The sequence below is a fragment of the Haliotis asinina genome, chromosome 10 (assembly GCF_037392515.1).
Source record: "Haliotis asinina isolate JCU_RB_2024 chromosome 10, JCU_Hal_asi_v2, whole genome shotgun sequence".
Lineage (NCBI taxonomy): Eukaryota > Metazoa > Mollusca > Gastropoda > Lepetellida > Haliotidae > Haliotis > Haliotis asinina.
In genome coordinates, this window is record NC_090289.1 from 13,130,066 (window position 1) to 13,202,154 (window position 72,089).

At 40.3% G+C, this 72,089-nt stretch overlaps 1 protein-coding gene across 1 annotated transcript; it reads left to right on the forward strand.

Annotated features, from left to right (window-relative positions):
- Positions 1-25,262: 25,262 nt before the first annotated feature.
- LOC137297895 (uncharacterized) lies at positions 25,263-54,662 on the forward strand. Its single transcript, XM_067829870.1, has 5 exons — positions 25,263-25,284; positions 30,152-30,333; positions 32,335-32,464; positions 41,275-41,415; positions 54,127-54,662. The coding sequence occupies exons 1-5, from the start codon at positions 25,263-25,265 to the stop codon at positions 54,660-54,662; spliced, it is 1,011 nt and encodes a 336-aa protein (XP_067685971.1).
- Positions 54,663-72,089: the final 17,427 nt, after the last annotated feature.

Below are 72,089 nucleotides of genomic sequence, written 5' to 3' on the forward strand. Positions count from 1 at the left end.
AAAACGTCACCATAATATTACGATTATAAACCAATGTTTATGTAATGGGTGTAACGGTCACCTGAGCGCTAGGATTGCTTTGTCCAACGAGGCCCTGAACAGCTCATGGAAAATGAAATGCTGCCCTGTGCTAATTCATGTGCCTGAGTCATGACGCATTTATACGTCTATTGTGAGTCAACAAATGTGAAAGCCGCACCCAGCAATATTTCAGCCATTTCAGCCATGATTAATAGCATGAAGGGTGAGTGATATTTCAGCCATGATTAATAGCATGAAGAGTGAGTGATATTTCAGCCATGATTAATAGCATGAAGGGTGAGTGATATTTCAGCCATGATTAATAGCATGAAGAGTGAGTGATATTTCAGCCATGATTAATAGCATGAAGAGTGAGTGAGTGATATTTCAGCCATGATTAATAGCATGAAGAGTGAGTGAGTGATATTTCAGCCATGATTGATAGCATGAAGAGTGAGTGATATTTCAGCCATGACTATTAGCATGAAGAGTGAGTGAGTGATATTTCAGCCATGACTATTAGCATGAAGAGTGAGTGAGTGATATTTCAGCCATGATTAATAGCATGAAGGGTGAGTGAGTATTATTTCAGCCATGATTATTAGCATGAAGGGTGAGTGATATTTCAGCCATGATTAATAGCATGAAGGGTGAGTGAGTGATATTTCAGCCATTTCAGCCATGATTAATAGCATGAAGAGTGAGTGAGTTTCTTTTAACGCCGAATGTAGCAATAATCTAGCAACATCACGACTGGGGACGCCAGAAATGGGCTTCACACACTGTACCCTTTGGGGAATCAAACCCGGGTTTTCGGCGTGACGAGCGAACACTTTAACCACTTGGCTATTCTGTCGCCCCTGAAGAACTATAAAGTGCGATGTCGGTGATGAATATAATCAGCTAGCTAGGACGTTGAAAATACTTGTTAATAGTTGGCCTTGGAATGTGTTAAGAGTTTTACCGTCGCGTTCAAACGTATTGTCCTTATATAACATGTCTTTATGCTGCTTAGACCAGTGAAATCATAAACTCTTTTACCGCGCTTAGACGTCACGGTGCAATTTATCGTGGATACCCTATTCAGACACAGTGCGCTAAATACAATCCAGACAGACCTTGTTTTTATCCTAAGCCGCTGGCCACCATATTAACAACATGTACAGTATTTAACGTCTCTGTTGACATGGCAGGGGATCAAACAACCCGACCTCCCGCCTCTGGGCTGACGCTCGATCCACTAGGCCAAGGCGGCGATCTCTTTGCCCTGGCCACTCTGAAGAAATTTGTTTTTCACACTGTCAGATCTTCCAGCAAATATACTTTCATATATTTTCTTTCAGTGCTTCATATACATGTAACCTTTGTGAAATGATATCCATCAAAGATGAATTGATTTTGTATGCATACAAATCATATGTAAAATGAGCTCTTAGAGTAAAACACATTACATAAGTTACATTTCGTTTGTTGGTTTGTTTATCATTGAACATCCTCCTCGTCCGTATAATGTGGGAAGCCCATTTTCTGGTATCCCTCGCCGTGATATTGCTGGAATATTGCTAAAAAGCGGCGTAAAACTAAACTCACTCACTCTTCCCCGTCCATTATATAACTGTATGACGACTGTGAATCATCCCGTCAGCTGTCTGTGGGCGATCTGCTAAATAATCAGAAAATTTAGTGACAAAAAAAATCATTAAACCACGCAACTGGATTGCGATGACAGTCATCAATCACATTCGGTCAGCCAGACAACCCGATCTTTTAGTCCCCTATCTCGTTCAGCACCGGTTACTAAACAGCGGGGCCTAGATTGTCGAAGCTCTTTAGCGATACGATAGTCATAAATTAATGCTGATGTATGGCACATACAACTATCTTAGCGATAAAAGAGCTTCGATAATCAAGGTTCAGAGACGGTGAGGTAGCCTCGTGGCTAAAGCGTTCGCTCGTCACGCCGAAGACCCGGGTTCGATTCTCCACCATGAGTACAATGTGTGAAGCAGATTTCTGGGGTCCCCCGGCTGTGATATTGCTGGAATGTTGTGCAAAATCACACTCGCTCGCACATAATTTGACTCACTCACTCACTGAAGACCAGTTCTGACACGGAACATCGGAATACGTGAAGTGCTAAATTGGCACTATATAAAAATCAGATGTGTTCAGATAGGCTTGACCCTTCGTGACAAAATAATGAAGATACCAGTTCATCAATATGATAGAAAACATCTAAGTAATTGCAACTTTTCATAACTGATTATTATTTATCTCTGTGTTACTATCTCTAACATGATGGGTATACCGACTTCGTATTTTCACGAGTTGTTTGAGTGGCCTTGCATCTCAAACGTCTTCATCAGTGGTCACTTTGACTTCATACCTACCTGACCTTTCATGTCTGCATATTTGCTCATATAATTATGACCCCCACGGCCACAATTTACATCTTTAAGGTCCATCACCTATAGCTACCCATATTTTGTGTAAGGAAAATCACATCCTCTGAAAGAACCATGTTAGGAATACGGACCATAATGATTCTCCTAGCTACACTGAAAACAAAGTCAGATGAATGCCTTTTGAAGAATGGCCAGGTGCTGTCATAATGAAAATGCGCGATATTTTGATTTTGGAACTTAAGCCCTCCAAAGTTTTTCAATTGAAGTTCACACACCAATAGTTTTCAATTAAAGATCAACCTAAAATAATTCTCATCTGCAAATTGCTTGATAAAAATAACTTGTTTATATCATTATCGATTCCGATCATACGTTAAAAAGCTTCTTTGTCTGTGGAAAAAAGACTTTCGGTTTAAATAAGGAATTATGAATACATATGATCGTGGATGTGGATATTAGTTTGGCACGTAATTTGACTCAGGCTTCTTTTGCGTTGGAGAAAATCCCAAATCCGTCGATTAGTTGTGACGCTTGTTCGAGGTCCCATTTACCGAGCGTTGCAGTTATATGCCTCAAATGTTCCGCACGCTATTTGTAATTAACACTGACATTAATCAACACCATGTGTCAACATATTTCCAGTCAGCATATTGATAAGCAGAGTATCATTCACCTATGTGAATCTGCCTGTAGTTAACGCCATATAGAACTGCAAAAGCAACTCTTCCTTCCTGGGCCCCGCATTTAGCCTTGACCGTAGACAGGCTAGAAGCAGGATCGATCTGCAGACGAAGAAGCCGTTTGCCTCCACAGCTCTGTGAAGTCGTCTGCTTCTAGAGCATTCAGTTCGTAGTGTGTAGTGTGTGGGTAGCACGTTTATCACTCCGTGCACGCGCCAGTCCTGGAACATTCACGTTGTACCCGTGCAAGTGTGTGGCACACTGGATAGCGCCTCCTTCTTGGCTCGTAGTCCAAAAGAAAAGGTTTGGATTAGCCAGAGGACACTTTTCGTGTTACGAAACACAGGTTAGAAGATAGCTGGTTCGTCAACATCAAGAATTTAGAAGAATAAGTTTCCCAAATGGAAGAATAGGCATTGCTAAAAGTGACCTTTACAGGTGTTTTCGTCTCTGGGATTTCATCAGGACCAACACCAGTTACATGACCGTGGGCTTGGTTCGAGGCGGGGGTTAAGCTGTGCGGTGTTTAAAACTTGCAAGTCAATCCAGATATACCATCAATGAACCACGTCAAATCAGATCGCTGACGTTCTCGTGAATGGATCTGTTGTGGTGTCACTGTAGCAGGTCTTTAATTGATTGTTTCGCTGTTAGGCACTGAGTCTAACTGATGGAAATACACTTTCTGTGAAGCCAGCGGCAACAGGTAAGTTGACATGTGACCGTTTCCTATTATCACTTCACGTTTTGAAGTGTCAGTGAGTGTATTTTGTCAGTCATTCCATCGAAACCGGAAAACTGGATATGAAAAGTGGCTGTAACGTTGCGTTATATTGACTCAAAGCATTATCACTTTCCTGGGCATGATATGACGGTTCTTGGGGAATCAGTTTGGATTTCTTCAGAAACAACAGTGCAATATTTCGGAGTTATGTCTCAGGTACATGAACGAAATTTCTATATGCGTTTCTTCATCCTGTGGAAATGTTTCCTCTGACTTCTACCTTGTGTTGCTTGATCAGTACTCATGTACTAGTGATTCAAGCTCCCATCTAAACTATCCTTTTCAAACCAATTGGGGGTTACGCCTTCTAAACAGCTAACATATATGGACCTTTTGGAATTGACACACCGTTAATAAGAGCAACAAAACCCATACTAAATTCACATGAAATCTCTGCTAAAAGAGACGTCGTTTTTACAATTTCGACTACAACGTGAGCATGTGTTTATCACTATCAAAATAAAGACTGCATTTAGTATTCTAGAGAAGTAAACAAGATTTCTTTTCCAAAGCGACATCCTCGTTTGAAATGACAAAAAGTCAATCGTAAGATGAAATTCTTCAAAGGCATTTAGAAGTTGACGTAGTAATACAAGACGAATCTTATTGAAGCCAACTTCTGTTTATCTCGATGCTTCTGGGCTAGTTCTTTTATTCAAACATATTTCGTGGCAATAGGTTCACTATCGGTGCTTCATTTTTTCCTGGACGGTGGGGTAGCCTAGTTGTTAAAGCGTTTGCTCGTCACGCCGAAGACCCGGTTTCGATTCCCCATATGTGCACAGTGTGTGAGGCCCGTTTCTGGTGTCCCCATCGTCATATTGCGGGTAAATTTAAAATTTCCCATTCAGTACCACCAAGACCATTAAGACGACCATGCAGGTTACATCTCACAATAAACGTGGTGTTATGAATATTCAAGAACATAATGTCATCGTGAAAATTAGTACGCTTCTAACGAACTTTTAGAATCAATTTTAGCTTGTTATAACTTTAGTTCGTTACACCCATTTCTATTAAAATATACAGCAAGTGGTTGAACAAAACAAACATTCCATTGTATCTGTCATTTAATTATAAGATGAATCTTTATAAAGGAACTTTACCGTATATGAAAATACAAGACCAGAGTGCGTTAGTTGGCCTTCCAGGAGAACATCACTGCGAAGCACATAGGTGGATCCAGAAGCGGGTGTACGGGTGCGCAACCCCCACTCCCACCCCTACCCCCACAGCACACACCCTCTTTTGTACCGAAATTGTGGTAAATGAACATTGGAACGTAAGTGGAAATGAGGGGTGCAACATCTCCCCAAACCTTGATGGTTTGTTATTAAGACATTTCATTTAAATTTAAGATGGTCTAAGGTATGACTTTATAAATAATACACACAACCCTTCAAAATTATCTGCGTGGAAGGTTATATTTTGCGTATACAGCGAAATGTTCTTCAAAGTAATTGTCCTTTGAATCTGTGATGACGCCATGAGTTCTCCGAATCTTCTGAAAGAAATAACACCAATCCCATTGGCATGATTGGCAACAAAACACTTCATGAAGTTCAATACTAAAAGATACAGAATAGTAGGCATTGAGATTAGGACACGGTATAGTGCCGATAACAGGTTAGCAAATATTTCTGCGTTACGATCAAGGTTTCCAGGTTGATGGTGCTAGGAAAAGTAGCCCCCGGTGTCTATTCAAGCAACAGTTGATGACAGTTCGCACGAACATTTCTGTCGACGCAAGAAACATTTAATCATGTACCAGACACGTGCCCGCAGTCAAACTGGTATATTTGCACAACGAGATAACACTGAACTAGGCTTTCACGAAATTTCCCCGAATCTTATTACCATATGATACTAACGACGTGTACTGTTTCTTACCATTATATCTATTTCTTAAATTTGTTAAACTTATGAACTGAGTTGATTCTATGGTGACCTCGTTCAAACATATATATTCTGGCTGTAAAATATCATTTGTAAGGGTATTGCTTTTAACGTCATTTCATGCTTCAGGGATTATATGCCCTGAAGCTGGCCGTATAAGCGTGTTTACATTGTAAACAGGTACGTATCCAAGCTGTTATGTTTCAGTGTACCTGATGGTTCCTGATTGTATCGTGATGCTATTGGCATAAAGATGGTCAATAACGATCCGAAAAGACAAGGGCCATTTCGTGTTTAACGAATTTACCAACAGGAACGTCTTTATTGCACCGACGTTTCAGTGTAGATGCAGACACTGCTATCCAGCAAGTTGTCTATCCATAAAAATCGTTCTGGTTCATCATACCAGCTCCTAAATGTTACTCATAGAGGGAATTTGTCAACTGCCTTGCCCTTTATTTAACCACTCTTTAATAAGTTAGAAACGGTGTATCTTGTCTGGAGGTGTTATGCGCCATGATCAAAATAAGTTCCCCAGAACACTTGGGGATTTAGAAAGAGTAATCTTATTCTCTGTGTCACTACATATGCATTAAAGGTTTCACAAACCCTGGTTTCGGAAAAAAGGATTTGAGGAAATATATTGTCATTTTTATTCGTCTTCTTTGACTGTCTGCTCGATATTTTTGTGTTGTACCGAAAGCACAAATGCTCTTGATATCAACCGCGGGAATGTCTGGTCATGTTCCTGAATGTTACCAGTACGGATAAAACCGATTCCGGGTCGCAGAACTCACTCAGCACTACATGCAGTTACCATGCTTAAATCCCTCCTAAACTTTTTCACGTTTCAATTTTTTTCAAGTGCAGTATTCACATTCTTCTAAAATCCCAAGGACTTTAACACGTAAACGATAGAAGGGACCGACACTCTCAATTCAAACCTAAGACATATATTTACTGATTTAGACGCGAGGTAGTGTCAGTGACAATTGATCTATGTTTCACGCGTTACGATCAAGGTTTCCATGTTGATGGTGCTAGGAAAGGTAACCCAGGTGTCTACTCAAGCTACAGTTGATGACAGTCCCCACGAACATTTTTGTCGACACAAGCAACATTTACTCATGTTCTCGACGCGTGCCTCCGTCACACTGATATATTTGCACACGATGCCAAGATTTTCTTGCTGAACTAGGCTTTACAAATAGCTCTGGTAACAGTATACCATGTCTAAATCACCAAAACAAATTATATGGCGTTTATCATTCCATACAAACACAGATGCATTTTCACACATTGGCTGAAAAGAACCTGCAGGAACTGTGTTGATTCTATTGCGGCCTCGTTCAAACATCAACGGAAAGATCATTGCCTTTAAACCAATTTCATGCACCAGAGAATTAATGTCTTGACGCTCTAAGGTTATGATCTTCTGGTAGCACCACTCCTACAGTGATGAGTTTCTCCCGGGTGATAAACGTGACGTGTTATATCACGTCGAGAGTTCTTAACGCATCAAGCTGCTACGACGTAATGTTGTCCAAAGCGGGCAAAAAAAACCCAACTCTCTTGTTCTCGCTTCATGGTGTCATTGAAAAATGTTCAAAGCGACGCCTAATATCAAACGTCAACGCCAGAGAACCACCAATCTTCATTACCTCCTGTAACACACTCCGTTGGGCTAAAAAACGAAGTGAAAATGGATCACTAAAAGGTTATCAAGTTAAATTCTACTGGAAACACCCGCCCCAATATAAAAAGTAAATGCGTGTTTGTTATGTAACGCAAGTCAGCGATGTGGTGTTTGGTCTTCTGCATAGATCTCAGGTCACAAATGAGTTGAAGTTAAGCAACCTTGGGTGCGGAGAGTTCTTGGATGGGTGATCGTGTTTAGCAGCTTGACTCCCTAGAGTTTTTAGGACATCACTCCTGCCCCACAATGCGATATATGTGATACACGTGGTCTTACCCGTAGGCAGGTGAGTTTGGTAAAAATTCCTTTGTTCAAAAAGGGTACCCGGTAGGACAAGACATGTGACTAATAAACTGCCTCCCAGGCAGATTGGGGTATCCGGGGTAATAATTGTCAGACTGTTAGCGCTATGAGCATCCACCTAAGTGAATGGAATTTAGCTCATTTCAAATGCACTTTTTTATTATTAATTGATGATGCATAAAAAAGACACCGCGTGTTTGTTGCTTCACGCAGGTCAGCAGGATTGGTCATACTTGTGACCGTCTCTCATAGCGCCAGTGCTGTAAAGTAAAACACATACGGCACTGACTCCTCATGAGTTTCTTCCCACACTGAGATAAACAGAGGCCCAATTAACTGCTTTGAATTCTCCGATGAGATGGTCCGCAGACAAGACACTGATTCTGAAGGTGACCAATGTCTAAAGCATGCAATATGCCGTGAGAAGGGTATTAGTATGTATGGTCACACCAGGAGACGAGCGGTGCCTCGTATTTATCGCTTCCAAAGGACCAATGTCTAGAGCATGCAATATGCCCTATGGAGGGCAGTATCAGTATGTGTCGTCACACAGGGCAAGCAGCCGCACCTCGAGGTCATCGTATAAAAATATAATTAAACGTAACGAGAGTTCGGAAATTAAACAGGAAAACAATTATATTAAGGCTTGCACGCTCTTCACAGCTAGCCACTGTGTGGAGGCACCGGGGACGTGGATATATTGTCTCTGCTGATAATGTTTTTGACTTTAATGTACAGGAATACTCTTCGACTGATCTACGTTGATCTCACTGAGGGATCTTCAAAACATCTGGACCCACCCTACTTATTTCGTAACCTTTAGAATACATAATGTTTTCTAGGAGCTGCGGTATTCCTTCGCATGTATGTCCTTCCTGTGATTTGAGGGTCAAGTATGTGGAAACCTTTTAGTATGCTTTAGTTATTCTGTTTGATGTTAGTGAGGTGAGTGAGCGTGTTTGGTTTGAATTGCATTACCGTTACATCACAGCATGTCATCTTATTACGAGTACAATATCTGTCGTAGGGTTGCAAAGTGTTTGACTAACAAAACTAAGGACATAGTATTCCTGTTTATAATATATGCGTGGTTTTATTAAAACAAAATTATTATTATTATGCATCAATTTATGAAACACTCTCTAACTCTGAAGACATACTCAAGTTCTATGTGTTGCCCAAGGTACATTGTTTCGAAAACTCTTTTTCATCATTGGTTGTCATTTATCTATGTATGTGTACAACCCATCACTTAAAGCACTCAGAATACGCTATGTACATATATATGGTTACATTGAAGATAGACCCGTGAAGGTCCCGGGGTAGAATAGGCCTTCAGCAACCCATGCTTGCCATAAAAGGCGACTCAGCTTGTCGTAAGAGGCGACTAACGGGATCGGGTGGTCAGGCTCGCTGACTTACTTGGTTGACACATGTCATCGGTTCCCAATTGCGCAGATCGATGCTCATGTTGTTGATCACTGGATTGTCTGGTCCAGACTCGATTATTTCCAGACCGCCGCCATATAGCTGTAATATTGCTGAGTGCGGCGTAAAACTAAACTCACTCACTCACTACATTGAAGATACATTTCTCCACTGACTTCGGGGAACCAACTGCAAAATGTATACAGATGAGTTACACGAGGATCAAGCATCAAATTGCTGAAGACCACGTGAAAATATCGTGCACGTGAATAACTGCGTTTTGATGTAAATTTTTGTTCAGAATTCATAAATTTTCATCACTTTTATCATTTATTGAACTCATGACAATAATGTTTTCAGCGTTACTGCTTTGTTTTACAATACATCACATCATGTGTAAGCAACACCTTTTAAACACAATGGAATGCATTGCAAAACAGTTTAGAACAGTGGCTTGTAGTTTTCATTGTTACTTTGCCAAAGCCAATTGGAATATCGTTTTCGAAGGATACAACTTCTTATGTCTATGCTACAAAAACATAGGTGAATAAATACCATTCATGAGTACATACAAACCTTCACATCACACATTTTAAATTGTTATGTTTTCCTACGACTGATTCTGACAAAGTTCCAGATGGAGAAGTGAGTCAAGGGGAGTCTGTGCCCCATATGAGTGAGCGAGACTAGTTTTACGCCACACTCAGCAATATTCCAGCGGCGGTATGTAAATAATCAGGCCCAGACCTTATAAACTAGTGATCAGCAGCATGAGCATCAATCTGTGAAACTGGGAACCAATGACATGCGCCATCCAAGTCTCTGACAACAAGCATGGGTGACAGGATGAATTGTAACCTGTATCTTCACGGGGCGTGTAACATATGGGACAAAATTGACAGACATACAGTTATACTGATAGGAAATAATGTGTCTTAAATCCTGACATATACACACTCATGTGAATCGTATCCCGTTCGTAGAACGCCGATCAGGATTTGGATATGCATGTTTGATATTTGTCTACTAGTATTTAATATGGGTATCCACGGCAAGACTGTGTAGGTGGTTACGCTTAACACGGTTTCATTATGTACATTTAATTAAGAGTTTAAGATTACAATTGAGATGACATTAATATAAATCCATTTTACAATCAATACGGTACTGTACAGTGTGCACGTACAAATATTTATATATGTGCTCTTTGTTAAATAAATGGAACCTTTGTTTCATCGCAGTTATCTGTCAACACAAAACATCAAAGTATGTGAATTTTTAAAAAAAATAAATTACCATCCTGTTGGGAAGGTTCTTCGTGTGTCATATACGAGCATAGCCGTTATACACTCTTGGTTAAATAATCAGAACCTTTTCTTCATCTTATTATTTTTCTAGCAACACAAAACAGCATGCAAGTATCCGAAGTTAAAACAAACACGGTTTAAAATCAACATCGTATTGAGAAGATTTTACGTATGTCATATACGAGCATAACCTTTATGCAGTCTTACTTAATTAGATAAAACCGTCATTTTATCTCTTTAATATAACCATGAAACAGCAGTGTCTGGATTTATACAAATCCATTTCAAATGAAGATCGTATTTGGTGATTCTATGCATGTCCTTTATGTACTCTCACTTAATTAAAGAGAGCATTTAATTCATGTCATATTTTTGTTGTCATAGAAAACGTCTCTCGCCAAGTAATGAAAGTGTAATAAAAAATAGTTGTTTATTAAATACATATCACGACATTCACCTTTTGTACAATCACCTTTGATATCAGTGTCTGGCTGGAAGTGTTGCGGCCTGTTCAACGTATATGTGAATATGTCTGATGTGCGCTAACATGGTGTCTACGTCTGTCAGTAACCTTAACCACGCAAGCAATATGGCCTGAGAATAAATGTCCTATCACGACACTGCTGAGGGCAGATCCGGTAAAGGACACTATCTGAACTATTAGCCTCACGACTGTCGCTGATTAAAGTGGTTTTAGTCGCAGTCAATCAGCCTCTGACGTGCGTACTGAAGATTATCTGTCATGTTAGCATAATACACTGCGATTCTTGACGTTGTGCATACGTCATTGAAAGTTGTAGCAACTATGCCACTGGATGACATATACAGAAAATTATAACGACCTTCCACAATTGCTTTATTCAGCAACAGCCTGCAGAGAGGGCTTACGTTTTGGGATTAACACAGCACGAGACCATGTCACATGTATTACCAAAACAAGTTTCTGTTGCAATGCCGCGTTTTACCAGATGCAATTAACAAGGCATTTCTACTATATCACATATTTTGTGTTTAGAAAAAATCTCATTAAGTAAACTTTTGATACCGCGGGTAATATTTTGCGTCTTTTTGTCACAATAAATACAATATTTAAGGGATCCATCTTAATTAATGGCTTGGGATGAAGTGATGATGTTTGTCTGGTGAAACGTGAATGTAAAAATTTAAATGCCTAACCACCCTCCCCTCCCCTCCCCCTACCCAAGACACACACACACACACAAGACACACACACCCTCCGCCAAATTTATGTTCACGGTAACTGAACGAACCTGATTCCCCAATCCCCTCACTCACACACCACATACACACACACACACACACACACACACACACACACACACACACACACACACACACACACACACACACACACACACACACACACACACATCTGGAAATCCAGATAGAACGAGTGTTGCTTTCTACGTTTCAATCGTGGAAGGAAAAGAAGCGCAGTGGCTAACGTACGTGTTCGCTGGTTTTGTAAAGTTATGCCACAGCTAAATTAAACCATTCATTGTATTGGAACCACTCTAGAAAATGTTCCTGTCATTCCAAGTCGAACCCAGGCTCGAGTGGTCATTTGATCAAATGGTCTTCTCGCTCGATCATTAGCCATTGTTCGTTTTGTATACGTAGACTATTTGTATTTATAACATTGACTTTCCATATGTATCGGTTTGGTGAAACCATCTTGGGTGTCAGTTTGATATATTTTGAGTTACAAAATGACGAGCAACTATTATATGATATGCAACTAATTATTATATTTAAACTGAGACGAATAACCAGATGTGAAATGAAAAGGTGAGCCTATCCTCTCCCACCTATGGCAAACAAACAAATGCAAACAGCAGACACTTGTTCATCTGAAAAATTGAAACAATGTGTGAAGCCCATTTCTGGTATCCTCCTACTTAGGACTATTGCTAAAAGCGGCGCACAACCACACTCATTCATCTGAAAAATCGCATGAACGTGTGGTCCAAATCAAAATATGGAAATGATTCGGACTTATTTTTGTCACTGACGAGTCAAATTTGAAAATATCACCCATATGTCTACCCAAACACTCTTTGAAAACTCTGATGTTTTCTAACCTTGATCGAACAACTTCTGGGTAAGACAGATGTGACGCTCTTTTGAATCGTGAATAAAAGGGCATGCTTGGTTGTACTTACAATGTTGTTAAATGTTAAGTGAAATTTGACTGTTGAAAAGTTGAAGTTGTTCTCCTTGTCATAGAGGAAAATGTGGTCAGTCTGAATCTCTGTGCGTATGTCTAAATGTGAAAGATGTGGTCAGTCTGAATCTCTGTGCGTATGTCTAAATGTGAAAGATGTGGTCAGTCTGAATCTCTGTGCGTATGTCTAAATGTGAAAGATGTTTAGTAAGGTAAATCAGTAAAGGTTAATTACCATTTTGAGAGTTATTAAACGAAAAGAGATCATAGATGTACTTCAAGCCTGTTTAAATTTATTGACCAAATTGTCTTGTTTTGATTTTGCCAAGCGGGCTGAAATTCTGACTCTTGTGCATAAAGAAGAGAGCGTAATTTATCCCCATAGGGATGCATGAATGTTTTACTCCCAAACATTTATGCTATCAATCAATTCGGGCATTTCACACACTGTTTTCTAAATAAATTTTATATTTTACAAATTGCATTTACTTTCATTTTGGACAAACCGTCCCCATCCCATGAATATAGAAATGTAGCCATATACAACACAATAACTTACGATGTGATCTGTCGAAACCCGAAACCCAGTTTGGACTGGACCCTATGGCCTTATGTCTTAAACTCCAGACTACAGAATGTCTTCAAATGCTTCGAGCCCTGAGCTGCCATTTTACCCTAGCGTTTAGTGGTGTTCCTACCGGCCTTGAAGCGTTGCCTAAACACTTCCGGCTTACTTGTATCAAGGAGAAGGGCATCAACACCTTTATTCTGACAGGGAATAGACTTAAGTTGTCACAAGAAGTGAACACAGGCTGATAGCAATTAAACGTAGTTTATCGGTATTGATGTATGCGAGATTACTCCGCTAGAATGGAGACTGCGATCGAAGACCTGTCCCTGGCCTTAAGGAGTAACAACATCTTGGGACATTAACGTGACTCGTTGGTAACGAAACATCTCAACGAGGGTCTTAGCTTGCTTCCAGAGCATTTCTGGTGATGAGTTAAATATGATTTATGTACTGAGCAAAGGTCTTCAGGGATCATGAACATTCGGGAAAGGTTTTTTATTGAAGTGAAGGTTGAGTTAACATATCATAAAGTATATCCAGAATATTCGAGATCCCAAGTCTTTCGTTCAGTATACTGTTACCCATACGAGTATTAAACGTTTAAGTTGCATGGGCAATATATCATCATCCTGATGAAGGAAACCATTTCAACCCCGGTCTGCAGTGTGATGAATGGACGCTTTTACTTCTAGGCTGTCCTATTCATCTTGACTCAAGTTAGAGGATGTATAACGCTGTTTGTGGGTGAGTCACATATCTTATTTGTGCACGATTGTAAGTGTGTGAGAGAGAGACAAAGAGATATAGGGAGAGTGAGAGAGAGGGGATGTTTGCGTGTTTATGTGTTTGTGCATCATGACCATCGCATCCATAGTCCTAGTAGTTCAGTACTACTTTTTCTTCTATTCTTTGTTTACTTAGCCTTCCCCCTTATCTCCCAAAGAGAATTATTGTGTGTGTGTGGGGGGGTGGGGGGTGGGGGTGGGGGGGGGGGGGGCAGTGTTTGTTCTTTTTGGAAACTGACTGACAACCAGGTCCCTTCAAACGTCCGCCAAAAGCCACTTGTAGTGAAGGTTCTGGAATCATGTGTGGAGCCAGACCAACGGGCTATATTGTCGAGGATCCGGTGCCAAACACTGTCTATGTATTATCACCGTGATAACGAGGCCTGAATTCATTGTCATCAACTGATCGGGCCTGAATTTGAACTCGGTGCCATCAAATACTCCTACTACACCGACCACTCTCACTACACCGCGGGTGTTTGCAATTTGATAAAATCGACGCTCATGTCATTTATTTCCTAGGGCACGCACAGGAAAGGTGACACATTTGCGGACAATACGGAAACTTGTGATTGAATCAATTGCTTGCAAGGTTGAGACTTTTGAGATAAGAGTTGGCTCAAACCGTGTTCATCCCTATTTCATCTCTGAAAATATTTCAAAGTGAGAAGCACCTCGGTAACCAAGTCAGTGGCACATATACTGAGTTACGGGACTGTAATGAATGTAGAACTCTTCTTTCATTAAATCATTCATGCATTGCGTCTGGCAGCCTGTTGTTATGGTAGTTAGGTAAAATATATGACATAACTTATATCTAAGAAAATCAAATATTACGTTTTACCACAAAAAGCGAAGAATACGGCAAAAGTAAGATGTTTAAATGGCTTAAAGTTTGAGGACTTACATTTTCATGAATGCAGCCCCCGGATTAATATAACTCCTGCTCAAGGAATCAGTGGTATGTTGTAATATCCAATCATTCATGTTCCCAGCAGTAATTGTCCGGAAAGCTGAGGTCCGGAAGTGGGTCATCGGGTTTCTTTGGCATTTGATTTTTTGTTTAGAATTTCAGTTAGGCGACCCACTCGCTGATGAATGTTATAAATACATTATATTTCAGGATATGGAATTAAGCATGCATTGTTTGTCTTTTGATTTCTGAAGCTGAATAATTTCCTCGCATCCTAATTCTAGGGTTGATGTTGTATCATGTTGAACCATACACCCGTGGGCCCGCTGTCCAACGTCATCTGTTAAATGGTTTAAAGACAGGACACTTTGATAAAACATGGATGACAGTTTACTGATCGAGTACCTCAAGAGGATCGCTGGGGCTTTAATTTGTTGAGAGATTCTCTGAAAAGGGACTTCTTCTCTTTTGTGTTTTTACCTTGAAACATGTTCAAGCCATCACTCATTTCTCTACTCAGTGGATAAACACGTAATTCTAAATCTCTAATAGAAACGACTGTAGCCAAAATTGTTCTGGAAAGCAATCGATTTCTGTTGTTCTTCTCAAAAAGCACTTATTTTACGTGGTCTATAACACATGTCCTTTGGACCCCTCAGTGTGTCTGAGGTCCACCTTCAAGAGATAACGTGTGATCAGATGTAACTGTTTATTCATTTCCTGTGAAATACAAAAAATATTTCCCTTGATCCTCAAGGTAAGACATTGCTGGATGAGGCTTAGAACCCTCCTTCGTCACTCATACGGAGTATGCAGAAAGAGGTATGCAGAAATTAAAACAGCTGAAACAAATACACAGATTAAACAACTAATGACAAACACAGACACTGAAACTTGATGACGAACTATGATAATAAATAGCATGGCATCTTCTGGAATGTTTGTAATAAGTGCACGAGAACGTATATTAATGCAAGGCCGTGTCCCTAGAGTCCAGTCTTTAATTTACCACTGTCGTTATAATATTAACGGGATGGTCAACTCATCACCTTACTTTACAAGCAAATAAAACGAGAAGTTTGTGTCTTTGATATAATGGCCTACATTGATTTGAAGGAGTGTTTGTATGGTCAGCAGTTACACGGCTTCAAAGACCTGAATCCAGATCATCGAAGCAATGATTGGTATAGTACGTAACAAACTCCAGTGCCATCAGAACAAAACCTTTCTGTGGTGAAATAAAATACAATATAGATGAGACAGGACAGATGCTATCAAATGAATCACCTTGACGATGGTTGGGGCAATACTGTAAAAGGATACTACGTGTGTGATGATCGAAGGTAGCATTATGCACTAAGAGCTTGTTGCACAGAATGAAAATCAAGGTTTTATATTACCATGATAAACGCTGAGGTGATTAACCATCTCGGAATTGAGAGTAGTCGTTCTGCCTCCAGTAAATTTGATTGTGCTTGTTTCTTATAAATGTGTTTTACTACTGGCTTATTGTAAATGTGATTGTGTTACTGGCTTATTGAAATGTGCTTTACTACTGGCATATTGTAAATGTGCATGTACTACTGGCTTCTAGTAATGAGCATATGCTACTGGCTTCTTGCAAATGTGTTTGTACTCCTAAATGGTAAATGTGCCTTACTACTGGTCTCTGGTAAATGTTTTTGCACTCCTGCCGTCTTGTAAATGTACTTGTGCTACTGGCTTATTGTAAATGTACTTTTACTACTGGCTTATTGTCAGTGAGCCTTTAGTCCTGGCTTATTGTAAATGTTTTAGAACTTGGTTATTGTAGATATTCCCTTGGCCTCTCATGTGATTCATTAAATATACTGATTTAGCATCCAATAGCATACAATTGGAAAATCGATCAAGGTCTATCTCGCATATCAATAAAACTCTTCGCATTGATACGCTCATCTTTGCTCGACTTGCTCAACAGGGAGGACTGTGAATTATTTCAGAATGTTGGAAATATCTGTTTACTTATGTCAAAAGACTCTTTGAATTACTCACACTCTTGTGTACATAGACTTCAAAGAATATCAAATACAGAACATCCGACGCTGATCTAGGATATAACAGTAATCGGAGACTATAGCCAGTGGTTAATATAGTAACTCACAAATATCATGTCTCAGTGCCGAAGGTAAGACTGCTTTATATGTGACTTCAAAGAAGAGGATACTGTAGCGTATTGGCATCCGTCTCATCGGCGTAAAACACATGGTTGGGTTGAAGTCGGCAGATCAGCGTAATTCCGTATCGATCTTTTCTGGCATTTAATCAAGCAATTTGACCTCGTACTCGCCCTGTCCCCACTGTCAACAACACATTAGGCCTTCAACGGATATTGCTGTATCTGTATATCATTTGTTCCTCTAGGTCACATGTCAGCATCATGGAGACTTGTATTACTGCTTCTGTCAGGGTATTTGCCTTTGGACCAGTAATCGTGACGAGAACTTGCATAGTTATGCACATATTGTGCGCCCTGCAGGTTCAATAATGTACATAGCTCTCATGGGTAGGTTGGGGTGTAACGTCCATTCGATGTCCTCGTAGCCATATTAGCGAGTGTTCAACTTGGGAGAAACCTCCAGAAGTGGAACTGTCGATGACAGTTTTTATTTGGGAGTTGATCTAATCCGCAACAGTACATAATTCCTACAAAGAACTGAAGAACCCAAATTCCTAGATAGAACTGAAGAACCCAAATTCCTAGATAGAACTGAAGAACCCAAATTCCTAGATAGAACTGAAGAACCCAAATTCCTAGATAGAACTGAAGAACCCAAATTCCTAGATAGAACTGAAGAACCCAAGTTGCCTACGAGATGAAGGTCGTTGACCTCACGCTTATTGAATGTTTAGTGTGTAGGAGTGTTGGTATTAGAGAAACCATTCACATGAAACAAACAACGTAACATTCCCATGTACATATCATTGGCTCAACCCATTATTAATGGCATTAGTGTGACAATAGCAGCACAATAACCACATTTCCATAGGGAATGTTATTTCCAGTGTACATCGTCTTGTAATTGAAACGGCGACAACCCATAAATTTCGATTAGGTTATCAAGGATTATGTGTTGTGAGTTCCATATCATTGTTCGACTCGTCCTTTCATTGTCAGCAAAAGAGCGCTTTAAAGCAGTAGCTATTTATGTCTATTCTGTTTCAAACAGGCCGAAGACCCGGATTCGATTCCTCACATGGGTACAATGTGTGAAGCTCACTTCTGGTGTCCCAAGTCGTGATATTGGTGGAATATTGCTAAAAACTAAACTCACTCAAACACTCTCAAATACGTTACATCGAACCACAGATTTTTACCATACACACTCCAACAACGTTTATCTAGCCTCATGTAAGAATGTCGAGTTTTGATTGGTCCACGTGACTCTGATAAAATACCATGTTCATCCATCACGATCCGCGAGCGGCAGTATAAAAGTCGTGTACTCCTGCTACGAAAGTCATATCACCCCGCTACGCCTCGGTGACGACGCGAAGTGAGAAAAGCGTGCATCGACAAGTCTTTAGTAACATGCGGTGCATTGCGGTCAAACAGTGGTATCTCATGTATGTAAGCACAAGTCGATTCGATGCGTGTTGTTTTGTTTGGATTTAGTGAAAACATTCAGCTAGATAAATGCGTCATCACATCGTGTCAAGGGAAATACGGGGTTTTATCAGTCCCTCGTAAGGTTGTATTGAATAGAAACCACTCACACGATGTGATAACTTATAGTGTAACATATTCTCTCACGGTCAAACAAACACCAAAAAGAATGCAATATAGAGATTTGTCCAATGTGGGCTAGGTCAAACAAGCAAGCTGCAGGCGTGCAGGCGTGTCACAACTAACACGAAAGTTCTCCGTACTTTAGTTCAAACATACACACTGCATGCGTGTCTCAACTAACTCACATGCCTCTTTATAAGTAGAACATACCACCAGTGAATGTGTCACACACGGATGCGGCTGCCTCACAATACGTCAAACAGTGGACGTATTACACACTGATGCGTCTACTTCACCATGGACATCAATCATGCAAGCAGTTAAGTCTCACACACTGATAAGACTATCTTAATACAAATCAAATATTCAAACAGTGAACGTCTCATACACTGATAGGACTTTCCTACTACAAGTCAAACATACGAACAGTGAACATTTCACACATTGAAGAGGCTTTACCATTACAAGTCAAACGTACAAACAGTGAACGTCTCACAAAATGATAAGAATTTCCTACAACAAGTCTTACTGTAAGTCACACATGCACACAGCCATTGCTTCTAAATGTGCTCCTTTGACAGGATGGGTCAAGGATTTTAATATACTATTGATTTGCACAAAAGACTCTCAGAGTACAGTATACTTTAGGGATATAACCTATGGATACTTATTTTCACATCAGGTCAGTTATCAAAGCTATTTTTCTGCGTTGTCCAGGTTTGAACAAACGCCCTTGCCAACGATTTTTTTTACCTTTTGAAGTGGATGGACACATTCTCTGTACAGTTTCTGTTTCAATTACCACGATGGGTCTAAAAATCGATGCTGCCCTTTTTCTTTGTAGCTCCTCGGTGAAGTTACCACTCTTTATTAATCGAGTAAAACAGCGCAATCGCTTTAAGTTCTCGCCAGGCGTGCTATTTCCTTGGTTTGGGTTAGTCTTTGTTGATGACTTGGAACTGTGGTCCTTAACCAGGCCTGAAATTGCCTACTGATGCCTTTGCTGCTTAGTGCTACAGAAAATGGTTGTATTCACCCGCCAAAAGGTAAAGGAATCGCCTGCTAGGCTGTGGGGCTTCAGAACCTGAGCTTATTATTCTGTTAAGTAAACATCTGTTCTGCCTCTTGATTACCTTTCTTAGGGCTGTTAAGGGTGTTTTCCTGAATGATATGTTCGGGTGGAAGGCTGCACGGAAACAACTTTGTATGGTAAAATTCACAAATGTATTCTGACTGATTTTGTTTTAACGCTGCAACGAGATAAGATTTCTCTCTGAAAGAATATGCTTTCTAGTTTGTTGCATTTCCTCCGTGTCTTCTCAGCTCACCATCAATGAATCTTTGACAAGAATAAGGTTCAGTTACACTGACTCCAAGTAACTGACAAAATGAAGCCTCGTTTGTTTGTTTGTTTGTTCGCGATCGATCCACATCCACTGATTGTTCACTTTTGATTGTTTGCTCGTGTTTGTTTGTGTCCATCTTTGACTTTGTGTCTGATCCTGAGGGTTTGATTGTTCTTATCACGTTTGCCTGTTAGTTCACCTTTGATTGCTTATGTACGTTTGACTGTTCACGTTCTTGGGAGCATCAGGGGCAATGAGACGTCAGTGTTTCTATAGCGACGAGGTGCTCATGCTGGGCATTTTATTTACGCAGAACAATTAAGAAATCAGATATATGTTGAATGAGGATTAAGTGTAAACTACATATCTGAGATCGAGAGAGGGAGTTTTTTTTCCCTCTTTTGGCAATATTCCAGGAAGAATCTGAAGCCCATTTCTGGTGTCCCCCACTTTGATGTTACAGGAATATTTTATATTTGTATTACAGGAATATATTCAGGAAGCAGCGTAAAACACAACTCACTCACTCACTCCAGGAATAATACTGCAAGGACTTTAAGTGTTGAGCATTTCATGATCCAAACTGGCACTCAGCCTTACGAGCGGACTCTTAAAGACTCGTTGCCTATATTTAATTCATATGTGAGTCATTTTCGATGATGTAAAATTATAATGACTAACGTAAACGCAGTTGACAAATGCCATGTCCCATTCTTCATGAATACTGAACGCGATGCTCCATACTTACAGCATTGAGTTCCATGTACATGCGCAGCATACTAATTATGTTCTTCTTATCTGCCATATTGACTAATCCCAAGGAACAAAATCAGACGTCAAAAGGGATTCTGACCTGATCAGGTTGTAAAACCATATTGAACACATCTCGTGTTATGACATTTCAGTTTTGGGATGCTATACTCATTGCTACCGGAGCCGTTGAACATTATATTCGGTCACTCCTCTGGACAAGATTCCTTTTTATCTGAACAATGTAGAATGAAATCCTGCCGTCCTGGTTGTAACTTGAAATGTCTAGGGACGTACATGAACACTTAGTGACTATTTGTGTATGTCTTATTTATCCGAAGACTGAAACAGAATCGAAATTGTGATTCATGAAGTATCACTGCAATAATGTACTGACATATCTATGTGCAGTTAGTAAAATGCTTTGTTGTCCCTGAATGCCGTTTCATCGAATCCAGAGACTGATATCATGAGCATCAATGATCCAATTCGGATAGGATGACATACAGTCAAACACCTGACCACCTGACCTACCTAGATCATAGGTTGTACGGGTTGTTGATGCTTCCTCAAATATACTTTCCTACCTGACAAATGTTTGATCCTTACTTTGGGAGGGGAGTTAACCCCGCATAAAACCAACCATTCTTGATAAATGTTTGCAGACAAATTCAGTACGTAAGAGGGCGGTGCGTTGGTCTAGTGGTTGAAGCGTTCGCTTGTCACGTCGAAGACACGGGTTCGATTCTCCACATGATTACAATGTTTGAACGCGGTTTCTGGTGTCCCCCGCCGTGATATTTCTTGAATATTGCTAAAAGCGTCATAAAACCCAACCCAACCCACTCTCTCACTCAGCATGTAAGATAGCTGTCAGAGGCAAAAATACTCGTATCTGACCATTACTTCACTTTCTTATGATGAAATAACATCCGACATCTTTCCCATAACAGCTGGAACTCTACAGAGTTCCATGTCACGATGAGCTCTGTCTACAGTCTGTTTTCATAGCAGTTGTGTCACAGTTACGTCTATTTGATATTGGGGGCCTGTTCATCCCACAACTCTCGCGAGACTTTCATTTGATTAAAATATCGTCTGCTTCTACCAGGGGACTGCGATGCACCAACCACACGAGCTGCAGTTGTCAAAACATCTTTTCGGGCAAATTACTACACCAACGTTGACGTGGACCTTTCAGTATGTTTATTACACAAGATGGCCCATCACTGAGATTTCATCAACTTTTCAAACAGAATGTCTTGGGAGATCAGCTGGTTTTACAGTAAATGAAATTGCAATCTCCCATGCAAATCAAAGCCGTAAGTCAAGCTTAAGAGAGTCGATATTTCTGTGGGAGTCAATACACCATGTCCACAACACTCGCTAGGAAATACAGAGGTAATTTTCTAGCGCAACAAGCATTATCGAGGTTACCATTTGGGTGGTATTGATCGAGAAATTTTCATATACATCACTCAAGGAAATACAATCATGTTAAAAAGATACTCCCCGGGTTTGTTCTAAAGTGACCGAGCACAATCATTATAGTCCTTCCAAAACCATTCGACCTATCACCTTTACGGATGAACGGCCCAAGGGTGTATTTACTTCGCCCGATAATAATCAACGTCGAAACTTTGACACGAACTTGTTCTGAAGTAGGGGTCATCTCCTGTTGACAACTGCCAGGAGACCCACCATTTTCTTCCAAGATTGTCGAGTACTGGTTAAGATCAACTGCAGTGATTCCAATAGGGTTCGAAAAATATTTGCTTTTCCCACTAAACTGTCTATTTTGATTGATTTTTGCTGGGTTAGTGAATACTCTCGGCAAGAGGGAGTGTTTACCATCGATCCCCATATGGTGACGTTAATATCTGATGTAGTCACAAGTCTGCTTAATCCCCGTGTTAACGGAGTGGCGTGCTGGTATTGGGAAATAATCACAGGCATACGCAGTTACCTGTTTATAGACGACTTACAGTCTGTTCATGAGGTATTATTTACACTTTCCAACCGTCATGAAACGAACCAACTTTGTGTTTGTTGGGATGCCTTGACGGTATCTCTTCAATATCTTCTTTCGGAGTAATTACTAGGGTGACCAGAGACGGGGTTCCAAACACGGGATAGTAATTGTTCCGGGGACTAAAATCCTTTCGATTTTATTAGTATAGATGTAATTAATTAATACGTTTTTGTTGTAAACAGTTAATTTCATCTGCTGTTACTAGATTAGGTTTATAAATATGTTTACCGTTATGCGCATGCCCTGATTTTCCGCGATATATTTATATACCTGTCATAACTGTATTGGTTTTGTAACGTCCAGTGGAATAATTGAGACTGGTTGTTCTTAGGTTTTGGCGGTTTATATGTACAGCAATAACAAATATACTTCCGGGTTTTTGTATTTGGAGCACCCCAGTGACGAGAAGTGAATATTTCCTATTGTTTATTGTATACAAAAAGTGGAGAGGTACGTCCCAAAAAACGTCGAAGTATCAGCCTGTACGTTAGCTTTGCATTAAGGTGACTGACTCTTTTTCCTTAGGTTCGTGAATGTTTATTTAATATTTTACTCAGTCTGTCACATAGACCCTGAAACAAATGTACCAAATACAGGTCACACGAGTATACAATATGTGGCATGTCTCGATTACCACAGATGTCTATACGTATGCTGTGTTTTTGAGTCAGTAAAGTTACGTTTCTTAAGCAAGAGTTAAAATGCGCTTAATCCGCGCTTCATATATATACATACACTGCAAAATGCGTACTCATATATATATGAGTTAACTCCAGGGTGGCCTAGTGGTTAATGCGTGCGTTCGTCACACTGAAGACCTGGATTCGATTCTCTATTTAGGTACGACCCGTGAAGGTCCCACATCGATGCTCATGCTGTTGATCACTGGATTGTCTGATCCAGACTCGATAATTTACAGACCGCCGCCATATAGCTGAAATATTGCTGAGTGCGGCGTAAAACTAAACTCACTCACTATATGGGTACAATGTGTGAAGCCCATTTCTGGGTTTGCCCGCCGTGATATTGCTGGAACATTGCTGAACGAGATATGAGTAAAACCTCACTCACTCACATAACTCCACGTGCCAATACGTGCTTGTATTGGTGTCCCGGTGTCCTTCAACAGCAATATGGACGGAACGTGTTATTTGACTGAGGCGATAGACAATGTAGGTTTTATACTTACTACAAGTATACCTGCTCGAAGGACTACAATTTAACCCGAGTCTTGTCTACTGTGACGCACTTTGGTCTTCTGATTCTATTTCCACCGCGCCATGATGGATTCTAGGGACGGTGGGATAGTCTAGTGGTTAAAGCGTTCATTCGTCACGCCGAAGAATTGGGTTCGATTCCCCACAATGTGTGGAGCCCATTTCTGGCGTCCCCAGCCGTGATTTTGCCAGGATTTCTAAAAACCAAACGCATTCATTCACTCACTCGTGACGGAATCCCATGTACGAATTAGGCTGGTACTAGTATCAAATACCTACCTGGATCATATGATCAAACTTGAGACTTTCTTCGACTGAATGTCACGGAACCCCGATAATGTGACGTGTTGCTCGACATATCAACCTCTTGGTTATTAGGTCCAATTTGTGGATACCTGCAGGATTATCATATTGTTGGAATATTGCTAAATATGGCATGTAACAAACCAAATACAGACAGAAAATAAATTAGTGAGAAAATTATCCACAACTTGGAATTTGTTGTGGGTTGCTCAGTACTCGGATTTAAGAATAGTCAATAGGTAAAGTCAAGATTTTGCGAATTTTAACGCTTCTATCTGAAGTTTCACCCTTTACAAATATACAAAAACAATTGTTAGAGTTGTCATGAAATAAATTCCGATCACCGATATATATATATATATATATATATATATATATATATATATATATATATATATATATATATATATATATATATATATATATATATATATATATACAGAGAGAGAGAGAGAGAGAGAGAGAGAGACATACAATATTTGAATACATTGAATATTTTTGGTTAATCAAACATTTCCTGGGAATCATAAATTATAATATCCGCATAAATTCTTCTAAAAGTTATATATTATGTTAACGACTAGTTGTGTTTACGACAGATCACTGCCCGCACTCAGGTTTTATAGTCTCCCTGTGTATTGACATTTCCTATCGGTTTTCTCCACAACCAGGCAATGTCTATTCGTAAACATTGGTTCCTAGATGTAGACTGTAGATTGGAGAATCGCGCCATTAAATTAGTTTTCACGACGCTAAAACGTTTTACTGTGTATTCAGACATTCCCTGAAAGGGATAATGTAACCTGAAGCAATCAGGTCTGTTTGGATTGAAACTTCCACTGTTTTATTCAGCCAAAATAGGCATACCCGAATGGAGGAGAAGATCCCCAAAAGTAAGTTATCAAAATGGCAAATTATCATGTTGGAACAGTATGGTTGGAAGGCGTTGAGAGGTTATTACAATGCACTAAAACAAAGGTCTTTCATTGTTGCAGTTGTCTAGCTTCTTTTCACATGCACATTAACACTGAAAAATGTCTTCACAAATGTTAGTGTAACTTGCGAGGGAACAATATAAAAGCTGTTTTGTTAAACTCTATTACAGTCCATTAATAATGCGTTTGTTTCATTAGTAGTGCATTTGCGAAGTACATGTGCATTTAAAACATATTTATATCCACAAATACATTTCGAAAAGATAAAGAACAGTTTTGATTGAACCATATCACAGTCCATTACTCTTGCTGTTGTGTTGCTATAGCAACACATTTACACTTGTATCTGAAAATGAACAATATATTGACTCACCCGTATACACACCTATACAGATAAAGAACCGGTTATAATGTAGTGTTGCTATGCTATTGATTTGCTATTTGATGTTATAGCTGTATGTCTTATATCTGGGTCGTCGACAACTGGGATACCATGACCTGCATCAACCACGTCAGCGAGTCTGTCCACACGATCCCGTTAATTGCGTCTTTCGATAAGCATTGACCTCTGAATAAAGACTTCTAACCGGAATCTTCAATTAACATGATAAACGTGTTTATTGTGAGACATTAGCGTGGTGACATGTATTGGAGATGACACCGGGTGTTCGAGTCATCACGCCCACGAGATGGCATACGTTCGTACTGACAAGTATACGTCATGTTGTTCATGTCACTACGTCAGCACGTGATGAATCAGATGATGACGCTATACGGCTGAAAGGTTCGAAAGGGCCGAATCGACTAATCAGATTTTACTCAGTTAGGATTTACAAGTTTGTGGTTATGGCACTAGGTTGAAACAAGCATACACGCCTGTCAACGTGAACTACACTGTAACGTTTCCCTTTACCGTGGCGGTGAGGTAGCTAAGTGGTTAAGCCTACAGTCGTCACGTCGAAGACACGGGTTCGATCCCCGTATGGGTACAATGTGTCAAGCCCGAGTCCGCTGTCCCCCGCCGTGATATTGCTGGAATATTGCTAAAGGTGGTGTAAAGCTAAACTCACTCAGTCACTAATACCTTTAAATTATTTGTTTCTATTTTATATAGATATTTACGGTAATTCTTCAGGAATAATGGATGGGAGGGGGTCGTCTGGGGGTGGGATGGGGTGGGGGCCAAAGGAAAGCTATTCCTAGAGGATTTAAAACATTTACAGTCGTTCCCTGAGATGAGTGTTGGATATACTCAGTTTTAACGCCATTAAGAAATGTGTTTGTAAACTAATCGGACGATTGCCAACATTCTGTGAATTAAAGTACACATTCTTTGAAGCAGCTGTCTTTCAGACTCAGTGACATGATTTCATAGTAGTGTTACATAGGGAAATATAGCTTCGTGCTAAGTGACAAACACATAACCAACAACAGCGCCTTGCTCATACAACCCTCACTATAAGCCCTGACTCAATGCATGCATTTTCATGATTCACTGTGGGCGAATTTTCCGCAAATATATTGTAAAATATTTATGACATCTATAAACATATCAGCCCGACGAAAGCTTCGGTTATATAACATGATTTCAGTTGTGGACATTGTTTATCATGTACGCACAAGGGTCACACTCTTCCATGCATTTAAGCCTGTTTTGCCTCCTATGTTCGACTTTATTAGAATCATTGATGGGCATATGAAGTGTTCCTGGGCCCGTGGTCCTACTTCGATATTATTGGATATATACTTGCTATATACTGGTCGTGGTCATAATGATTCATCATCACCGGATGGTCAGCGTGAAAACTAGCAGGGGTAGGTCTCACAAAAACAAGAGCTTATGAAAAAAAAACAATTGAATTAAGCTGCCAAGAAAGGGTTTCCTGCGAAATACTCGTACTACACCAGCTACCATGGTGACGCTATGTTGCTAAGGGAGAGTATATAAACCGTAAAGCGTCAGACACACGGGTTTTTCCTTTTTTATCACATTCATTAATCATAACTGACCGTCGCCATTCGCCTTCAAATATGTCGGTCCAGGCACAAGGTTCCATTCTGTCCAATTCAGAGGCAATAGGTATGTCGAATGTCTTCTTGTCATTTGTTGTGGTATGTGACACGAACTTTAACTGGGTGTGTGCGTGCCAGTGTGACTGTGTGGCTGTGTGTGCTGCTACTCACCGCCATAAATATATGCCCTTAAGTTTCACACGTTTCCTGAGGAGCTGGACATGGGTTACTTTTGTTGGAATTATCAACCAGGTCTTAATGTAACTGAAGTAAATAAATGAGCCGGATCTTAAGCCGTTTTAGCAATATTCCAGCAATATCACGACGAGAGACACCAGAAATGGGCTTTGTACATTATACTCGTGTGGGAATCCAAAAGGGGCCTTTGGAGTGACAAACGAACTCTTCACGTAATAGGCTATTCCACCGCCCCTCGTATAACTGAAATACTATTTAGGAAAACATAGTACTGATTACGATTACGAAAAGCTGATTTGCAAAATGTAACTTGTGCTGGAATTTAGTCAAGTGCAATGAGTGAGTGAGTGGGTGAGTGAGTTGTGTTTTAGGCCGCTTTCAGCAATATTCCATCAATATCACGAAGGCAGGGGGACAAGAAATGGGCTTCACATACTCACACAGGCAATTCAACATGGGCCTTTTTGTTTGGAGCGAACACTTTAACCTCTAGGCTACCCCACCATCTTTGATATAACTGAAATACCTTAGGGGAACGTCAGACCGATTACGAAATGAAACTTACTGCTGGAATATTGACAGGTGCCAAAGTAGGGTCATGAGAAAACATGACCATTATGTAACTGAATATCAAAGCATCACTCTTATGTATATTTGTGGCAAGGAATTATGCTGGCTCTATATAGCATGGAAATAGTTTGAAGAATTTTATGACAAACTTCCAGAATGCCAGACAGGTTTCCAGGAGGGCAAAGTTACGGTTGGTAATATGTAGTTCAGAAATGTCGAAAAGAAGATTTTACTGCTTCTTGGATGATTTCCAGAAGGCCCTCCATTCAGCTAATAGGTAACTGCTTTTGTTTGTTTTTTCTCCGTTAATGGGATCTGCTTTTGTGTTGTTGTTTTTTTCCACTCGAATGCGATGTCGGATTTATAGAACTGTTAAGTGGTGTTAAGCAAAGCTGCATTTTAAGTCCCCTTTTGTTTTCACTATTTGTTAACAACTTAGATTATGTGTGGAAGATTAGTGTGGAATTAGAAAAAGCCTTTGTACAAGAAGACAAATGCTTGCTTTTTTTTGCATGCTTCTACAATCGAACCCCTTCTATATGGACGTTTTTGGTTACACTCTAAATAAACGGGGTACGACTGTTTTTGTGTGTCTTTTTGAGGTATGGTCCTCAAACTCCTCAAATTACGAGTCAAGATTGTATGGACTTTCTTGTGGTTGAGACGTAAACTGAACTGGCTATACACTTGCAAGACACTGTACGGTCCTTTCAGGATATTCTCTTACATCATCTGTCTGGTCGTGGTCTGTACGGTAAACTGTTGATTTTCATCATATTCTTATTATGGACACATAATTTTTTATAAGTATTTTCTCAACGGTTTAGAAACTGAATTCATTTTAAAAATTCACAGAGTAGCCCCAGAGTATCAACATGAAATATGCGAAATGTCTATGAGATTGCTTGCAAATCATGCGAGTGTTGTCAAATTTAAAACAGCATGTCCAAAAATTCAATGCCATATGGGACTCTGTAAAGGTGAAAGTTTACCGGGGAGTGACAGACAAATTGACCGCAGGGGCGTTAAAGGACCGGATAATTATGTCATGAGAGGATATGTCGGTGGTAGAAATATGTAACTGCATTTCTGCTTGAAAGGAACGTACGGCTTCGTTTAGTTGTGGAGGAAGATGGAGGCCACATTGAACATAGACTGAAATATGTGAATTTCCCCTTGATATTACATTTTTGACATGCTGATTTGAATTCGAGAAAGCTTGTATAATTTGCAGCTAAACTGTTAGATATTTTATAGACTCGTTGGTGATGCCCTAGGGTTACTCTGTGAAACGTTTTAATAAATTCAGTTTATCTGCTACGAGACAATGCGTGTCAAAAATCGATTCATTTTGGGGGTGACACCCGATATATGTTGCACAGAACATACACCTAAAATATACTCAAGCCATAAATATTTATCCCGGTCAATTTATCAGAGTGTGCTTGAGCGTCATTGTCAGCTCCCTGGGGAATATACAACCCACGCTGTTCTTTAGGTCCTAGAAGGTCATCTGTCATCTTACTGCTTGTATATTTGTTTGATGCACATATTGTATGGTAGGAAGCTTTGGACAATACCTCTAGCGCTAAGTATATTGTCACAAGCTGGACACAACAGTAAAGGATTCCCCGTCCTGTTAACACTGCATGTGTTTCTAGACAGCTTCATAGTCATTTATCACTGGCATTATCACTACATGTGGCATTACGATAAAAATATTAGTGTATGTAAAACCTCAATGGAGACGGCCCTGACCTATTGACATAAATAGTTTATGAAGAGAGAAAAAAGTCCCTTCAGCTAGCTCTGACATCGTGTTCGTTTTACACTGGGGTGAGATGGGGGGAGGGGGGGTAGTTATTGGACTCTCGCGTTAGTGACTGTCCCTGACCCACCTCACTTCAATAGATTTTCAAGAACGATAAATCCCTTCATTGGGCTTTCGTCTTTGAAGGCAAATGAAACGTTACTGTCGCGTTATCAGTCCGGGCTAGTATCTTGACATGTGAATGATGAGCTGACTTCTCCTGTGTTCTTGCAGATGTACATGAGATGAACATGGACGCCGACGACGACGACGGTTCATACTACGGCTCTTGCTACGGCTACGAGGATCTTACGTTCCTCGAAGCATGCATCGAGCAGGACGTTGAGGCGGTGCAAGCGATCCTGGACGAAAACCCGACGGAGGAGGAAATCAATGAGAGGGACAGATCTGGAAGGGTAAGCTTTTAGACGGAGCCAAGGTCAAGCAATAGCGACCCGTCAAGATCTGACTCAGGACTGGTCTTCAGCAAACCATCCGTCTCATAAGCGGTGACTAACGGGATCGGGTGATCAGAGTCGTTGACGTGGTTGGCACATGTCATTGTATCCCAGTTTCGTAGGTCGGTACTTATGCTGTTGATCACTGGATTGTCTGGTCCTGTTGATCATTGCCGCCATACAGCTTAAATATGCGGCTTTAGACCAAAAAAAGCAACCGATCAAAGAAGTTGGTGGTAAAGAGATGACAAAGCATTATGGTTGATCAACATCTTTATTTTCTGGGTAGATTTTTATAAAGTTTTCAAGCATATGGATAAAAAGGGTATAAGAATCTGTACCGAAACGTCGCCATTGTTAACTTAAAGTTTAGTCATCCATAAAGTTTTGTCTTCTCGTTTATGTTCAGTTATGTCAAATATGGATCAAAATATGGCAATCTGGTTTCATGTCATCATGTCCACATTTTCCCTTGTCTTTTTTGCAACGTGGCAATGTGATTTTAATTAACTTTTGTTCTACTTTCGCGTAATAAAACGCGCGGGTTATGTCATTTCCTGAAACGGTTGCTCTTGGTTGTTTTAGCTTTGATAAAGTTCATGCGGTTCCTTGTTTAAGTCGGCGAGAGTAAAAACTATATTTTTGTTTTAGTTTGGGAATAGTTGTGATATTAAGGTCTGAAACTTGCATAGGTATGTAAACTGCACCGAAAGTTTTCCGCAAGGTCTTGATGCTATGGCCTCAGAATAAGTGCGTTAGTTAACGGGGAAGGTATCGCGTGATATGGAACATTGTAATGCAAAAGCTAAGTCATCACTCAGCGTTGCCCGGAAACGTAAACTTCTTATGTTGACAATGTCGATGCATAATAAAGACATAACTAGATTCCTTTTATTCGTTAATTCATACTTATGTTCATTTCTACAAGTCATTATGAACAATCATATCCCGGACAAAGGGATTTCATCTCACATTCGTTTGTGCTTTATCTCTTTTATTCCAGTCTCAGCTGATGTTGCTATGTAACTGTAAACAACTCATGTCTCATGCAAGATGATAATTACATAGCTAAGTGTACAATGATGGCAGCACCATTCATCTTAATGGTGTTGGCAGTGGTCCTCTTTTTAAAATCGTTGTGTAAAATTATTCACAGAAAATCCTGATAACGGTGTTGCACGAAACACTTAACTAAGGGTCACCATGACTCCTTTTCAGTGTCCTTGACCTCCGCATCTGATCATGTCGTAACATTATGTCAAAAATCTATCATGATTTCCTGAAGCATGTATATGTTGCGTAAGAAAATAAAAGAACAAAGCCTATTTCTCTTTTTTGGTATAAAAAGACCCAACATGTCTGCTGAACTACATGATTTTTTTCTGTGTGTTCAATATTTTTGTTTCGCTCAACTTTGTCTTTTAACGTAAGAAGAACGTTGGAGATATTTTTTAAATGGAATTGTCCAAAGCTGTACACAGGGGGTGAAAGACGTCGAGGTAATTGAGGTGAATCAGGTGTACACACAGGTGTACAGCAATTCAAGTATTGTAGTGATTGATTTTAAAAGGTATTTTCATCTTCTATCAAAGTAATTTACTTTATTTAAAAGCGCGTTCACAAATTGTATATTTCCTTAACACAGTTAGGAACACGTGTAAGTTTTGAGGTCTTATAAGTCTTTTTCGACGGGCGTGGTCTGTGTATGTCTGAGTGTGTCTTTCCGTGTCTGTTCCGTGGATGTGTTTGTTTGTTAATTGAACGTCTCTGTGTCATTCAAAGAAAGGGACATGATCGCTCTCTAAACTTTCATTTCACGAGGGCGCAATGTACATATTCAAAAATAAAAACAATTATAGACTTGTAATCTTTTTATTCTATAAGATAGAACAAATAAACGAACCAGTTCAAACCTGACCCCATTTCACCATCCAGTCAGATTTGATCTTGTGATTTCAGACAGGACTAAGTCACACATGCGCTCATGGCGTCTTGCCAGTACTTGACATGCTCGCTGAAATACCGGAAGTGGATCCAAATATTCCGGATAAAGAAGGCAATACACCTCTGATATTCAGCTCTCAAGCAGGTACGTTGCTCTTTAAGACGTATTTATCCTTTTATCTGGTACTTCTAATTTGATATGCTTGTCGTAAGAGGCGACTAACGGGATCGGGTGGTCAGGCTTGCTGATTTTGTTGGGACATGTCATCGGTTCCCAATTGCGCAGATCGATGCACACGTTGTTGATCACTGGATTGTCTGGTCCAGACTCGATTATTTCCAGACCGCCACCATATAACTGTAATATTGCTGAGTGCGGCGTAAAACTAAACTCGCTCATTTTAATTTAATTATCACACTCGGACTGTTAGCTGAGTTGTAATCGTGTCTTAAAATGCGTGTTTTTGAAATGTTTATGATTTCCTGTTTTAGGAATACTTTACACAGGATAATTTACCTAAAACACGTAGCTCTTCCATTTTCATGTCGGTAGTTATCTAATTACACAGACTGGTCGGGTTAAAGTCAACTAACAACTCCATCAACGATTTGCTAAGGAGAAAAATGCTCCAAAATTGCCGAAAATGTATTGAGATCCGGTAGCGGATTGCGCTTTAATGATCACTGTCATCTGCATTATTGAAGGAATAACCGATTTATCATATCATACCTTAGAGTTTGGCCTTTCAGCCAGGGTTTTACACAGTACCGTCTTGACGTGCTTGATAGGGGTGCTTATCCAAGTACGAAGTTAAACCAAGACAGAAAGGATTTTAACCCACTGGAACTCCAATATGGGTAGGGCGATGATGTAGCCATGTTGGTAAACCTTCGCTTGTGATACTGCAGATTTGAGTTCGATTCCGTATAAGGGTACACTGTGTCATGTCCGTTTCTTGTTTTCCCTACCGTCGTGAGAATACAGCTAAAGGCGGAAACCAATTAGATCAAATCAGTTTGACAATGGCGATGAATTAATGTTTTAGAGCATAATAAAATGTAGACATTAATCTTTAACAGCAACCCTTGGTGTCGTAAAAAAGTTTCATACAGAAAACGTTCCTTGGAACACTATCATCGAAGTAAATCCTATTTGCCCCAAGAGACAACTATCGTTTCAGTGCGTAGTTATGAGTGATCGTATTTTATGACACACAGAAGTCATGGATAATTTCTCATGCTATTAAACATCGGTTGGCATGGCTGTGCTACAACTACTATATCCCGAAAAACGGCGTCAGAGATCGTTCAGTTATTCCCTCAACAACACTTGGTTGTGCAAAGGCTGCACAAGATACGAAGACTCCACTAATTGCAGTTTGTCGTCTCCATAATTCTCTTTATACCCCGTGATCTGCCGAATCAGCAGTAATGATACATTTATTACAGCCCCGTTGCAAAATCACCATTTTTAATACCAGGCTGTGTACAACGTGTCGAGTAAAGCCATGGACACGACGCAAGTCAGTAGTTACAAAATCCTTATCAGCGTCAGGAGAAGAGATAACCAGTTATCTCAAAAATTTTCCTTAATGTATTGAAACATTGAATTCCCGGTCGCATATCTTTCTCCTCGTTTTTTATTGGAATGGGGAATTTGGAATATTCATCAATACGTGATGATAGTTTGAAAAGCGGAAAATAGTTTTTTCAGCACGTTTTCAAATAAACAATTTTAGTGATCTTATAATAGCGTGGTTGTTTTGTGTGAAAAGCAATGAACGCAATGGATACACTGTCCCTTGTATGTTTTGTTTTAAGATTTAATCTTTAATAGCACAATGCATTAGTGGAGATGACTGTGACGATAGTGATCTGGTAACTGAAACGTCGTGGTGACATTTCAAAGATTTCATTAGTTTAAACAGATTTACTGAAATCTCCAAAATTGTCACGATTCGTAATGGAATAGCACAATAATTGATTATGTTTTGAATTAACTTTAGAGTATGTGAATCTTTTCCTCTATATGTACGATCAACAATACAACAATACGTCAGAGTATACATTCCAATGTCTCTAGTGCACATATCTTCTAGAAAAGTCAATTTGCAAGAATCGCACAAGCTGCATTATAATGCTGGGAAGCAGAACGTCCAGACAACTCTGATATAGCATCCTTGTACCTAACACCCGTGACCTTCACCTTCAAAAGACTGGTTAGAATGGTCGTTTGCGACCTTGTTTGTCGTAAGAAATAAATAGCGGGATTGCTTGGTCAGGGCCTAGATTTTCGATGCTGACTTGTTTGCAGCACGTGTGCCAGTTTAAAAAATAACACACGAGTCCGTCGGTAATTGACCAGATGGTGGCAAAGTGGACAAAGTGGACTATGTGTCCCAGTCCACCCAGCTGTAAATGTGTATCTCGTAAGGATGGGAAAGCCATACTAACTCGGTTCGCCTTGTAGCTGTAAGGAGCTCTATAATCTCCAAGGAGACTGAGTGAGTCAATATTTAACGTCACGTCAGCAATATTTCAGCCATATCGTGACGAGGCCCCAAGGAGGTGAGATGGAAAATACAAAATGCCCTTTGAGACTGCAATCCAATGATCGGGGGGAAACAACTTGTCAAGCGCCTTGGAGTGATCTTGATTAGGGCGCTATATACATTTGGCATAGAATAATAATAAGAAGAAGAACTGACTGCCAACGTTGTGTTTGAGTAACTTAAATCAAGAATCAAGGATACAATGTCAGCTTACATGGGTCCTTTTAAGAGACATCCATTGAGACAGTTTGATTATAATAATCGCCATCAATGTTATGCTGTTTCTGGATAAACGTCAACTATATAGAGTTGCGTACCCTGTATGTTTCAGGATCATGTGATTATGTTCGTCTCTAAATTTCTCCCTGAATATGATGCAATGTTTCGCAGCATTTCCTCTTGGCTTTGCCAAAAGCCGACACTTCTTAATTCAATTTAAATACTTTTCAAAAGAGGCATTAAACTAAACGCAATCACTTTTAATAGCTACAGAGAAGAAACGTAACTTTGAACATTCAATCAATGCCTCAACCACATTTCCCCAGATTCACGGTCTAACTTTAAGCGATCTCTTCCGTGTGGAACCATCTCACGTTGAAATAAGTTTCTTTATCACACTGAATTAACGCCTTGCAAGGATGTCCATTGCTTCGAAATCTGGAAACAAAAAGGTTTTACATTTAAAGGCAATTCCTGGAGATTGGGTAGTTGGTTTTTAGTACTTTGTCATCAGTGTCGATAGTCATAGAACAATACGGTAGATTTGATTAAACCAGTATTTTCAGCAAGGGATTTTTCAAAGGATTCAAAACATTCTGGGAATATAAACACAATAGAAGGTAATTAGGTCTGATCACTGACGCTTTTTCTTTTCTTGTGAACAGAGTAATATGCCAGGGCTGTGTGCATGCTGCGAATCACACCATCACATGGCACAGAACGTGTGAAGTAATGAACGAAACTCGCTTGGCTTCGGAGCATTTGCCCCTAGTTCCATTTTACAAATCAGCGATTATATCGACGATCTTTTAGCGTAGATTTCAGTTACTTCCTTCTTCCTGATTAAATATCACCTGTAACTGTAACTTTACCGGTCCACTGTGAGGTAGCTGTCCATAGTCAACGTGTCCCTATATCCACGAATGTACATCTGTATTATTTAATAGTAAACAATAATACATACTGGATATGATGATGAAAACATAAAATATAAATGAAGGCGTACAATTAATGTTCCATTGCTGCTCTTGTCGGCGTTGCCCCTGTACATATCTCAACACTTGCCTGTCCAGCATCTGAAAATAATGAGTGCTAAATATCGTATGTCTAAATAATTGCCGCAGTAGGTGTCCCAATAGCTGTCCTAAGGATTGTTGTACCAACAGTTGCTATTCTCGCCGTTACTGTACCTATAGTTTCTATTATAGTTACAGTCCCGTTAGTTTCTTCACCAGTAGTTACAGTCCCATTAGTTTCTTCACCAGTATTTATAGTCCCATTGGGTTTCTGCACCAATAAGTGCTGTTCCAATAGTTTCTTCACCAATAGTTCCAGTCCCACTAGTTTCTTCACCAATAAGTTCTGTTCCAGGAGTTTTTTCACCAATAGTTACAGTCCCATTAGTTTCTTCACCAGCAGTTACAGTCTCAATAGTTTCTTCAACCATAGTTCCGTTTACAATAATTGTTGCCCACTAGTTCCTGTCCCCGCTATTTTAATCGTGCAGTGTCTATAACACAATAGCAGTTTCCAAATATTTTCTACAGAGTAGTCTATATGCAACCGTCATAGTTGATGTCTTTATAGTAGCTAACCTCATAATTATCGTCCCAATATATGGTCTCTTTATGTTCGTCCACCCAAATTATATTTCATATGAATGAAATGAAATTAGGAAGAACATAATTGGTGGAAAAAACCCTGCTTATGTATTCTTCTATAATGATTAATTGCGTCGTGTCTAGACATGTACGTGTCCAAAAGGATAGGCACGATGGTGGAAAACGCTTTGAATCCAGACATGATTAACCGGTTGGCTCAGACTTGTAGATTAACGATATCCAACCCACGGGACAGTCTCCAGACCGTTCTGACTGTAGACACAATTTCACTGTTTCAGAGTGGTATGTTGATCTCAGCATGCGTAACATATCCCGTGCTGAAACCTCTACACTTGTTTGAGTAACTGAATCATAAATCTCGCATGGAGTATCATACAGCATGGGTTCTTATAGTTCAAGAACTTGTCAGGACTGTCGTTGTCATTTAAGGCTTGCGTTTCTGAACTGCCGATCCTCTGGACGTTGGTTCGAATCTCACACTTGACGTTACATACCTTGATATGTAGGAGACACCCATGCTCTTAAGTCTCTTAAAGGTCACATACAATTAAAATATCAAAAATAATCAAAACACAGTTATCACTTGTTCATGATAGATAAAATGCATTGGTGATTGTGAAAAAACAAATAAACAAAATTATAGACGTATAATCACAAGTCAAAAATGCAAAATTTTGTACTTGGGTTTACCTTCCTCGAAATGAAGCAGCCGCGATGCCGAACCCAGTCAGGGCCAGTGGATGTGCACTCATGTGTAACGACTCCTTGTCGATGATCACTGGTTCATTTGCCGATATTCTTAGCCGGCTCTTTGTTTATGGCGTATAAGAACGATAGGTGTTAATTTCAAATTGCAGATGATCAGTAATTGAAGTTGTGCATTGTTTTTTGTCATTAGCAGGCAGGCAGGCAGACATATAGGTGTCAATAAACCTGACATTGAGTTTTCTCTGTGACAGAGTTTGCTTATCACAATCGACATGTTTTTAATGTAACGGGTAGATTATTTACTTGTTTATGCACACAACCAAGATTAGCAAAGCTGTTGAAACCACTTTTGCCTCCAACGCTGGGGGAAACTTAGTCGTTTGAACTCCGATATCGCGGGCTTTTTTCAATCGCGTTTTTTTCAACTTTATAGGTTGACTTGGCATTTTTGATGATTTGTTTCGGAACGTGCAAAGCGAAAGGTATCAGAATCTGCAAAGTTGTGTTTTACGTTGCATGTGACCTTTAAAGTAAACTCGTTCAAACTAAAGTACTGTCGGAAATAGAAAAAAAACTGTTTTTTCATGTTTATCTCTACAACTCATGTAGCTGGTATGCGAAAGTGTGAAATATCTGTTAAAACAGGTGGTAGGGAGATAGGAAACATGATAAGAAGACTTTACTGAGCAGAGATTAGTGCACGAAGGAGCAATGCGAAGTTCTTCAAAGTCCAAGTGACTTATTTGGAACAGACTATGGCTTTATGCAAAGTAATGTGCGATGGTATTTTGTATTGTAAAGGGTACTTTTTAATTGTTCATTTTTAAATTAGACTTAGGTTTATTATAAACGATAGATGTCGTAAAAAATAACTTTCATGCTAAACTATTGAATTAAGCTGACATGGAGTCTCACTATCGCTACAAAAAGAAACAGGTGGGGGGAACACCCAGGAACAGGTCTCAAAAGAAAAACCAGGACGGGTGCCGCTGATGATGGCTGGAGTCGGGCTAGGGGGGCAGAGATATCAACCAAGACATGATATTCCTTTATGGGAATTAAACTGGGGAAATACACTGTGTATGATAACAATTTACAAATAATATCCAGGTATGTCAACCTATTTGCCATCCATATCTGATCTATTGCTTTCAGTAGCCATTCTTATTTTTCGTAAATTTTGTCCGAAACCTGCTTTTCTGGATATCCTCTTACACTAATTTTCAGTCACGAAATGAAGAGCCTTCTTAGTGTCAGCAAAATACGAAACACCATCTAACACTAATTTTCAGTCACGAAATGAAGAGCCTTCTTAGTGTCAGCAAAATACGAAACACCATCTAACACTAATTTTCAGTCACGAAATGAAGAGCCTTCTTAGTGTCAGCAAAATACGAAACACCATCTAACACTAATTTTCAGTCACGAAATGAAGAGCCTTCTTAGTGACTGCAAACTACGAAACACCATCTCACACTAATTTTCATTCACGAAATGAGGACTATTTTATGTTCACTTCAATGCCACCAGGAATAACTTCAGGTAAAGCTCAGAGTCTACCAAACCACGAGATACCCAAAGACGAAAGTGAATGGAATTATCTTTCTACACAGGAGATCGGTGTTAGACATTTGTATATAAGCGTATGATACGCAGTACTCTGGTGTATTTGCATTAGTGGTTATCCAAAGAAACAGGGGCAGTGACTGTCCCAGAAGTGTAAGAGACGTATCCCAGTGTGGAACTGCGTCCGTCTACAGTACTGCTTTTACTCCTTGTTAGTAGATGCTAACATGTGATGGAGACATTAGTTAGTCAAAACATGAATATTGACCAAGAAACATTGCATGCTTTGGATTATTCATTCACAATTTTGTTTTTGAACATATGAGAGAGCTAGTATTTCTCTTTTCTGTGTTTGATATATTTTGATATCAGTAAACACTCGAATCTGTTTATCATCCAATCTCACTTTTAAGACTTTTGTAACTTGCAAACAGTACTTCGACTGAGTGATGCGTGATGACATTGTACTGCAGCGTTTCTCTAACCGTTGACTTACAAAAGCACTGTGATACAGTTTCACTTCTGGAAGTTCATCTCAATCAAAGGAAACCATTCTGAAACGTGACCATTCAAGTTGAATTCAAAACAATTCCGTGGGTTCTTTACTTTCCGACATGTGGTACTTCTAGTGAGTCAAACATTCCTGCACTACATCTCATCCTTGCTGCTACTCCGTCCTTTCTGAAGAAATATTCATTGGCAAAGCGAAAGATGAGCCTTAATTGTGATCTGTTCGTGACGGACATAGTCACATCCAGCTGCTCCGGGCTGCAGTTCGCGTTTAGGTTTACTGGTCAATACATCGCATCAGACACTCTTGTACTTAATCCATCTCTATCCCAGTCAATAAATCTAATTATTGTCTAATTATTCCAGTAATTAGTGTCTCGGTACAAGTGATTCTTATCCCCTTTCTTTGTTCACTCTACCATCTATTCACATTTACCAGCAGTCTGAAGCGAAGAAATATTTCAACGTAGAGCTCCTCCCAATGGACACAAAGCCTACGAAAGTGGGTTCGAACCCTTGTTTGAACAGATTATGTTTCTAGGTATGTCAGCGACCTTCCTGTGCTATATTAGGTTCAGTCAGAGATCTACATCAGACCCGTGAAGATCCGGGGTAGAATAGGTCTCCAGCAACCCATGCTTGCCATAAAAGGCGACTAGGTTTGTCGTAAGAGGCGACTAACAGGATCGGGTGGTCAGACTCGCCGGCGTGGGTGACACATGCCATCGGCTCCCAATTACGTTGACCCGTGAAGGTCCCGGGGTAGAATAGGCCTTCAGCAACCCATGCTTGCCATAAAAGGCGACTCAGCTTGTCGTAAGAGGCGACTAACGGGATCGGGTGGTCAGGCTTGCTGACTTGGTTGACGCATGTCATCGGTTCCCAATTGCGCAGATCGATGCTCATGTTGTTGATCACTGGATTGTCTGGTACAGACTCGATTATTTACAGACCGCCGCCATATAGCTGGAATATTGCTGAGTGCGGCGTAAAACTAAACTCACTCACTCACACACACTCATTCACCCAATTACGCAGATCGATGCTCATGCTGTTGATCACTCAATTATTTACAGACCGCCGCCATATAGCTTGAATATTGCTGATTGCGGCGTAAAACTAAACTCACTCTCTGAGATCTAAATGAGATCCTGCTTTCAAAACAACTAGAATACTGATCGAGGCGACGTTAAACACCACTCTCAAAATGTTTATTTTCCATGTACATTTGGATCTACAGTGTCTGGTTACCACCAATGATTTGCCGCAGGTTCACGAAGGGTTCCTATTACATCCTCCATTTGGTGTCTGAGAAAATAATGGCACTCTGATTCTTCTGATGATACAATGACGGAAGAGTATTTAACAAACGCTTTGATGCAGCCTTCAGTGGCAGTGGAACTTTGACGTGACAGATTGAGGTTTTAAGACAGAAGGGGGTAGCCTAGTGGTTAAAGCGTTTGCTCGTCTCGTCAAACACCCGGGTTCAATTATCCATGTCAGTGCAATATGTGATGCCCATTTCAGGTGTACCCCGTCGTCAAAACGGGCGTGAAACCATACTCGCTCACTTTAGGATAGAATGCATTTCCGATGTCGTAAAATCGGGCAAATGAAAATTATCTATCATTCCATAATGTGTCGATAATTGCTCGTACTATAAAGCATATACTTGCCTGCTCCAGATACCATCATTGAAAGCCTGCAGATATACCTGGATTTTAGGTGAGTGCGACATAAAAGAGCATTTACCAATGTTTTTTCTGCTTCTATTCCAGGACATACGGACGTTGTTCGCATTCTCCTACAAGATTTTAAGATTATACGTATTGACCAACAAAACAAGCTGGGATTCACAGCTTTGATGAAATCAGCTATTCAGGGACGCACGGACTGCGCCAGATTGTTGCTGTATGCAGGTAAAGAAACCGGTTTCTTCATAAACTTTACTCAAAACTATGTTTCATAAATGTTTGGGAAATTTCATGCTAGGAGTTTGATGGAAGAACATTTTTGTCTCCGCGCATGTGTCGGCCATTTCGATTGTTAAGTTGACTACTGTGACAACCTTTATATCTGTTCGCGTTTCTGCCCTGAGCCTGTCCTTAGGCCACTATGTGACTTCTCGTACATCTACCCTGCACCTGTGTCCCTTGTTTCAGGAGTGGTGGGGTATACAAGTGGTTAAAGCGTTTGTTCGTCACGCTTAAAACCCGGGTTCTATTCCCGACATTTTCCTAATGTGGATTCCCCCTCCATGATATTTCCGGTCTGTTGCTAAAAGTGGTGTTCAACCAAATTCACTTGTTCCAGTCACTCTGCCAGTCCTGGGCCTACTTGCACAAAGCAATCTTAGCGCCACAATGATTATAACTCCCACTCTCCAACATAGGCTTAAGATGATCATAGCGCTAAGATCGCTTTGTGCAAGTGGGCCCTGGGGTGTTCCTAGTGTTTTGTTTTCATGCCATTATGTTGTTTTATGTCTGTCCATGCGGGTCAAGGGAGTGATGAATTGCATACAAAGGTGCTTCTCATGAACGAAACACATTCAAGGCTTCACAGATAGAGATGTTAAAAAACTATATAAAAACTATTTTGAATCTGTTAGTTGAGACCACTGGAGAGGGTGTGGATGACGGTATGAGGGCTGGGAGAGAGTTGTCAGATTATATTAAAAGATATCTGTGACAAATTCGATTATATAGAAAACTTACACTTCAGTAACACCAGCTGGTAACTATGTTCAGTTGTCTTTTAAACCATTCATAATTGATAAACGAAAATATAGCGGTTATTATATTGTATGCTTTTCAGTTTCTGTGTTGGAAAGTAATCTCATATTCCCAGGTAACCAGTGTTTTATGCATAAAATATTGAAACTGATGGATGTGATTGTCAGCTTTATACACAATAAGAAGTCAGTTTCTAGAACGCGTGTACTTGTACAGCATGAAAATATCCTTAAGACACATTCCCACTTAATTCGAATTAACATCAGTCAAGGAGAATCACCCAGAGAAAAAAATCCAAAATTTAAACCGCATTAGTCAAAATGAAAAAATGCAAGCTTTGTAAGAATGCGACTCCCGAATGCTATCTGACGTTTCAATGACGGTTTTTTATGCGATTCGGCGGTGTTGTGATAGTGTCAGGGCTTATTTGAAGAACATTTGGGACAAGTTTGTAGGGGCTGTAATGGATAACATACTGATTTCTGAATTTGAAATTTATGTCATCAGAATTGCAGACTTTTATACAGAATTTAAAAACAAGATGTAGACTTTGTTGTTTCAGAATAGGTCATCTCATGTAAATGTATGGTCATTCTTCGTGGGACTTAGGGACTGTGGTGCAGCCTCACCCGTTTTCGATCCCCAACATGTCTACCGTCTATGTAGGCAATTTCCCCTCCGTAATATTGCTGTAATAGTTCGTGGGGTCCATGCAGGTTGCAAAAGTACTTTAAGTCCCCATGTCCCCTAGTATGGTGATCTGCCTTCAGTTGTTGGCGATCTATAGCCCGTCCCGTGTTTTCTATCGTTTTGTCTTCTGAATTACGTTCTAGTTTTTCATGCTAGTTTTATGTTTATATCTGTGACACTCTAGTATTTTTACTGTCCATCGTCGACACTTTTTACTCTTCACCATTTTTTTTCATTTGTATTGCATGAATTGTTTTCGTCACGATATGGCTGAGGTATTGCCGATGTGGCGTTATATATTAACTCACTCGCTGACCAGCCAAGAATTTCAACAACCAGCATTTCACTGATATACAATATATTAAGAATTCATTTGTCATCCACAGAAGTTAACAGTTTTTGCTGCACCTGTCATTAGATAGTAGTTGTAATGACGATGCTCATTTGGCGTTACATAGTGAATATTGCATGAGAGAGAATAGTGAATATTCCATGAGAGAGAATAGTGAATATTGCATGAGAGAGAATGATGACCTTCGACCAATTACCATCATGTGTTTCATGACAACCTTGTAATCTACTGTAGATTACAGAGGACACGACCTGTATACAATTAGGTTTTGTTTGCATTCTCGTTTGTGTGATATGTTTATGGCTCGAGCGTATTAGTTCTGTTTGCAGGTGGCCAGTGTTGTCATTAAATGCACCATGAGCTCTTTTGTAATATCTGGAACCAAGCTTTAGTTCATTGATACACACCACGATGTAGAAAATTACCAATCACGAACGAATATATACGTTTTTGTCTTTGAGTTTTTCTGTCGACGGCGAAGAATCTGGAGAGGGGAGGTTAACTATATTAGAAAGGAAAATTATTGGATGTTCATTTTCTTGAAATTTGTACACTGTGAACTAAGTATGCAATTCATCTGATTTGTTTACTTACGCAAGTATCCCACAAAAACATCGTTCATTAACCGAGATCAACAAATGAATTTATATTTACGGCGCACTGAGCAATATTCCATCTATTTGGTGACACTCATGGACATAATCGAGTCTGGACCAGACAATCCAGTGATCAACATCGTGAGCATCGATCTACTCAATTGGAATACAATGACGTGTCAATCAAGTCATGACGTCTCATCATCTGATTCCGTTAGTTACGGGTTACTGAATACCAGTTCTAACCCGGATCTTCACTGGGTGAGTAAGTACGTTTTACGCCGCTTTTAGCAATATTCAAGCAACATCGCGGCGGAAACACCAGAAATGGGCTTCATACATTGTGCCCATGTAGGGAATCAAACCCGGATCGTCGACGTGACGAGCGAACACCTTAGCCACTAGGCTACCCTATCGGCCGGTATGTTTTTTAGGGTTTGGGTCAGTTCGTGTTTACAGTAAGTACAAATACACTTAAGGGTAAGGCAGTATACAATACGTCTCCCCCTCGACAACAATAATGCTTCGCTTCTCGGTGGTCAGCTTGATTATAATGACCTCTCAGACTGGCAAAGTCAACACAAGGTAGTTTGACCGGGAGAGGTGTAAGATTCAGATATATCGATAACTTGATATCGTTCAATAACGGCCAAATATCCAGTTACCTTTCACGGATAACCCACCTGACATAGAAATACATGAACCGGTAATTCCATATTATCTGTTTCCTAATTAGACCTAATAAAGACTCATTTTCAAAATCACACGAAGACTGTAGGGCCAGAGATAGGATTTCCGCCTGGGCATTGTTCACTTCATGCCGATCAATATTTCCGTGTCCACGTGTAACGTGTTCAGGTAAAAACGAGTATCCTCATTTCACGAACGCTCGAGATAGCCTCAAACGACCCTTGCTCAAAACATGTTTAATCAAGGTTCCATCATTAATGACGTCGGTAAAGCATTTAAAGGGTTTACGGTAGAGAAATCTACGACATAGACACATCTGGTATATCTGCGTCAAACACATGTCCGATTCAATTCACTGGCTCTTAAGTAATCATTCCCAATAGTTCATTTGAGCTGACTTAATTTTGTATGGAGCGGGTTGAATGGGTTTCACGAACACCTGGTATAATCCCTAATCGATTGCGATCCAGAAGCGGTTGCCCATAAAATAGTCAGAATCGACACTTGATGTTTCATTGAGAAGGTTTTCGTTTGAATATGGCAATGGTTTTGTCGCTGTAAGTACGTGCCACGTGTAATAATATGTCTTCCAGTCTCTGGATATTGTTTGATGGAGACTTCGTTATCATCGTGAAGAAACCAAGACGCCTTAGTGGATAATGACTGTATCGTTACATGTACGCACTTTCATCCTCTTACCGAGCTTCCGTTGTCTGATTCGCACTCGCGTTCGTCTCTCATTACAAACATAATGAGATCGTGTATCAAGGATGAGGTTTACACTATCACTGTACTCGTCTCTTGTACTAATCCCCAAATTATGATACGAACCACAGTCTTCCCTTCTGGAGATAACGCTATCATTATGGCCGGACGACTGATCCATATCTTAGCTGAATACCAGAGCTCCAACGTTTGCCTTGGAGTCCCGAATGGCTCCGTCCGCTAAAGCGCTGCAATTCTCTATATTAAACTTGCGTGCCTATGAATGTTGGTTCGAGTCTATATTCGCGCCCGTTAGGCATATGAATGTTGACTAACCTGCAAATAGGTTCTATGCCCAGTATGCCAACACCACCCCTTTGCTCAAAAGCACATGAAAGAACTAACGTCTGATTTTAACTTTTCCTATCAGATACAGGAGGCGGCGGGGTAGCCTAGTGGTTAAAGCGTTTGCTCTTCACGGCGAAGACCGAGGTTCGATTCCACACAAAGGCGCAAATGTGAAGCGCATTTCTGGTGTTCTCGCCGTGATGTTGCTGGAGCATTGCTAAAAGTCGCATAAAACCGTAATCATTCCTTTACCCTACCCAAATTAGCCTGGGTGACCGTGATTTAAGGAAGGAACTGTTGCAATTCCGTCTCAGTGACTATCTACATTTTCATCATGCCTGACACCCGGAACTAAACCTATAGACTCGATTCGTCCATAAGTATGAGATATTGCCGTACTCAACCGTTTTCCTGCTATATAGCGGCTGTCTGTATATAGTCGGCTGATCAACAGCATGAGCATCAATCTCATGATCACCCGATCCCGTTAGTCGCCTCTTACGACAAGCATGGGTTACTGAGGACCAGTTCTAACCCGGGTCTTCACTGGTCCGTAATTATGAAGAATGTAAGTCTGTGTCATGAAAGGGGTGTAAGAACCAAAATAGTGGGTTGGGTTGGGAAAGTCAAGTTGTTAACGGTTGCTTGTGAAGAGTTTGACCTGAGCGTGGGTTTGAACCGGGTATGACTTTGTGAAACGTGTTGGGCCATTCTTGATGTTCCCGTCATGGCGAAGATGGAATATAGTCAGGAACACATTCTCCCAACGTCATTAGGTTATGGAATCGCAGTCAAGGAGCGAATGACAGCATGGTATCCTCAACACATAATGAGACGTAAAGACATCGGTGATCTGAAGAATTTAATTGCGATGAAAATCCCGTTACTGGGGACCAAGTAAATTCACAGGAGGTTCATTCGAATTTGTTACGCACAGCTCTAAAATTTCTTAAATTCAATAAAATGCCGAAACCTTACTAATTACAAGCATAAACCGTGCTAAAATCCGCCCAATGGGGGATGTAATGAAATAAGTGTCTTTTCACCGGCCAAAGATTCCACAACGCCGTAATGCTCTAGTTGTTCTCTGAAATCCTCGTGGGCGGGTGGGTGGCAGATCGTGGCTTCTCTAATTCAGTTCCAAGTGGTACAGAAGAGGGGTGCATCGAGGTGAAATGTGATTATGCTCGTGACACACGCACCTTTTGCGAACAAGCAGTCTGTCAATGAGAAAAAGAGAACACAACTGGGAAAGCTAAATTTAATGAGAAGAAAACATCCCACCCTATTGTGCTTTGCTGTAGACACAAGTCCATCACACTGTATACCGCCCCCACACTTTAAGATAAAGGGCAGTTTGTGCAAGAACATCAAGGCTATCAGTCTCTATTACTACATTGCTTGACGGAGACCTGTGTATCTTAATGCGCGTATAGTTGATTACGATCTGTTTTGCCGATCTCATATACCAGCCGTGGACCCCCACCGATGTGTAAATGGTGGCAAATTAATCTTCTAAATAGTAGCATAAATCTTCCTGAAGCAAACATGCTGATTTGACTTTCAAATACGAACAGAGTAACGTCCACGCTTACACATTTAGCGAAAAACAATCATTGTATAAAACATACACGAACCCGATAGAACGATGACAATGTAACATATTCAGATTTTATGACACGTGTCCCCAAAGCTATTGGAATAACCTACAGATCGCAGGGAATTAATTATTACATGTTATGCAATTCTTATGACGGACCAGAAACGAACATCAGTACGAGTTAAGAGCTGGTCATTCTGTATATTCATGAGTAATGTATTTATTTTGATTTTCAGTTATGTCGTGGTTATCTGAGAGAAGCAGCACATTGGTCATGCTGTATATTCATCAGAAATTATCTATTTTGATTTGCAATTGTAATAAAAATATTTTAATATGCTATTATCTTAAGATTGTTATTACGGCCATTGTGTTTTAACACAAAGAACTTCATCAAAAGAGTGTAAGACAGTTCGGCTAGTGCTGTCAAATTTGGGTAAATCAAATAATTACCCACTCTTCTTTGGTGGTGCTGTTGTTTCACACTGTATATTCATAACCTTTTTCTGCTGTGATCCAAAGTGCTCATGTGTTTGGTTTTGCAGATCGACAGACAATAGAAAATATCCTTGACAGAATGTATAAATCTGTCTTATCACTAAGTAGTCCGAGCCTTAATATTTCAGTAGCCTGATGTTTCGTTAATGGATTTAATATCGAAGTATTTTTATCTAAAATTACTGCAATTTCGGCTAAAGCTTTTATCGCAGGAAGAAATTGCCATCTTGGGACATTCAGTGTAAATTTCAGTTTCACACAGTAGACTGGCAGGCTGCGGATATCAGTAATCACTCATTCTTGGTGCTAGTTTCGGGTAGAATTGGCAACACGGTTTGGGAAGTAACACTGTATTCAGAGATGATTAGATATGCATAACCAAGTGAGGAATGGAGACCAAAAAAATCCATAATAATCTACAGTTTAAAAAATACGCTTGGTTATGCATTTCTCTCCGAAATTATTCACGCACAGAAAAACAGGAATAAGATTTTGTTGTTTATGTCTAACGACAGAATTTCTATTCTAACGACCGAAGTAGGATGAATGCAAAATACGTTGGATTTTAAGCTAACTTACCAAGACTTCAAAAAACATATATATCTTGAGTAAACTTCTGGTTAAGTATAATAGCGATGAAGATGGATAACACTTTCTTGGTAAAGTACAAATTCGCGGTGGCTGATCGGGCTAGACGGCTGACTTTGTGTGCTGGCAATTAGGTTCCTGACTCTGAGGATGCGGGTTCGAATCCCGGATGGGGCTCAACCAAAACAGTACTAGAAATTATAAATTGCTACGAAAGTGTTATCCCAAATATGACATATGTAACATTTAAGCACTTTACAAATGGCATTGTGTAATCATAGCATTCGGCCGTGGGAGCCACGCCAATTTACATCAGAAGGCTACACATAGTACGCAGTCTAGACGACCAGTTGTCCGACTTCCATTGTGGAAGTCGCGATGGCTGAGCGGGCTAGGTGGCTGACTTTGTGTGCTGGCGATTAGGTGCCTGAACCTGAGAGTGCGAATTCGAATCCCGAATGGGGCCAGAATTTGTACTTTGCTAAGAAAGTGTTATCCTAAATACGACAGAGGTAACATGGATTTCCATGAGTACGTTTGCACCAAGCCAGCTAAAGTCCTGTTCTCACTAGTACCGTTGTTATAATTTTAGCCATGCGCTGCTTATCAAGACTGGGGACACCAGAGATGGGCATCACGCATTGTACCCATTTTGAGAAATGAACTTTTTTCCAAGTGACTAAGATAGCAGCATTCATTTGGGGCGGCTATTTACGTATAAGAATGCTACGGCTAGACACATATTAGATGAACGCATTTGTGACAAGATAGGCGGTACAACGAATTAGGCGAGTACACTTGGCTGCTACAGGTAGCTTGACGATTATGCACGTGCAATACATGTTAACCGTGACATGAAATCAACACCGCTACTGATTAGCACCCGTCTCGCTACTGTTTTACACCTGTCTCAATACTGTTAAACAGATTTCGATATTTATCAGACAACCTGCCTCCCTCTTGTTTCAAGTGGATCGTTCTGTGGGGCGTTCCCAAGTATGCAAATTGGGGTCATTTGTCAGGTCGTGGATCATCTTATATGTGTTTACCAGTAATATATTCATCTAAGGGCCACAGCAATCTAGTTGTCAGATATAAGCGTGTCTGTAAAATTTCTATAGAGTATGGTAATTCCTTTACATGCAAAGGAGCGGTAAATAGCCGTGTAGGTTCGATTCCCCATATTGCTACGTTATGTGAAACCCAATATTGTCACCCTCAGTATTACTGGAATATTGAGAGAGAGAAAACGGCGTTAAACAAGATTCTCACTTCCATGCCACTGTTTGTGAATATTTACGTGAAGTGCAGCAATTCCTTGACATAGATCTACGTATGCACAAAACCTTCATTGATATTCAACCGCCTTAAATGGGTTGCACACATCACAGTCCAGCAACCAAGTCTTCGTTTGCCATCGATCGGAAGTGCTATCTCAGTCGTTTCTTTCCCTGCTATTTATCGTGTGTATATATGTCGACATACGAGCAGAGTAAGCAGATCAGCAAATGGAATGTTTGGCCATGCTTATCTATGATCTTTCCCTTTTGATAATTCCGGGGAAGTAATGGCCCCAGTGTCCTGTGTATGCCATGCAACCCGACAGAACGGTGATGCCATAGAAACGGTCCCAGAATCACGAGTTTGTTACCATGGTGACAGAAAGTATGTCAAGGTACCCCGACGCCCTGAATGGTATATTATACTACTTTTATACCGAATACGCTTTTAACTAACTGACTGATAGACCGAACTCTTAGGCCACTACTTTAGTTGAACTGCACATACAGAACCACGGTTATACAGTTCCTGATTCCTTTGAGTTAAATTTGCAGACTTCATTCTTTTCTTTCTACTATTTTAACGACACTGGGGTGTTATTGTAACCACGGGCAATCTGTAGCGCAAATAGGGTTGCGCAACAGAGAGAAAATTACTAGTTTTCTTATATGCGAGCCAAGCGAGTTAAGGTTGTCAACGTACTTCCCACCCTTCGGTACGTAAAATATTTTTCGTGTCAAAATAAAATGTCGCCATGATGAAAGGTACACACCCATTTCCTCACCGGGTTGTGCTCTCAGGTTTCCAGTCCCACATGAAACGCGAAATATACTACCGACAAGAAATAAGGGAACTAATGAAATAATAGCGAATTTGAAACTGCTTTAAATATCCACTAAATCAATTTTAGGCGTCAAGTTCAATATCTGGTGTGTCCACCATGTTGGGCAACACATTCACGGCACCTTGATGGCATGCTGTTAATCAATTTCCGGATGGTTGCCCGTGGTATTGCCCGCCATTCCTCTTGGAGAGCTGCACCAAACTGGGCCAGGTTGGCGGGTCCTGGGTCCCTGGCGTACACCCTTCGACCAAGAACGTCCCAGAGATGTTCAATTGGGGACAGGTCTGGGGACTTAGAGGACTTAGAGGTGTCCAGTGTCTGGATACCTTCTTGTCGGAGATAAGCGGAGACAATTCGGGCCCGATGTGGTCTGGCATTATCATCTTGGAATACACAATCTCTAGCCAATGGAGCCACAACAGGTCGCAATATTTGGTCAACGTCATGGCTCCGTTAATGATGACCAAATCTGATCGTCTGTCATGTGTAATCCCACCCCACACCATGACACACCTATACCTCCATATCGATCATGGTCAAGAATTGCTGCTCTGGCATATCGCTCCCCGCTCCGACGCCAACAACGTTCTCTGCCATCTGTGAATCGTAGGCAAAACCTTGACTCATCAGAGAACATGGTGTAACGCCAGTGGCGCATAGCCCGTCCCTGATGCTGCCTAGCCCATGCCAAGCTTTGGCGCTTATGGTGAGCTGAAAGGGTGACACCCTTAAAAGGCCGTCTTGCTTTCAGACGAGCTTGATAGAGTCGGTTTCTAACGGTTGAGGTTGAAATGCGCCTTCCAGTGAGTGTGCGGAATTCTCTATTGATGGCAGGGGCCGATTTAAACCTATCGCGTAGAGCAATTAACGTAATGAGACGATCCTGTCGTGGTGTCGTTGATTTTGGTCTACCACGCCCAGGTCTCGTTGCAACCCCACCCGTTTGACGGTACTGATCCCACAGGCGTGAAATTACACTTTTTGATTTACCCATCTGCCGGGCAACTTCACATAATGATGTCCCCTCTATCATCCCCACAATTTTCCATTTTGTTGCTTCACCGAGATACTGCCTCGGAGGCATTTCTGTCAGTAAGTGTCAATCTCTATTGCATTAGTGATTGCGACTTCTCCAGTACATTTACAGGAGTTAACTTCTGTACGCACGTGTAGCACGTGCTGGGCATGCATTATGCGAAATTCCATTGTCATTGGATGTTGCGTTTGGGAGATACGCCACGATAACGGACCCTGTCACAGTCAAAGTCATCTACATTCAATTTCTTGGTTCCCTTATTTTCTGTCGGTAGTATATGTATTATTCAACATTTTAAGCGCCTCTCGTGATATATCAGATCGTTCTTCGCCTCCATGCCCCTTGCTAGCTTAGGGTAGGGTATGGGTCATGTAAGGGTTTCCAGCTGACCGATATGAGTTATGTAAGGGTTCCTAGCTGACCGATATGGGTCATTTAAGGGTTTCTAGCTGACCAGTATGAATTATGTAAGGGTTTCCAGCTGGTCGATATGGGTCATGTACGGATTTCTAGCTGACTGATATGGGTTATGTAAGGGTTTGTAGCTGACCGATATGGATCATGTAAGGGTTTATAGTTGACTGATATGGGTTATGTCAGGGTCTCCAGCTAACTGATACGGGTTATGTAAGGGTTCCTAGTTGACCAATATGGGTCATTTAAGGGTTTCTAACTGACCAAGATGGGCCGTGTAAGGGATTCTAGCTGACGACATGAGTCATGTAAGTGTTTCTAGCTGACCGGTATGAATTATGTAAGGGTTTCCAGCTGGCCGATATAGGTCATCTAAGGATTTCTAGCTGACTGATATGGGTTATGTAAGGGTTTGTAACTGACCGATATGGATCATGTAAGGGTTTATAGTTGACTGATACGGGTTATGTAAGGGTCTCCAGCTGACCAATATGGTTTATGTAAGGGTTTCTAGGTGACCAATATGGACTATTAAAGGGTTTCTATCTCATTGACAAGGGTTATGTAAGGGTTTCTTACTGACGGATATTGGTTGTGTCAGGGTTTGTAGCTGACTGATATGGGTTATGTAAGTGTTTATGACTGATATAATCGGGGCACGTGTAGGATTCAAAACCACGATCATAGGATCCTGGTGCATCACCTATGGTGATTCTCTTTACACTGACTCAGTTGGTCAGAGTGGAGTTTCTTTGGTGTCACCGATACGGTACTTTATTAGGACACAGATGTAAAGTGAATAGCCCTGGTTCCAGCAAACCCTTATGGAGTCTGATGACCTCATTAAGGTCTGTAAGATGTATCTGAAGTTGCGTGTGCGCCCATCGCGCACATTATTTAGGATCAAAATTGGGGAAATATAAAAGCGAAGATACTTGATCAGTGCATGGTAAACACTGGTAGCAGAATTAATGTCACCCCATCAACAAAGACCTTAAATACTTCATCCAGGCCAGTCAGACAACGACCTCTAGTGCCACCTGGATTCGGCCGTGTTGATTACAAAGACACATTCCGTCCCAGTGACACGTGCTTGAGTTAATTTCAGCTATAAATAGCTACTTATGAAGATTGTGTGGAGCAATTACAGCACTCTCTTGCTCGGAACAGAACGAGCGTGTCCATTCAGAAGACCAATTATTTGTCCCAAATCAATATGAGTTTCTGATTTAGCAATTATGCATGTTTTCCATAAATCAATACGTTGTTAATCGAATGTTGTTATCGAGCTGAAATACAAAATGATAGCATTAATTCAATAATGGATACGATGATCGGCGATGTTGTCTTCAAGGATCCTCCATACACAGGCCCAACACAGAACTAGTGGACTTGAGGATTATGTTTGCATTGTTAAACAGTTTTGTGTGTTCGGATGGCCGGAACATTAATACTTCTTGTCATAGATGCCACAGGCAGTTCAAAGCACCGATGTGCGATGGCAAACACACACTTGAGCACCACTGAAGTCTTATCGATAAAAACAACAAAGATTTTGGCGAGAAGTTATGAAATGCGAGACTGGCTATAGATTTTTTACCTTTTTTCTTTTGTTTCTTTCATCAATATGTGTTGATTGATCCTTAATTCTAGGTATAGTTCATTGTTATCGGTAATTATTGAAACCACATAAACTTGTACCCTTTGACTTGAATGCCTTTCGGGTGATTGGTGGAAGACAGTATCATATTACAGAGAGTAGGTTGAAAACGGGTGGGCTAAACTATGCCGTTAGCATATTACAGTGAGTAGGTTAAAAACGGGTGGGCTTAACTATGCCGCAAAAAACTAAGTGCTGATCCAGCTGTGTAGTTCATAATGTATCTGTTTCAGTCAAGTGATGATTATACTTGCTCGAAATCATGCGTGGAGACTAGTATCTTATCGGGACAACGAATGTGTGACCTTGTCCAACATGTTAAACTGAAAAGGCACAAGCATTCTAATGACAATGAGACATCTTTTTGAAGATCGTGAGTAGCATAGTTACATGTAGGACTTTGATCAGAAAAGTATCCACTGGCCTGAGAAGTATTTTCATACTTTGTACAAGTTTTACAGCAAAACTGAGTTCACCTTGTTCCACAAGTACGCTATCGTAATTAGGTGTATTCTTGAATTTGTGAATGAGCTGCAATTTGAAGGAAAACACACTATAACGTCTTTTTAAAAGGATTCCATTTATCAATTCAGGTGCTGACCCCAAGCTGCGCGATCATGGCAGAAAGCTGTGTGCTGAAGAATGGGCTCGCTTTGTAGGAAGAAAAGAGTGTGCAGAATCCATTGCCAAGTTCTCAAACACAAAAAGATTTTGCCTAAAGTCTCGCCTCAACCAAAATGTTGAACGTTGCAGCAGTGTGCCAGATCTTGCTTCTGATCAATTGTCCCGCTCTGACTCGACGAAACAATCCAAAAAGAGACGTGGTGGTTCACTGAGACGCAAATTGAAAAACATTCTACCCCACAACACAGAGTCATTAGGGATCAATCTTTCCAGTCCCGGAAGTCCTTTCGCAGTTATCGCCCGTTGTGTCTCCACTCCCGTTCTTCCGGGAGTGATCTCCCCTGTGGAGTCTAGCAGTCTCAGGCGGCCGGTGAGCGCAGACAATATCCCCAGGGTTGAGATCACAGTTCCAATGGATGAAGATGGCACTCACGTTGAAACTAACATGATTGCAAGGCGTAAAGCTGCTAAACGAAATGCTCAACAAGATTACAGTGTTCGATGAATATATCTGGAATAACAATGTGTACACTTTTCAGGCTGGTTCTGGAAGGTGACTAAATGAGAATATGTGATTAATCATGAGTTTCTTCAGAGATGAATATCCCGGGCACAATTGTGATGGTATGGTATTGTGATGGTATGGTATGGTATTGGAACATTGCTAGTAAATATCATTTGAATGCAGTTTTCATATTCCTTGGTGGCTTTTTAAATGATTCTTTTTACTTTAAAAAAATCCTAAGAGCCAAATCCTTCATCAAGTGAATCTCTCTGGTTATGTTATTTTAGCTTGTTTTGAATTCCCCGCATTATCAAATTTATCATTTCAGTTTAAGCAGCAAAATTATTTGCATTTGTTCTTGCTGTTCCTATATCATATATTATGTATCAAGTGTCTGTTATGTGTTTGCACGATAATTACGGTATATTGTATCGTCAGTCTCATAATTTCAATCTTCGATTTCTTGGGTTTTCTTGATAATTGTTACTTTGTTCTCCATTCCTTTCAGGTTAAAGCGAGATGTTCCTAAAATTTTGATGTTGTGATGTGATACTTCTTTCAAATGAACGGTTTATGTACATGTAATGCATCAGTGTCTGCACTTTCAACCTGGTCAATGATCACACTTCAGTGGTGTCATAGCATTAGGAAACGTTCACTGCACCGGGTGTTCCGATTTTATTGTTTCATCATTAAAACAAGACGGTCACAATAAGAAAGACACTGAATGGACTCATAGGGACTCGTCTCTTGAGTCAGGAAAGTGATTCGCTTTTCGAACTCGCTAGTTTCGCCCACTTTATTCCAGGAAACATCTTCAAGCTTATCATTGATGTTTCATGCCCTACCCAGCAATATTCCTTCTATGACTGCGGTGTGTACGATGACATGCATCTACCTAGTCAGTGGGTCTGATCAACCGATCCTGTCACAGTGATGGTTGCAGAAGACTGTTCCCAATCTGGAAACAATCTTTTCACTTCACTATAAACACAACTGTCTGTTACGTTGCATTGTCCGGAAAACAAAACCAATCACTTCTATCACCACTGTCAACTGACGTGATATTTTGGAGGTCTCTTTTAACAAATATATCCTTTAAGTAGTCCACCAATAGAAATGAAAGAAGTGTTTCCCAATTCGTCTGCTTCACAGGGGAAATGTATTTCTGGTTCATACAGATGATATGTCAAAACACATTCCATACAAATTAGCTTCATGGAGATCACAGAAAATAGGTAGACTTATTTCACCTTTAAGTTGTTTTGTATACCTGAACTATCTTTTACGTAGGGTTACATCAGTCCAACATTACCTCTCCTTTATGTTACACTTATATTACAGCTCAGTTAACCAAGAAATATCAACATGTGTTTGATGATACGTTCAAGGTGGACATATATGATAAGGAAAAGGGGTGTTTCTCTGTCATCAACGTTCTCAAACATCTTTCACATTTCCATTTTAAAAAGACTCACTGATATTTTGCTATATATCTATTCCACCTGTAGGTGTTGTATCCAGAAATTTCTACAACTTTCATATATTTTCCTATGTATCGTGATTTCTGTGTTGTGGTGGTGAAAATGTGACTTTCCACTTGCATTGTATATGAGAATGTGTTATTCGAGTTACTTGCATCGACTGAAAGATACCGACCTACTTGCAAACAGCGCACACATATAGTAATAATCATCACCAACTGGTGTAATATGTCATCTTAATATTACCTTTTTTCATTTCCTACAGAATTTTCAGTTTAAGGTGCTCTCTACCGTGAGTGAATTGTTTATTGCCACAACCGCTTTCTTATAGTGACTGCATTTTGGTTTGAAAATATCTACTATTTTCAATTTGCTTACAGGTCACATGCAACCAAAATATCAAACATAATTAAAACGCAGTTATCACTTATTCATGACATGTAAGATGCATTGCCGATTACGAAAACACAAATAAACAAAATTATAGACGAATAATTGCAAATCAAAAGTGCAAAATTTGTACTTGGGCTTACCTCCCTCGAAACGAAGCCCTCGCGATACCCAGCCCACTCAAATCCGGTGGGTGTGCACTCAAGTGTAACGAAGCCTTTTTACTGACCCATGGATTATTTGCCGATACGCTTAGCCGGTTCTTCGTTTATTGCATGTAAGCCCGATATGTGTTAATATCAACTTGCACGTGATCAGTGATTGAAGATGTACAGCGCTGGTGGGGAAATTAGTGCATCGTTTGAACTCATATTTCGAGGGCTTTTTTCATTTCGTTTTTTTTCAACTTTATAGGCATAACTGGCATTTTTGATGATTTGTTTCGGTAAATGCACACCGAAAGATATCATAATCTGCAAAGTTGTGTTTTACGTTGCATGTGACCTTTAAACCTCTCACAGTACTTGCACAAGATAGCCATTTCTCAGTGTTCTTTTTTGGAAAATCACTTAAATTTAATTGGCATTCAATTAGAATTGTGTTCGTGTTAGATTCTTGTTAGATTAAAATATATTCGAATGTTCTTCGATGATGTTTTTTATACATTCTTTACGATTGTTCATGACAAGTACGTATGTGAATGTATCTTTGAATATTTTCTTCCTTCTTGTTGTACCTGTACAGGTCATCATTCAGAAATATTTTCTTCAAAATAAATTTATCTGCCAAACGAAACTTGTGTCTTCTTCCTAGTTCAGTCTCCTTCTGGAAAGTCATGAAAACCTGCAGTGTTTGCTTATAACTTCTATTGTAAATACGAAGACCTTTACATTCGTATTCAAATTGAATTTATTGACACTATAAACATAAAATATTAAAGCAATATAATGTAATAATTTAATAATAGCATATCTATATCGCGCATATATCCATGCTTATGCATGCTCAGAGCTACAGTTGGAAGAGCATATTGGACACTGTTCCAGTTTGGTTCCTGTTTGTTAACTCAACCACCACATTCATGTCCTGAAAACACATACCACATGTGAGTTTCCTTTCTATAACAGTAACAGAAAATCTGTCCTCACTGGGGATAACAAGCACTAAGTCAAGGAACGCATGATAACAAGCACTAAGTCAAAGAAGGCATGATAACTCTGTAGCAAATTGTAACACGGTTTCAGTTTTCAAAGTCCATCGAGGCATGTATTTCCTATCTATAACGGTTATTTTTAAAGAAAACCTGTCCTCATCTCGGACGGAAGGACAGACAGGCGGAGAGAAGGACGAAGGGACGGAAGGGAGAAAATAGACCTAACCTAACATGAACTATTCGCATACATACGTCTGTTCATACATAAATATTAACAAAGTCTGGTTTGCACTTTACCGGTAGAGGGCGTGGGCGGGCATCACTGGTAATAGCTGTATAAATTTGCATTTTGCGTCCAGTGACGGGAAGTCTGCTGAGCACATGTAGTGTCTCCTAGCACGAATTGCGAATTTGCCTGAACAATATATAATAGGTCTTGCAGGCTTATAAGTGACAGGCGGGTCTTATAAACATTCGGCTTTGCATTGGAATGACATTACTGAACAAGACAATCCGATTAGCGTCCCTTACCGAGACTAATTTGCCCTCAGAGGGCGCTGTAAACAAATAATGCGGAACTGTGGCATGATATAAGACATATACCCGTGTGTGTAGATAGAGTGAATGGTGCAAGTCTCCAGAGGCAATGACAAGATGGCACAGATTATTTTTAAAAACATAATTTCATTTTTTAGGTCAATATTTGGGCATACTTGTATATTGGATACGATACACCACCTTACCGACACGAACACCTTCATCATCATCATCATCATCATCATCATCGTCATCATCATCATTTATCACTATTCAAATCATAAAAATTTATAAAATCGACTGCTGTCTCTATCTTTCAGAACCAGCAAGGTCTTCAAGAACCATGTATACTGTATGTACCGATATTTCATTCCATTAGTTGTCACATGAATCCACAGTAAAGAAATGAAAATTTACATATTGAATTCATTTAGTGGCAGCTGCAAACGAAGGACTAGTTCACCATCAAAATACCAGTCATGGCCTATACAATATGTTTTACATGAAATAACGATACGGAATGTTAACATTTGGGTTGGTTTGGGGCAACAAGATCCGAAATCAGGCGCTTTTTATAATTTGTCTTCTTATAATTTGCCTCGCTACGGTTACTTTGAGTGAACCTTCACTTATGTGATCTTGAAGATCCCTTTCAGAACTGATCTAAGGAACCCATGCTTGTCTCATGAGACCAGATATCATCAGGCTGGTTGTATCGAAACTGCGCAGGTCATAAAGCAACACTTCCGGAATCAGTGCCTCAAAATGCTTCGAAACGACACTGACAACACCGGTCTAGGTTTTGGTCTATTAGCTTTCGTTGCGGACCGATATAACTTTTTAACTTGAAAGAAACAGAATACTACAAAAAGCTTAAAGGTGAAAGTGGACTCGTAGTAACTCTGTAACGTAGTATCATATACATCAATGGAAGGCGTGGTCGCATTTTTTCGAAACTTGGTCGCGCGGGAGGAATTCTGAGATACAGGATTGGCTGCAATCATAAACAAGCAATACATTTCCAGTGTGTTCTTCCTCTCCCCCATACCTTTCTTATATTACCACTAAATGTACAACAGTTGTTTTATAGTTAATATAGATGTTATTGTACAGAGGCAAATTTGAGACTGTGATCTGTCGAGCCAATGTGTTAATGTCAACTATCAGTTCTAGTTTAATACAAAGCCCACTTTGTCCACTGTTCCAATCGGTCAGTCAATGATCATCCAAGTAACATAAAGACAATGTCCACGTTTCACATATTGCACTGCTGCAACAACCACTGAAACAAGGCACTAAAGTATGAACAAACTTCTCTATATTACACGTCAACATTTTCAGCTATCTGGTTCAACCGTGAATTTCCTACTCGGGGATCGAGCTCATCCAAGTAACATAAAGACAATGTCCACGTTTCACATATTGCACTGCTGCAACAACCACTGAAACAAGGCACTAAAGTATGAACAAACTTCTCTATATTACACGTCAACATTTTCAGCTATCTGGTTCAACCGTGAATTTCCTACTCGGAGATCGAGCTCAGGAAATAATAGCAGCAGCTTCTCGAGGTCACGATAAACTTGTCGATTAAGTATGAATATCACAAAACACTATGTTGATGTTGGCATTTTCAATGCCAACACTGAAGATTTTACAGCTTTGAAAAACATACAAAACCCTTCCATTAACAAACTTACCGCTTCACTGTATTTTCCCAACCCATTGGCGTAGGGTAGGTGGTTATTTGTCACACAATCTGAAACCACTAGTACTGCAGTGTGCTTTAGTACAAGTTTCGTTTTGTATCAGTAATGTTTCTGCATGTGTGACCTTAGCAAGGTTTTGGTTAAGACACGGATATTTTAACGACGCTGGTTTTTTTTTTTTTTTTTTTTTGGTTTTTTTTTTTGTTTGTTTGTTTGTTTTTTTTGTTGTTTTTTTTTTATTTTCATGCATAGTACATTCTTACAGTGTGGCGGTATGAACTAAAACTGATGACAACATTTTTTGTCATCCATTCCATTGAAAGCCTGAAATGTGAGGACATATGTGTCGTGTGTGTTGTTTCCATTTTGTTTTATTTTTCCCTTCCATTTACGAACTGACAGTGATATGATTTTGATTCTCGCTCGGGAAACAGATTTCCAATTAAATAATATCATTCGCGGCATACTCGAGCGTCGGTCGTATATGCATCAGTTGTCAAATTGTGAAACAGGTTGTACGGTTTAAATGGTCTTTGCTGGCTAGGTCTAAAAGACACTTTACAGAGAAAATGGATTGACGTGTTTAGTCCTCACATGTACAGATTTGCGGGACATCATGGACAAGAGTGATTTTATCATTACTGACTCCATTACGCTAAAAGCCTCTTCCTCGACGGTAATGTCACTTTCGGCTCATATCATGTCACGTACTTTTTGACTGATTGTTTGGTGAGATTCACACCGAAAAAGTAAACGCATCTGCAAAAGGAACGTCATGACTGTGATCACATGCATACCAACAACACAGCCAGACCAGGAATCACGTTAATACCAGTAGGACCAACAGGGCAGGATTACCAGAGGCATTATCATACAGGGCACGAGGTACAGTCCATGTAGAACAAGAATAGCAGCGGCGCCATCATATTTGGAAAGGAAAATAGGCAAAATAATACAGGACAGGAATGCCAGAGGCACCATGATACAGAACAGGAACACAAGAAACATCATCATACAGGACAGGAACAGCAGAGGCACCATCATGCAAGACCGGATCACCAGAGCTATCATCATACAGAACAGGAACACCAGAGGCACCATCACACAGAACAAGAACACCAGAGGCACCATCATACAGGACAAGAACACCAGAGGCACCATCACACAGGACAGGAACAGCAGAGGCACCATCATACAGGACAAGAACACCAGAGGCACCATCATACAGGACAAGAACACCAGAAGCAACATCATGCAGGACAAGAACACCAGAAGCAACATCATGCAGGACTCAATCACCAGAGATATCATCATCCAGGACAGGAACACCAGAGACACCATCATACAGTACAGGAACACCAGATGCACCATAATACAGAACAGGAACACCAGATACATCATCATACAGAACAGGCACACCAAAGGCACCATCATACAGGACAAGAACACCAGAGATATCATCATACAGAACAGGGACACCTGAGGCATCATCATACAGAAGAAGAACACCGCAGGCACCATCATGCAGGACAGGATCCGGAATACATTTGACACCATCATAACTGGAATCACACGAAGGGGCCAATGATTACTTATTAATCCTTTTATTATGTATATTATGTATCTAGAGAGAGACAAGCTCTACCGACTGAGACTGTAGAACCAAATACCTACATGAACATGAAATACAGATGTGGATAATAATCGAGCATAGACGGAATCAAGCATCAGCCAATTGGTTTAGACGGTTTCCGACAGAACCAATCAAACTTCAGCATAGACAATCCCAGCATGATAAATTGTTTCTTGTTGCATAGTGGCTCTCATTTTCAGTCCCTGTTGTCGGCACAACTATACTACCCATCCAACGTTTACACTCACGAATGTGTCTGCGACCACTTAATTGAGTCAACTTTGCAATACAAAACTTGCAAAATATTCAATATTGTTTAACATGTCAACTTATGTATTGTTAAATATATTCAAAACGTTGAAAAGATTATTGTGAGGGGTTTAAATGATAAAAGTCAGTGAAAAATTGGTGAATTCCTAACGCAAATTTACACCAAAACACAGCTGATCACGTGCACGACATTTCCACGTGCTTTTCAGGGATTTGCTGCGTGATCCTCGTGCAGTTTATCTGCAAAAGGTTTGCAGTTGCGTTTCCCAAGTTAGTGGAGAAAAAAGACCTTCGATGGAGCCATACATATGAGTGAGTGAGTGACTTTAGTATTACGCCGCACTCAGCAATATTCCAGCTATATGGCGGCGGTCTGGAAATAATCGAGTCTGGACCAGACAATCCAGTGATCAACAACATGAGCATCGATCTGCGCAATTGGGAACCGATGACATATGTCAACCAAGTCGGCGAGCCTGACCACTCGATCCCGTTAGTCGCCTCTTACGAAAGCATAGTCGCCTTTTAAGGCAAGCATGGGTTGCTGAAGGCCTGTTCTACCCCGGGACCTTCACGGGTCGCCATACATATGTACATGACATATAGTGAGTGCTTAAAGTGAATCTAAACTTTTGATGGGCAGTATATTTCGTTTCAATATTACTTATTTACAGAGGTAGATGACTGCTGGGAGTCATCCCGCAAGGATTTACGAGATGATATCGAAAAGCAGCGAGACTTACCAGCAGAATGATATAAATGCAGTTGTTTAGTGGTATATTTTTCTACATATTATCTATGAGCCTCAAGCAAATGTGTTCCAGGGTCACGGTCCCGATGTTGTTTGACTATTTATCTTGGTACCCCTCAAAAATGCAAAATCTGCAATGAATGCATCACAAAACTTGCAAGAAACAAAATATGCAAGAAACATTTTGTGTGCTTTAGCTTGGTAGAAGACCGCTAGAATCAAACTTAGATATTAAGTGCATAAAAAAGGCAATTTGAAACTAAGATCGCTTGTTAAAGTTACTTCCCTCTAAGTGTTTCCTGAAAGAGCTTGTTTTGGAGACACTACCCACCCCCTTCCAGATGACTTCATCATAAGGACATCACCGATTCTAATGTTTTCACTATTCATACATGATGCCAAGGGTTCAGTTTAAATACTGAATGGTCACAAAAGTGTCCGTTCCCAGTATATTGCAAACAGTGCCTGTTTGAATATCTAGACACAATGTTTTTTTGAAATCAGAATGGGTGTTCCCTTAGAAAACAGCTCCTGTCTAAACTAAATCAAGCAATCTAAATCTGTGGCTGTTGATTATGACGGGAATTCATACAAGAAAATTCTGTACATATTTTATAAGATATTATCTGAGGACGTACCGGTTTCTAAGAGGTACCAAATGACATATCGTTTTTATTTGATTTTCTGCAAATTATTTTACAAATATTATACCCCAATGTGTTGTGGAGACTAATCCCTCGTGAACCACATTACCCACAAGTGTGAAACTTTAGATATGGCTTTGCTAATGATCCATTCAGAATAAATACTATAATAATACTACAGAATACTACTACTACTACTACTACTACTACTACTACTACTACTACTACTACTACTACTACTACTACAGCGTGCCTCCTCCTGCTGCTGCTATTACTGCTACCAATACCACTGTTTCATCTTCTAATGCTGCTGCTTTTATGGCTATGTTTCTGTGTTTTCGTCGGCTGATGCTGTTGCTGCTACAACTACCGCTGTTACTACGGCGACAACTGCTACGACTACTTTTACTACTGCTGCTTATAATAATACTGACAGTACTAATCGTACATACAACCTATTAGTTTTAAGAAGAGTTCTTTATCATTGTTTTAAATGCAACTGCACTCCTGACAGTGTGTTCCGTTGAATAACAAGTACGTGTGTGAATTGTCATGACGAACATACGATCGATGAGAGCTTGTGTGTGGATTTAAACATGCCATGTATCAACCTTAGAACAAAAAATAATGCGTTATTGTTTAAGCCTGACAATCAAACCCTATAAGTGCGTGCTGGGAACAGACATATATAAACCACAGACCTGTACAAATACCCCTCGAGGCATCCGAAGATGACATATTAAGTGAAAGTTGTCTACATTGAGAGGAATTACTGTTTAATCCCGCAAACCAGCTAACGTCATAACTCGCCCAGATATAACGCAGATTAATGTCTCATTTCTCGTGTAAGCAGCCGATTCCATACTTGCCTCGAGCTGTGCAAGTCTCGGTTCCTGATTAAGTAGCCTGAGTTTGCAAAAGCTTCAAAACCTGACCTTTTTATATTCCGAGCACGCTGGGCAAGCATGGGTTTCTTCCGTGCCAACTATCCGGAAGCCTAGGAAATTTAACAGAGCACGATTTATTAGACTACATTTGCTGAAGATAATGTGTCCTTTCCGACATATTACTTGAACTACAGTGTCTGAAAACTCATAAATGAATCAACATACATGTACATACTAGGAGCGTGCTCTGTGAAAAAAAAACGTTTGTTGTACATAAATCCAGCCTATAGCAGGTAATTCTTGTGCCTCGTTTCTCATTTTAACAGAAGATAATCTTTATCATGTAAAAAACCTGTTGTTGCAACTGAACACCTGTCTCAGACGAAGCTCTGAAAATGCAAGCACAGATGAAATCTGTATTTTTAACCAATTCCTTTTTAAAAAATGGAATATCGTTTTTCAAGAATGGTGAAATGCGTTGTGTAATCCTTGTCGAATTGTTAACTGACGCATCAGTATCTAGCTGTTTGTGTCGTAATGTCCCTAGCTCGTCTATCTTGTTCCTGGAACCAATGCATTCGTTTTTTAAATTTCATACTGAAAGGGTTAACAGAATATGTTTGCTCTGTATTCTGTGGCAACCATTAAGGTATCCGGTGCATTGTAACAATGAGGAACACAACCACACGAGTGTTTACGCTTACAGATCTTACGTAAGATACGACCAAATATCCCACTGAAACACACACCTCAAATAGAATCATACTGGCCATTTCATCCGTAGATTGCTTCAAAATTGTCACGTACGCTATTCTACGAATACCGTTGGATAGATTGTTATGCTTCGACGAGAAAGTGGCTATGCTTTTTTAACGGATGTCGGGGTACATTTGCCAATTGCTGATGATTCGGAATCCATCAAGCGGACACATTTTGTGTCAGTCACACCACAAACCTTAACTCGCTGCAAATAGTGTATTTTGGGAAAATGCTTCTCACTACCAAGAGCTAAGCTTCCACGTAATCTAATCACGCCTTAAATGTACCGCAATTTTCTTTTATTAGATTGGGGTAAAATGTATTCTGTTGCATACATTCATCGCAGAATAGCAAATGCTGTGGTGATAGACATATATTCTTTCAGAATCCTCCTGTGTGATTGTATTACATATGAATAAGTTACGAGTATCTCAGCCAACACTCAGTAGGATACACTACAGAATATTTAACATGACACAGTCATCGGCACACAGGCGTGTTCAAATCTTTACTCGCACTTGGGAACAGACACAGGTGTCGATTTGGCGTTAATGGTGTTAGACACGTTCGTCCTCTCTGGCAAACACGGCTTGCCTCCATCAACTCTACCGGAGTGAGCAGAGACTGACGCACTCGACAACAATTAGTGGCTAATAACAGGGAGGACAGGGTTGGTGGAGGACGGAGAAGAACAAATGGCGGGAAATTGGTTCAGCTGTCGTCTGCTGGTCAAGTTCCGCACTGTAATGCTGGCATCTAAGGGATCGATTTCTGATTTGGGGTCGCACTACTGAATCTGTCATCCTGCATTGTTGAAACAGAACTTCGAACAGACTTGCCTTCCTTTCAGGTGACAAACGATAACACGTGAACAAGTCCAGAGATTGAGGTTGTTTTCCTGGAGCTGGTCTGTGATGCAGTGCTGAACAGACGTCAGACGGCTTGGCGATTCGACAGGCCTGCAGCCACATGCGACTGCTCCTGGAGTATACTGATTATGAAGCTGCAGAGTGTAGCCCTTTAGTTTGACATGTAACCAATTAATGGATGAGAGACATGAAAAACGAACGCTTTCACCGCTCGACCACCAAATCGACTTGCATCCATATGGTCACAAAGTTTGAAGTGTCATTGTTCAGTCCCCTTTGGGCTTCCTGGGACGAGATATGTAACCTGTACATCATGATTATTTCTTGAGCTGGCAAAATCGAGCATTGATTGCTTACAATATGTATTCTATGCCCGTGTGAAATGTTGTAGAAAGATTGATCTACAAGAAAAGTGACCAAAGACCTTAAGATAAAAAGAAACAATAATAAAGCATTTTAATATGCACATCAGGAACAAACGTTTATGAATGATGTTCATAGATTTCAAGGAGATCATTGAACAGAGTTTAAAGGTTCATATTTAACGTCCATGAATGATGTTCACAAATCTCTACAACGCCCAAAGTTGAAGGTTGTAATACAGATCTACCTACAATTCAATGCCTGTAAACCATCGAGGCAATGTCATCGCGATATCTCTGTATGGACAGACTCAAAATCAATTAAACGTTGGTACAAGTTCATAGAAGTGTTTTTATTGTTAAACGTCGCACTCGGCAGTGTGTCAGCGGCAGAGGTCTGTAAATATTTGGGTCCTGAATAGACAATCCAGTGATCAACATTCATACACCATGACAGTCGTCAAATAAATGAGCAAGCTTGGCTATGCGATCCTGTTAGTCGCATTTTACAACCATGGATAGCTGAAGATATAATACCAAATGGATATAGAACGTCAGTGCTAATGAATACCCAGTCTTGACTATCCTCAGAAACAATATCTTTTTGGTGTAATGTAGTGATGAAATCTAAATGCATAGATCATTGACGCTATGTATTATATATTAGATGAACACCCATTAAGGATTTACATAGATGAAGAATACACACACATTATAGCTTCACAGACATATCAAAGGAAACCTTACCAAAGTTTTTTTCTAGAAGATACACCCTCTGAAGGTTTACGTGGACATCTAGACGCAACATGCAATAAAGGTTAGACTTTCCATAGCAACTAGATTTACACACACTCACAAGGGTTAATGCATATTTTAATGAGAAGGGAGACCATGGGTGTTGTACGTATTTACTCTGCATCCCGCAATATCACAGTAGCCTGTTGCCCTGAATGACACTATCTTCCCTTCTGTCCTTCCTAGACTCGTGAAGATCCAGGCAAGAACTGGTCTTCAGTAACCCATGCTGTCGCAAGAGGCGAGTAACGGGATCGGGTGGCTGGGCTCACTACCTTGGTTCACACATGCCTACGGTTCCCAATTGCGCAGATAGATGCTTATGATCTTTATCACTGAATTGTCGGGTCTAGACTCGATTATTACTGACCGGCGCTATGAAGATGAAATATCCTATCTGCTAAAGCCATACACAGAGAAACTAATGATTGGCCTCAGGTTCTGAATCTGGCAATTCCATTGTTCGTGGGTTTTTTTTAACATACATGTATAATGAGTCACAATTTGTATTAACAAAGAAAAACAAATGCAGTACATGAAACAAGGAAACATGCCAGTCTAGATCCTTACAATAACAAGACAGCAAAGGCGAGGCTTTTGGACACAAGTGATAATTAGCGTAAACTGGAGGATAACATTCATTTGCTAAAGACAAATCATGCTCTCCTTGTATTTCAAGCATTGCGTGAGAATCGCTACACGTGTCCTGTGCTTTCATTATTAACGATGGAAATTGTAAGGTTATAATGTGTTCAAACGTAACAATGTTCGTCACAGAATCACGAAAAACCGTCAATTTAATATCTTTATGGGGGAAATAAAACATATGTGGGTCCATAAAAATCTCCTCAGCAGACACTGATCAATGAGAACCTGCGCTCTCGTCTCAGGTTCTCAACATGTTATTTCCGGATTTTTTATAAAATATGGACAACTTCTGCGAAACAGGAGATCTCTCCATCCGACGGAGCTCCAAAATGAATTATTTTCGTCTCTTGCTTTTTGGCAAAGAAGAAAATATTGTTGCAAAGTGAAAATCGACTGACAAATAAATACAATGCGTTTGAACTCATTTTCGGTACGTACAATCAATACATCTAGGCTGGCGCATAACCATGAATCTATACCTATATTTTACTTGTGAAAGTGCTCACAGAAGAACTTCAGCGGCTGAAAACTTCTCGGCAGACGACAATCTATTACATGACGTCACTGCACGTGCACGTCGTGATATTCGCCGACGCCAAGCCTGCTGTGGACGCCAGGCATGACGTAGATTATTGACAGAAATAAACTACCAAGGAATCATTTTTTCTCTGAAAGACCAAATGGCATCTTTCTGTAAACCGACTTCGCCATAGTAATCCAGCGGCGAATTCCACCTTCTTGATTGAATGGATCATTCTTTGTGCACCGTGGCGCCTATTATTGTATCAGCCTTCCCTGGTAATTTGATGAGTTTGGTGATGTTGTTGATGATGCTAATGACAGCGAACATGCTGCCAAGGTGGAGACGTGAAAACATAGAGTACAATAGTGTTAACTCTGTAAACTGATGTCTTACGCATCGAAGAGTCAATTTCCAGAACGGCGTAAATGTGCTTTTGAACGTCACCTTCGACAAAACATAGTTGATCAGTTTTCATTGACGTGAAATGAGCTAATAACGCTCGGGTCACGTCATTATTTTACTGGAGATATTATGTAAATGAAACTAGTTTAACAGAGTTTTTGGGTCTTTTCCGAGCTGAAATGGATCGCGTAATACGCAACATATCTGATGACATGTGATAAACATTCATGAAATATTCTTTCCAGGTTTTAACTTTGTCATGAATATTTTACACGTTATTTTTAGGAATATTTTAAATGTATTTGGCTACCAAAGCTCATTTACTGCATGTGAGGGTTAATATAATAATATTTATGAATGAAGGGTTTCCCCCTTAAAATGACCTGTTCCTCAACAGATATTGAAATTCACCACCAGTTGATGAAATGGGTATTTTCTATCACCTACTGGTATTTTTCTCCACGTGTCTAGTAAATTGTGATTGCATCTTCACTAGTTAAGGGGGCGGAAGGGTAGCCTAGTGGTTAAAGTGTTCGCTCGTCACGCCAACAACAGCACACCGTAGCATCACGTGACCATACTGTGCGCTTAAAAAGTGTCTTGAGCGGAAGTTTCGTACTGTGTCTTCAGTTTCGGTAGGTTTTTCTGCACGTTGGGCCCACATCATACTGATTTTTACCACACAATTAAGTAGTTGTTTAATATTATTGTAACTGTTAATATTTTAGAGCCACCCTGTCCACAAAACACTTAATGGCTTACTCAGTAATGTTCACTCATTCTAATAAATCCGTAATATATCCTATGCGGTTATCATACTACATAGCATTTGTGATTGAGATCCTCATCTTGAACAGTCAGTGTCTGAAATTATATAAAACTTGACAGTGGATTCACATGATCATTATTCTGGCATCTACAGGTGACAATTTCAGCTCGTTTCAGTGGTTATTTTACGAGATGTAACCTGTAAAGTTACAAGCCCCATAATGTAAATTTGTATATGTCTTAATGTTCAAGCGTGTTTTGATGTCTTGACTGTACATACTACAGTGTCTGCACTAGTAACATTGCACTTTTTTCGGTTTCCAGATGAAATGGACGCTTATCGGTGCTGTTTTTGTCCAGAAGGTGTTACCTTCAGTGACTTTTCATGTATTTTAGAGCACTCTGTTGCTATTCACGGAAATTAGCATTTTTGTATTCAGAAATTTGATTTAAAAAGTGGGAAATACATGAAGAAACAGAGCAAATGAATGCCACACAATACTGTCACAGTGGAAAACACAATGCCTGCCCTTGCGATCCTTCAAAACCTTAAACGGCTATTGAAATACATAGCATGCCAAGGCTTACGTATGCACAACGTCATGAGGTCATTTGGGTGGTCCATGGGGGAATGTCTCAATGACAAGTTGCTGCACATTTCCACTGCCACCGGACTACTGGTGAGACGCTACAAGAACACAAATGACGTCATCGATCGGCCACGTTCTGGACGTCCACGTGTAACAACGCCAAGACAGGACAGATGGATAAGGACCCATCTTTGCCACAGGTTTCAGACTGCAGTGATGTCTGCCCGGACCATCCCAGGACTTCGCCGTATTCACCCCTACACAATTCGACGTTTACGTCATCAAGGGATCAGACCACGACGTCCCGCCATACGACCTATCCCCACACAACGTCATCCACAAGGTCGCCGAATGTGGCACCGAAATCAAATGTGATCCGCAAACCCTTGTTTTGGTGGAGAAATGTTGTGTTTACAGATGAGTTCAGGTTAACATTTGCCATAGTGATGGACGTCAACGTGCCTGTAGACGCGTGGGAGAACGTTATGCACAGGCCTGTGTCTCGGAGAGGAATCGCTTTGGTGGTGATATCGTGATGGTTTGGGGTGGAATAACAGCACGCCAAAGAACTCCTTTGGTAATTGTTCGGGTCATCGTAACTGGCGTGGGCTACAGGGATCAGATTCTTCGACCTGTGGCAAAACGTCCAGGCCCTGGGTTAACATTCCAACAGGACAATACCCGCCCTCATACGGCAAGGGTTACTATGGACTTCTTGCAACACCACAACGTTCACTTACTGCCTAGGTGCGCATATTTACAATATTTAGATCCTATTATCCAAATTTAGCCGTGTATGGTTTATGGTTATGATTACTATTAATTGTCATTGGTTTGTAATGATGATAAGTAGTCTATGTATGTTTGATGAAATCTGGCAGTCACTACAGGTACCGGTCATCAGCAGCTGATCCTCACTCCCAATGCCTGTAATGCATTAATCCATGTTCTTCCAGCTTACGTTTCAGATACTGTATTAATTTCTCAAACTCTGCAATTTAATCGTTATTTGTATTGCCTCTGCGGTGCTTAGGGTAAGGATGTCATCTCAAGTCACTGGTGGTAAACCTGGAGAAAATGTCGGTAACAGTATGTTGTTTCCTAAGACTGAAGTTCATATACTAGGCACATAAAGAAACTGTGCATACGCAGTTAAAATCTAAATTTATCAAACCTGTGTAGACACATAAGGATTTAAACTCAGAGATTATTGACATGTATCCAACATGCATGTACGTGCCACGTTCCGTGACGTCAGTGGTTTCATCCTTGAGACGTGCAATACGTTGTTTCATGTTTGTTCACGTGACTAAGATATCCAGCCCTGCTGAGAATCCTTTGCTGCAACTGTTGCAACGGTACTTGCATGCGTCTTCATGGGCTGTGCGCTGGTGGTACCTCAAGCCCGAGAAGCTCTTCAGGGAGATCCCACAGAGCTGCAAAGAAACTTTTTTTCATCAGCGGGCGTGCAAGGCGCTGAATTCGCGAAAGGTGACGTAACGGATATCTCACCATCAATCGAAATTCTACTTACATCCATCTTCTGTAAAAATCATAATGATATTTAGTAATTAACATTCTCTCTGTAGTCAAGACATCGTACAGAAAACTTTAGGTGTTACTGAAGACATACAAAATTCGTCTTGACATCGTACACACATGGAAATACTTGATGTTCATTTGATCGCAGATTGTTCAACTATTTTGTGCACGATCTGGATGAGACTTTGACAGTGCTTTCGGAAACTGTTCCTCTAGAAGTATACTTTGTCAAAATAACATTTAATTCAAAATATATTATGATAAACGGTAACACATCAACATGATTTGCGAAACATCATTACACATTGGCCTGATTTTCAGCGATACTTAGACGAAGCGAACATTCAAGATTGTAACATTAAGTGTTTTGTGGACAGAATACCTCTAATCAGTATTATGTGTGGTCCAAGTGCAGAAACACCTGCCGAAACTGGAGACACCGTACCAGACTTCCGCTCAAGACACTTTTTAAGGGCACAGTATGGTCACGTGATGCTACGGTGTGAGTGAGTGAGTGAGTGAGTGAGTGAGTGAGTTTTTTATGCCGAACTCAGCAATATTCCAGCTATATGGCGGCGGTTTGTAAATAATCGAGTCTGGACCAGACAATCCAGTGATCAACAACATGAGCATCGATCTGTGCAATTGGGAACCGATGACATGTGTCAATCAAGTCAGCGAGCCTGACCACCCGATCCCGTTAGTCGCCTC

Bases quoted from the DNA above. Each gene is read 5' to 3' on its own strand.
- LOC137297895 (XM_067829870.1), top strand. From the start codon at position 25,263: ATGGAGGAGAAGATCCCCAAAA. The intron at 25,285-30,151 runs GTAAGTTATCAA...GTGTTCTTGCAG, and splicing joins GGAGGAGAAGATCCCCAAAA to ATGTACATGAGATGAACATG. The intron at 30,334-32,334 runs GTAAGCTTTTAG...TTGTGATTTCAG, and splicing joins AGAGGGACAGATCTGGAAGG to ACAGGACTAAGTCACACATG.